The following is a 72089-nucleotide window of genomic DNA, read 5'->3' on the forward strand; positions in this document are numbered from 1 at the left end:
CAAACTTTGAATGCATATCAATAATGTAATTTTGAAGTTGATCCTCAAGCATAGAGAGTTCAATAACTGAAAAGTCTCTTTGATAAAATTGAGAAGTCGACTAAGTTTTTGTCTATAAAAAAAGCAACAAATGAATTACTCGGTTTCAAACAAGCCATAAAGAGAAGCAATTCAGTACTTGATTCAGTAAAACGATTATTCAACTCTTGAAGTTGCATATCAATGATGTGGTATAGAAGACTTCAACACGATAATGATGCAAATTTGTAATTGGTTGAGATTTTTGACTTTTTCGTCCTCGAACTAAAAACATAGCATCCATTTTAAGAACTTCAATATCATGACTATGGCAGAAATAAGAAACTCTTTCCAATAATGAATCCCAACAAGATTCTATCATTGCTTGTAGTCTACCTTTACAATTGTTGACTAAATTCATTACATTCACAATATCTTGATCTTTTCTTTGTAAGACTTGAGACAAGTCATTTGTGATTCCCAATATGTTTTTCATGAGATGCATATTGAAAACAAAGTCAAATGAAAAGATTGAAGTTATTAGAATCTGTGCTTCATTTTTTGTTCTGAATTTGATCAACTGTCCACAATTTGTCTCAAGCACACCAACTACTGAAGAGAACATTGTAACAAAACTCGTTAAAGTGTTATAATGTGATCCCCATCGAGTATCTCCTAGTCCTTTATCTATTATCTCTTGATTTAATCCTCGTCCACTTGATATCTCACCATTATTTAAAGCTTCAAAAATTTTCATGCTATATTTCTCTCGTAGAATGTCTCGACGTTTCACTGATGCTCTAGTAACATTCACTACACTTGTAGCAATAAAAAAAAGACCGACAATTTTCACATGATTTTTTTGCAGTATCTACAAGAACTAATTGAAGTTGATGAACAAAACAATGAATGTAAAAAGCACATTCATTTTCTTTCACACTACTAGAAAACCAGCAATACTTGACGCTTGCAGCTTTGAAATACTTGACAGTTTTAATAAAAACTGTCAAGTAATATGAAAAAATGTCAAGAATACAAAAAGTGAAAAAAATTAAATTTTTTATTTTTCATTTTTAAATACTTGACAGATTAAAAGCGTCAATATTAAGTTTAATTACTTGACATTTTTTAAATTTCAAATAATATATATTTTCTCCATATTCTTAAAAGAAAAACTTTTCCCTTTTTTTCCTCAAATTTTCTTTTGTTCCCAATTTCTAAAAGAAAACCCCATCTTTTCTCCCCAAACCTTTCCTCTTCGCCCATTTTCTCCGATTCCCACGCTCCCCTTCTCGGCCATGCTCCATGACTGCGTGAACGATCCCTCCTGACGGCTGGTCACCGAACGATCTCACACCACGAACGTTCCACCGTGCACTTTACAAAATTTCCTTGTTCTCAATTGCTCCTCAATGGCTTCTCAAATCTCCTTTTCCCCCTTGAATACTGGCGCTAACATCCCCCTCCTTCGAACTTGGAACTTGGCAGATAACTAACGGTCTCTTCACTAACGCCATTGTTGCCGCCGTCAAGGTTCTTTCCTATATGTTCTTCAACTTCTTTTTCTTTCCTTCTTACTTTTAATCATCAGTGATGGCGATTTCTGCATTTGTTTTACTACTACTAGGATTCTTGATTCTTAATTGCAACCTAAATCATACTTCGAGAAGCTCGTATTCGTTAATGTAGACGTAATGAGATTAGTTAAAGTAGAAGTACATTTACAAGTCATAACAAAACAAACTCGACACTTTGTTTTCTTTGTTAAAAAAACTTCTGTAATATATGTAACACTTTAAACTATGAGCAGGTTAAAATGTTGACCTCCAGGATGTTATATATGGTTGCACATAACAATATGGTTTATTATTTCTTCACTAACAATAAAAAAAGCACAGGAGTTAGATATTTTTTATATGATTTCTTTACCCAAAAGCACAGGAGGAGTTCCACCCTTCGTATTCAAGTTGTCTGTACATAACTTGAATTTTCTATGCGTTGGACCCATTTCATAAGCATGTGGCAGATTCAAGGCTTTCTCAAGATCTTGAATTTATTCTCGATTCCTTATATGGGTCTCTAGACATTAGCTTTCCTATTCATGTGGTTTTTTCACGTATATTGTTTTTCAATTTGGAGCCAATTTCAGGTGATATATGAGACTTTGTACTAGCCCATCTCATTTACTCGTTTAGATCTTTGTTGTTTATTTAACAGCTAGCTAAAGAAGATTACTTGGAGTTGAAACAAGAAGCAAGTGAACTACATGAATATTCGAATGTAAAACTAGATAGAGGTACTCGGTATCTCGATGTTCTTACAAAGAAGACACGTAAGCTAGGTAAGACGATGAGCGCTGCAGCTTACATATTTTCCTTGTTAGGTTCCTTGTTTGTAGATTTTAAATCACGTAAGTAACTCGATGTTACGAGATTGACAGATTATTGCAGTTTGGTAGTCTTCCAAATTTGAGATGATATTCACAAGAACCACACAAATCTGTTTCATTTTCATTTTGGTTTTCCTTGTTCAAATGCTATATATCTGTATGAATTCCTGTTTAAGTACAATTATTGGTAAGTTTTAAAGTGTTACAATTTAAACACTAATGTATTTATTATATATGATTATGTTCGTTAGTAATACAATTTTGATTATTGGTAGCTTTTAAACTTATTGTCTTTGATAAGTTTACTATTTCATCCTATTGTTATTTTCTCATTTGCCCCCAAATTATCTAGTCAATGTGGGTTCTTGAACTTCTTCTTTCGTGCTCACCCCTACTTGAAATTTCCATTTCCCTGGGTTTTCTTTCTCCTCTAGGTTTTTTAATTAGTTTTTGCTTGTAAATCCAAGATGTTTTGTCATTACTTCTAAAATTGTGCATTTAACTATTTTGAGAAAATATCGCAGAATTATATCATTTTTAATCATACAGGGTTACCGGGTGATTTTTGTTGACATCCCACGTGTATGAAATCATCAAGAGTGGATTCAAACATTTGAAAGTACTTTGATGCCATAGATGTTTATCGTGTACGTATTTTGTTTATGTCAATCTCATAATGTTATTCTGTTTTCTTTGTCTTTCTTGTGTTTAGTACATCTTTTTCTCTTTTCTCTTAGTGTATGCATATTTTATTTTGCATGAGGGTCAATTTCTTAGCTGATATGTATCAATAAATGATATAATAAGGGTCACTTTCTTAGCTGATATACATTAATAAATGATATAATGAGGGTCACTTTCATAGCTGGTATGTATTAATAAATGCTATAATGATATATGTATAAAATCATAAATGATGTAAATAAATGATATGTGTGAGTGCTGAAAGGAAAAGTAGAAACATAGGGTTTGTTGATCTTGTTTGGGGCTGACATTTTATTATTTTCAAATGTGCAAGAGATTTGATTGAAATAGATTTTGTACTTAATGATCTTTAGTACAAATTTAAAATATTCCTCTACTTATTACCATATTAAATAATCTCTACCTTTACCTAATGTTTGGTATTGCATTGGTTTTAGATCCTGATGTGAGGCTTTTGCATTTTCTTGGTCTTGCACTTTATATTATCAAGATATGATGTTTGCACTGATAGGTTTGTTGATGGAGTTTTTGTTGGATCATTAAAAAACTGGATTACTTGTCATATAATATCCTTTCCTGCCTTACTTTTCAATGTTTAGTATATTTTTTATTCCTAATGTCATTTTCTAAGTTGTAATGTAGTCCATTTTCCTAGGGTTTGCTTCCATTTTAGCTCCAATTCGACAAGCCTATTACCTCTGAGGTTTTAATTTTCACTCTTCACCGTTGGCCTCCTACTTTGAGTTGCACATACATTAGTATATTATTGTGTGATGAGTTTTTTTTCCTTCTGCTATGAATGTTTGATGATTCGCTAATGCAAGGTTAAAATTATCAAGTGGAACCCTGAAAATGATTTGCTAGCCATGGTCACGGAAAACAAAATATTTTGCTCCACCGTTTCAACTAGCAGAGGTTGTGGACTATATCACTTGGTGAGTTCCATGTTTCCTTTGTTTCCGTAGCTTATTTTTTACATTTCCTTATTTCATAAAAAAAAATTCAACAAGTGTTCTAGTTTTCGTTTTGACACTGCTTTATTGTCTTTGTTTGATCTAAAGAAGTGCTTCTAACATACGTTGAAGTTTGATTTTTTTTGTTAGAGTGTAATGCATAGGTCAATTAAATTGATATTAAACTTTTGATACTAAATCATGACACAGGGCCATATTTCATTTGCCAAAAAGACTATCTTTATGTTATTTAATGACAACTTAGTGATTCAACTTTTGGTGCTACACTATAGTTTAAATTCTTGCTTTAGACAACTTTAGTTCAACAAAACTTAATACATCAACATGACAACCATATTGTCATTTCCTTTTTAGACCTCCGTGTTCTTCACTTTGTTATTAGGTAATTTTCTTACGTGTTCTTTACTTTGTTATTGGGTAATTTTCTTACATGTTATGTTGTTCGATAAAACCCTTGGCTAGGAATGATTGTATTAAATTCAATATTTTGGGTTTCATATCAGATTGATACAAGGATCTCATACAGCCAACTCGAGTTGGATGAAGTGCGAATGGAGCTTGCTGATTTTTTGGGTGGCCAAATGTGATTATAGTGATAACTAAGTTCTTTTGGGTTAGATAGACAAGCTTTGTTGATATTGGATATAGGTGAACTAGTTTTGTTTATATTTTACTGATATTGGATATAGGTGAACTAGTTTTGTTGATATTTTGTTGATATTGGATATAGGTGAAAGACAACTTATATATGTATGGTTCATTGATATATATATATATATATGTGTGTGCAATTTCTTTGGCGGTAAGTTTGAGTTGATTTCAATTGTTCAATTAATGTGTATTTTATTGTTGTTGGATTTCAAAACAGATGTAGTTTAAATTATATGGATATTTTAAAATATATAATTTTCATTTGAAAATAAAAAAATTGACATGCAACACGTGTTAAGAAAATAAAAATACTTGACATGTAAAAACTGCCAAAAACAAAACTCTCCTTATTCTCGACACCGGATTACTTGACGCATAAAAACTGTCAAGAAATCTTATATACTTGACACTTTTTACCTGTCAAGTATAATTATACTTGACGCTTAAAAACTGTCAAGTAAACCTGCCATATTCTTGACACATTGAAAAGCGTCAAGTAAACCAACACTACAAGAGACGGGGGTACTCCCGACGCTAAAAAACGTCGACGAAAATGAAAAATACGTTGCGAAAGGATATGCCAATGTATTTCACGGGATCGGGACAAACATCGAGAGAACCGAGTCGGGAGAGGCATTCTCGATGCTGTATCCACACGGTGTTGGGAATTCCTCTCCCGACGCCGTCACATGCGTCGACAACAGTGGCGTCGGGAATGCCTCTTCCGACATTTTTTTTCTGACATCTTTTGTACGTCGGGACAACCTTCCATGACGTCTCTTATGCATCATAGTCCTGACGTCTCATTGCGTCAGGAATTCTTTTATATATATATATATATATTTTAATATTTAATTTCTATTTCTGTTGCCCTAAAATATTTTGCTCAAACATTCACAATGACGATCGAATTGCTCAAATATTTTTCCCGACGTTTTTGATTAAATTAAAACAAATTGAATATAAATTAAGAAATATACAAACAAAAATTAAAAAAAAAAAGATTTAAAACTAACAATACGAATAAGTTCACAAAATAAACGTAGTTCTTATAATACAAGAAAACGCAAACATAACAAAAAGTCTATCAACGAAATGCGTACGCATCATTCTACATCTTCGTTCCTAAAATGATAAAAAAGTAACTAAGTGTAGTATATATATCCATATGTTCACTGTATACTATCATTGCAAAAACTTAAGAATAATGGAGACATATATACGTACCGCAGAGCTAGGGATCACATGGTGGTCCCTATTGTGAACGAGTTAATTCTTCTATCATCTTTTTCATTGTTTCTACTTGTGAAGCTAACGCTTGGTGATTTCTATCTTGCACTTCAATCCATTCCAAAGCTTCATTAAGTTTAGCTTGTAATTCAATCTCTTTTTGTGTGGACTGTGAACAAGATGTCGACAAACTGCTCACACTCGCCGTCCTGCGGGCCTTCGACTTGGGTCCCTAACCAAGGCCTTTTGAGTAGCCTGGTCGTCTACCCAACACCTGATCGCATATCTCATCCTCAGAGAGTGGCTGACTTTCCTCTGGGGTAGGCTGAGATTGGAGTTTCAGCATTTGATTTTGCAATAAATTTAAAAACTATGTTAGGTAATGCGCAAAATAATATAATGAAAGAGGATAATTAATAAGGGCATAACTTACATGCGCATCCTTGACGGCCTGCGACACGAATGTCCCAACTCGAACGTGTGTTTTCCGGAACAACTCCACACAATCAATCGTCCTAGTCAATGTCCTAATCAACGTGTAGCTCGCATGTGGCTTATATGTGACTTCACCAATCGGTTACCCACTTCTACAAGATGTAAATCCTTTATTATCTTCAGATCTTGTGGGTCAAACCAAGCATTTGTGGTATCCTTCGTTTTCCCTTCGATGTTCAGTAATGTATCAACCAAATTGTCACAAACATTCTTCTTAATGTGCATTACATCAAGTTTGTGACGTAACAGTAGTCTCGACTAGTAAGGAAGATCGAAAAAAATACTTTTCTTCGTCCAATTAAGAGCTCTCTTTCTTTTCTTATCCTATATTGAGGAATGTTTACTCATAACTGGAAATCCAACTGATCTAGTTGTTCTAATATTTCATGGCCATTTATCACCAGTGGAGGAGCCTTACGCTCTACCTTTTCATCGTGTAGCCTACTTCTACGCCACACGTGGTTCTCTGGAAGATAGCATCTATGTCCCATGAAAGATATTCTACCTCGTATCCCGAAGGACGATCTATCACCCATGCATATTGGACATGCCTGACACCCCTTCGTACTCCACCCTGATAGGTCACCATACGGCGAGAAGTCATTAATCGTCCACAACAAGACTGCGTATAGCGGAAAGAACTGACTTGTAAGAGAGTCATACGTACGCACCCCAAAAGTCCATAACTCTTTCAATTCCTCAATCAATGGTTGGAGATACACACCAATTTCCCTACCAGGAGATTTAGGATCGGGTATGAGCAGTGACATAAAGAAATTTGTCTCTTTCATGCATTTCCATGGTGGCAAATTGTAAGAAAGTAACACAACAGGCCACATATTGTACGAGGTACTCATTTGAACAAATAGGTTAAACCCATCTGAAGCCAAGCCCAAACGTACGTTTCGTGGATCAAAAGCAAAATCAGGAAATTCAGAATCAAAATGCTTCCACCCCTCTGCATCAGCTGGATGTCTCAAGACATCATCTGTTTCAACACGTTTATCTCTATGCTATCTCATGTCAGCAGACCCTTCCTGCGATACAAACAAGCGCTGTAATCTAGGTACCCAAGGAAAGTGGCACAATACCTTATGCAGAATTTTTTCCCTCTATTATGATTAACCTTGTACTTAACCTCGCCACATGTAAGACAATGTTGCAAATCAGCAAACTCTTTCCAATACAATACACAGTCATACTTTCACGCTTGAATAGTCTTGTATCCCAAGCCCAAGTCACAAAGTTTTCGTTTTACTTCATAAAATGAACTAGGGATAGTAGTACTACACATTGGAAACGCTGTTCTTAAGAGTTCTAACAACATGTCGAATGACTTGTTACTCCAACCATTTAGAACTTTCACATGCATCAACTTAACCAAAAAATTCAACGACGAAAATTCAGAACAACAGGGGTACAACTCATTACGTTCTTCATTCAATAAGTCATAAAATATATTATTTGTTCTATCTTCATCTATATCTACCCCAACATTCATCGGCATTTCATCTTCTAAACGAAGTTCCTCTGTTTCCTCTTCATGTTCAATAGGGGCTTGTAAATCATTTAGCATACGAAGCATATCACCTTCTTCATTAAATTGCCTACTACTAATTCCTTCTTCAAAAGGATTAGTACTAGTTCATTCCTCAAAGTTTTTTGTACATCTAGAGCTTAATTCTCCATGATAAACCCATTCTGTGTAGTAGGGGGATATTCCAATAGTTAGTAGATGTCGTTTGACACCCTCTAATGAGCTCCAATTTAAATTCAAACATCTTTTGCATGGACACCTTAATTGTCCGTAGGCATCAACGTGAAACTTGGCAAATTCTAAAAATTGGGTCACTCTATGTCTATACTCAAGGGAGAACTTATTTCTAAGTTTCATCCAACCCTTATCCATCATTTAAGACCCTAAAACATAAATAGGTTTGATTAGAAACATATCTCTCTCACTCTCTCACATCCATAACTTACTCCCTTGAATATTCACTATTTTTCAATAACTAACTTCAAACTATAGAGGTTACCATAATTGCAGGATAGCCAATACAACCTAATTATTAACAACAAAATACTTCAAAATCTTCGCATCCTACAAACCCCTCCAAACTATAGAGACTACCATAACTGCAGGATAGCCAACACAACCTAATTATTAACAACAAAATACTTCACTTCGCATCCTTCTAACCCCTCCAAACTACAGAGGCTACCATAAGTGCAGGATAGCCAACACAACCTAATTATTAACAACAAAATACTTCAAAATCTTCGCATTCTACAAATCCCTCCAAACTACAAAGGCTACCATAACTACAGGATAGCCAACACAAACTAATTATTAACAAAAAAAATTCTTCAAGCTATCTTCGCATCCTACAAATCCCTCCAAATTACAGAGGCTACCATAACTGTAAGATAGCCAACACATCCTAATTATTAACAACAAAATACTTCAAGCTATCCTACTACCACCCCTTGAAACCATCATAAACAGAAGAAAATTCAAAACAAAAAAGACTATCATAATTGCAGGATAACCATCCCAAATAGAAACAAATTCAAAACAAAAAGGCTACCATAATTGCAGGATAGCCAAAACAAATCTTCACACACATATTACATTTTCAATTCAAAACATAAACCCCCTTCAAATTTGAATGCAACCATAACCCCCCATTCAAATTTGAATTCAACCATAACCTCCTGCAAAAATTTCAATTTAGCTAGTAATCCCCCGTTCAAATTTCAATTTAATTATAAACCCCCCCCCCCCCCCCCCCCACAATTCAATTTTCAATTTAACTATAAATCCTAAACCCTAAACCATTCAAATTTAAATTCAACCACAAATTACACATATTCTATACAAAAATACATTTAACAAACAAAAAACTATTTCAAAAGAAAATCCAAAAACAATTTTCCTAAAAAATCCCTAAAACATAAATTTAAACTAAGAAAATTTTATATTTAAACATACCTAAGGTGACAGACGGTGGCAGAACGACGAGGGACGACCACGAGGGAAGACAACGACGACAGAATGAAAGGCGACGAGCTATGGACGACGAAGCCTCGGCGGTTCTCTCTTCTCCCTTTCCCTTTCGGTTTCAGTTATGTGAAATATAGAACTGAATCGTTTATAAAGGGGATTTCTCGACGCAGTCGCGCGACGTCGGAAAATCCCCCAAAAGGTGTCGGGAATAATTGTATTCTCGACACTCATTAAAAGGTTTTCCTGACGCACTATGGTGTATCGGGAAAACCCCTTATTCTCGATGCCGTTCCCGATGCACTTTGCATGGCATCGGGAATAAGGTGTATTTTTAATTTAATTTGGCCTATTCCCGATGCCGTTTGGCCGAAGCGTGTTTGATGCGTCGGGAAAAAGGTATTCCCGATGCCTCTCCCGGCGCAGTGGTCATAGCGTCGGGAATACACTTATTCTCGATGTTCTTTGTGCCGATGTTTTCTTTGGTGTCGCGAAACCCCCGTTTTCTTGTAGTGAAATACTTGACAGGTAAAAAGTGTCAAATAAATCCAGTTTTGTAGTAGTGTCAAAATAAGTGCTTTCAAGCCATGGAACTCACCTTGCATATTACTTGCTCCATCATATCCTTGTCCTCCCAAATTAGCAATACTTAACCCATGTTGAGAGAAAAAACCATCAATAACTTCCTTAAGTGATAGGGCACTTATATTATTGACATGAATAGAAAATTGTTTGTCACTCACATCACTTATAACTATATTAACAATTTATGTTGTAATGCAGTTTCCTATATCTTTTTTTTGAATATCTGGTACAATCAATTTCAAATTATTTGGAGCATTTTTGAAAGTCGCGGCTTCAATATCCTTGTTATGGTTTCACAACCATCGCAATAGTTCAAGAAAGTTACCTTGACTCTTTGAATCATCAGTCTTATCATGTCCACGAAATGCAAAACCTTGCCGTAATAAAAATCGAGTACAATCAATTGATGCGCCTAATGGAGTTCAATACTCAGCTCGTACTTGGTCAGGCATCCTATTTAAAAAAGTCTTAATATGTTGCCTTTATTTTAAAAGAGCCTCACATTTTCCCCAAGCTTGATTGTGTGCATTATTAGGACCACCAACATGAGTTTCCAATCTCTCTTTTTTCTTCCAATTGGAAAATCCTTCACTAACAAAGCATTCCCCTCCTGATTCTTCACTTACTTCTGGTTTGAACAAATAGCAACATAAACAAAATGCCGCATCCTTGGAAATACTATATTCTAACCAATTGGGAGATTCTTTAAACCAAGTTGGATTAAATCGTCATGACTTTTCCCCAAACTTCTTGAATGGAAAAGTATGATTTTGAGGTTGACAAGGACCTTTTTGTAGATATGCTCTACGAACTTGATCTTGAATTTTATAATAATATTCGTAAATTCTAGTTCTTAGACAAGGATCTGCAGGTAGTTCTCCTAAATTGATTTCTTTATAAAAACTATCAGAATCAGGAATATGTATCTTTTTTTAGAATGATGACTCTATAGTTTCTACAATTGTTTTTCTTTTAAAATATCTCTCCATGTTAATATGTTAACTTTACAAAATTAGTATTAAACAATATAAGTATTATGATTTATCACATAGATTGAAAAAGTATTAAAACTAAAAATAGTAATAAGAATTTAAACTTACTGACGAATTGATATGGTACGTATATTCTAACAATGAACAAAAAAAATTATCTTCTAGCTTTTAATTCTAAAATTAAAATATATATATATATATATATATATATATAAGTAATGTAAAGGTGAATTTAAAAATTACATCAAAAAAAGAAAAGAAAAAAAAAAGAAAGAATAATACATTTTTCATGGAATATTGTTGAGAGAGTGAAAGTTTAGATCACTGACTTTGTTGTATTTTTTTTCTAAATATTTGTTAGATAACAAATGACGGTGGCTAGAAAATAAGCTATGGTTTTATCTTTGTCAAGTTTTGTTTCCTCTTATTAATATTGACATTTGGAGAAATAAAATTATTGAGAATTGGAAAGATATTTGCTATTTAGAGAAAAAATTAATGATGTTTGGAATAAAATATATTTTGTGACAATTTAGGAAAAATTTTGATATTTGGGAAATAAAGTTATTGAACTTTAGAAAAATATTTGATATTTAGGAAAAGAAAATTAATGATGTTTGGAATAAAATATATTTTGTGCAATAAAAATTAATTAATAAAAATGATTGCAATTCGTAGAATTCGAACCTCTAACTTATAGGTTACAAAATAAAGGCACAACCACTACACCAAAACCAATTTTTTTTTTAAAAAAATATGTATTGTTTAATATATATTATAGTCTGACACTTCAAACTTAATATTAAAATACAAAAATCGATAATGTGAGGGGGGCACGTGCCCCCGCTGGCTTCTTAATAAATCCGTCCCTGCTCTTGATTATGCATTCAGACGTGATCATTGAATGCAAAACGTTTCCAATGTCTTTCTTCCTAGTCCTTGTTGTGAACAAGTTTTTCTATTGTTTGCCCAAGTGTAAGCGAAAAAATTGGTCTAGCTGGATGATCTAGAGTTGAACACAGGGAATTGATATCAAAGCTTAGTTCTAGGATTCACTAGGCATTTAGGAAGTATAAAAGAATAAACTATACAATGCAAGAAAGTATAAGTTTAAACTATATATACTTATCTACATTAGAGAATCAGTAAAGGAAAATCAAGATGGATGTGAGACGGAGTTGTGAACTAACTTGTGTAAAAGAAGGGGTTGAATGAAGATCTATGCATTACAAAGCGATTAAGCAATCAAACATCCTTGATGTGATATAACTTAGTTAACGTGCTAGTGATTAAAGCAAGCATCTCTCGGTGTCTTTAAACACCACACTTGCTCATCTCTCGGGATACAAATGACCAAGCCGCGCTAAGCAAGTTATATCTAAAACGCTTCACTTATAAGACTTATGGCGCTTCGCGTTTAAGGGTGACAAGCTCTCGACGCCTAATACCCACACTTGTTCTCCTTTGGGATACAAATGATGGAAGTTATCTCGCCAAAATAGAGTTTGTCTCCAAACTCCTCCTTGTGCGTGTGAGCCATCTCCTAATTGATACTTTCCCTCTCGAATAGTTGGCGACATACACTGGTAAAGTAATGAAAATAGCTCAGCTAACGCGATAAGAAATATAAGCTAACCTTCTTATCAAGAACTTATCATAAATCTTAAACTACACATAACACAAAGATAGATGAACTGTAAAGAGATGGAGGATTGAAACTGGTATAAATATTCAATGTATTAAAGAATGAAGTCCTTCAACCATTGTACAATATGAACGAATACATTACAAATAAATTCAATGAATTGAAAGAATAGGAATGACATTACGACTTAGGTGAAGTGGGAAAATGGGATCTTCTTCACTCAAACCTCAAGCTTTCACTTTTTAGACCGATTAAGGAAGATGAAGAAAAATTGTACAAATGATGGAAAGGCTACTCCTTTCCATCACTCTCTAGGGTTCAGCCCATTCAGGCTCTTAGGTCCATTTAGACCTCGATAATTTACTTAATAGTGATTGAGTCCTTTATATAGACAGATTTAGGCGAAAAATCTAATCTCATAAGCACGTCAGTGCCAAAAGCTATCTTTATGTTAAGTCACATCAACTCCAACTAAAATTGTGCAAGTAGGCATGATCTTCTTCTTCACGAATACCAATTAGATGCTGGCTTTTGTGTTTAGGTTATGTGGGAAGAGCGAATACTTTCCTGTTGGCGTTATGTCCCATTTTGTCTCAGACCAGGCGACTCTCTTTAACGTGTCTTCTAAATCTCGCTCTTGTGGGTTTTTGAAAATTGCATGTCCTATTTCATTTGCCTCTAACCCAAAGAGTTCATTGATTGCATTTGGCTAAAATCTACTTTCTACCCTTTCACCATGGCATGGCATTCTTCTTCACTGATATACCCGTTGGAAAAATCTCTTTCATCTAAATGCTTGGATGGGTGCTGTGAGGAACTCTGGCATTGTTCCTTGGTATAGATAGAGCCCATTCTCTATCATGAATTGCTTTCTAACTTGGGAAGAAAAGTGTGGTCCTTCTGATTCATTTTCCTCACCCTTTTCCCTTTCATCTGCTTGAGGCTTTCTTTTCCCTTTCTCAGCTCACCTCGTTTCAAACTGTGCTTTCAAGGCCTTCTTCTTCATTCGAACCTTTCTTTTTTTCTTAGGCCTTAACGCTTCTTCCTTCAAAAGACTTAAATTTTCAGTATCCTTCTCAAACTCCTCGCAATGTTCATCAAACGTCAACTCTTAGCCTTTGCACTTCTCTACAGGTTGGGCTACATTTTCCACCTGGCTAAGGAGCTCTTTCCGCCCCTTCTTCTTTGTTTCTTTCTTTTCGTCCGCTAAGGTCTTAACGCCTTGCTCTTTTACTTTTATTTTCAACAACCCAGACTTCACCTTCTCAGTCTTTTCTTGGATTTTCTTCGCTAACCTCTCGAACGTCGTTCTCTGACCACACCGCCTTGCCTTCTCGCCTTTTCTTCTTTCTTTTTCTTCTCATCTTCTTCCTTTTTTTCTTTTCTTCTTCTTTTCTTCTTCTTTCTTCTTCGTCTCATCTTCCTTCTTCTTTTCTAGTTTCTCTCTCTCTTATCTCTCTCCTTTCTTTCGTTCTTCTCCCTTTCTTCTTTTTCTTTCAGTTCTTTCTCAACCATCTCTTTCTTAGCTTTCTCTTTTTCTAATCTTTCTCACTTTTCTTGTTCTTTCTTCTCCTCTTTTTTTCTTGATGGCTCCCTAGAGACGATGTCAAGTAGGTCTCTCAACTTATCTTCTTGCAGTTGAAACTTCACTCTATTGAAGTTGTATTTCTCCTTTTTCCTTCGACACAGGACTGCCAGTTGGAGAATGCTTAATTGCTTGATTGGACAAGCTTGCTTTGGCAAAGGTGGCTTAATATTTCTTGAGGGCTTTGGTAAGGGATTGCTCTCCAGACATGATTGATAAGAGTTGACAAAGAAATGAACATAAGGTACAATTTGAGGAAGGAAAACTTACAAGTTCTCATTAGAAGGGATGATCAGAAGGGTTATAAACTTGAAGGTTCTGATTGTTCAGCTAAAGGTTTGGATTAAGGGTTTAGAACGAGTTTATATAGGTATGGTTAACAATGGTTAAAGGGTAGGTTACAACGTGGTTAGGTCGTGCATTTTAAATGCGAAGTGACATCTGACACGACAGTTAGTTTCTTAAGGGTGGTGTAATAATGACTTTTAAAATTTGAATTTTAAAAGAGATAAGATGTTTGACATTCTCCAAAACCCTAATCATTCTGAAGAAAACCCTAGGCTTAATCACACCTTCTCGAGAGGTGGCTTTATCATTAAAAACTCTAATTAGTCTAAAAACTTCGAGAGACAAATCGCGCTCCCTACTTAGCAAAAATTCTAAACTAACAAAACTAATTTACATAAGTAATTACAAGTATAAGATGCAAAACTTAATACACAAAATTTATGGATGTAAGTTGTAACAAGGATAAGGAAGGTTTATACACTATAAATACATCCTTGCGTTCAGACTTTTTGACGAGAAAGAATTATGGTCCCATCACGTAATGCTCCGCATTGTCCTTCTAACTGCATTGTCTTTTCGTGAACTTCCTTGATCATTTGTTGCATCACGATCGTTCGTCACAATAAGCCTCTACTCCCAATTGTTCATTGCAATGTTCAAATGATCTTTCTTGGTCCCTAATTGTGTAATTAGTAAAGATACAAATCTTAGTAAACTTACTGCGTGGACACTTTCTTTGACACCTTACTTTGAGTTCTCAAATTTTAACGGATTAGACATTTACGATCTTAGACTTTTAAGGACCTCAATAACATGCATGAACTTAATTAATTATGACTTTTCTACTGAATCGCTCACTGACCGAAAGATATATTTAATCCTAAGGCTAGTTCAAGCAATCAAAGATTACTTTGGTACCTTGAACCCTTTCATGCCATCTTCGGCTGATCGCGTGATTCACCAAAATCAAGTGTTTTGCCCAATATCAAACTAAAACCCGACTTTAGTATTTGAAAAATCAATTTCCCGACAACGGTGCTAAAAATTTGTTTGGAATTTGTGTTTGGAGTCAACGTTTGCTGGGAATCAATCCCACTCAACCGTACCTACAACTTGATCTAGTTAGTTAACTCCACGAACTTAGTGAGGTAAAATGCAACATCATGCATGCATTATCTTATTCTAAGCAACATTAATGATGCAGCTTGAAAATAGTATTGTTGCTTATGTTGGTGTATTGTACATGTGTATATTCCATTCTTAATAATGTGTCATTGATTCAAGATCATTTCATGCAAAGTGCTCCTTATGAATCTCTTCATTATGCATTCTGACATGATCAATGCATGCAAAATGTTCCCAATTTCTCTATTCATAGTCCTCATTGTGTACAAATTTTTTTATTGTTTTCCCAAGTGTAAGAAAAACAATAGGTTTAAATTATATATACTTATCTACACTAGAGAATCTGTAAAGGGGAATGAAGATGGATGTGAGAAAGAGTTGTGAACTAACTTGTATAAAAGAAGGGAGGTGAAGGAAGATCTATGCATTACCAGGCGATTAAGTAATAAAAAATTATTGATGCGATATAACTTAGTTAACGTGCTTGTGATTAAGGTGAGCACCTCTCGGTGTCTTTACATGCCACACTTGGTCACCTCTCGGGATATCCAAATGACCAAGCTACATTAAGCAAGTTATAACTAGAACTCATCACTTACAAGACTTATAGCACTTCGCATTTAAGGGTGACAACCACTTGGCACGTAATAGCCACAATTATTCTTCTTTTGGGATATAAATGATGCAAGTTATCTCCCTAAGGTGGAGTTTTTCTCGAAACTCCTCTTTGCACGCGTTAGCCATATCCTTGCTACTTGCCCTCTTGGGTAGTTAGCGATATACACTAGCCAAGTAGTGAAAATAGCTCAACTAATGTGATACAAAATACAAAGAATGGAATGAATAGGCATGACATTAGAAGTTAGGGGAAATAGGAAAATGAGATGTTCTTCACTCAAACCTTAAGCTTTCACTCTTAGAATGACCAGAAAATATGAAGAAAAACTTTACATACAATGGAAAGGCTACTCCTTTCCACCACTCTCTAGGGTCCATCTCATTAAGGCTCTTGGGTCCATTCAAACTCAGATACTTTTCTTGATGGTGATGGAGTCCTTTATATAGGCAGATTTAGGTGAGAAATCTAATGTTCTGACACTACAAGAAATCGGGGGGTTTTCAACGAGCTAAATGACGTCGGAAGCCGAAATGTCTGGATAGATGCTTGTTCTCGATGTCGTTTTGCATACGTTGAGACTCATCAAAAATATTATTTTAATATTATGTTTTATCGATGATTCACGAAGCACGTCGAAAAACAAGAAGATATTTTCGACGTCTAGGTTTATGACGTTGGGAATAGTTTACAACCAAAATAAATATTTAACTTATCCTGACATTCCATGCAAGCCGACCAACAGGGTGACACCTATTCCCGAAGATTCTTATCCAACATCGAAAATTGGTAACATATTTCCCGACGACTTGCATGGACGTTGGGAAACACTTGAATATTAATTATGTCAGAGCAGGGGTTCCCGAAGACTAATGCATGACATCGAAAATAAGTTACAAATTTTCGACGCCATTAGTGACGCATCGAAAATGGCGTTGGATATAAGGTGGAACTCCTGATGTCTTCGTGGTGTGTTCGGAGTTCGTCTATATTTTTTGTTTCAGTTATATGAAAGACAAAACTGAAACGATGGAAAGAGGAGAAAAGAAAAAGGATCGTCACCCTCGTGGTGCCTAAGCTTCCCCTCGCCGCCATCTTCCTTGCCGTTGCCGCTCCTTGAAATCGTGTCGTCGTTCTTCCTTTTCTGGTAAGTTTAAAGCAATTTCTTATTAGTTTTGAAGTTAGTTTGAGTTAGAAATTAATTTAGGTTAGTTAGTTTATAGTTTTCTTTTTTGAAATTAGTTTAAGATTGAATATTGAATTAGTTTTGGAATGTGAGTTGAAAATTTGAGGTAGGGTTATTTGAGCAATTGAGTTGGGGAGTTTAAATTTTGATTCCAAAATTTGAGGGTCAAGAGTTAATTGAATGGAATGGGTTAAAAATTATAGGGGGTTGAATTGGAATTTTGATTTGGGGGGGTTCAATTGGAATTTTTGAATGATGGGGGTTCAATTGGAATTTTGAAAGGGGGATTGATAAATTTAAATTTTCGAAGAGGTGAAGTAGGTTTAATTGAATATTTGAAGGGGATGTGTTGAAAATTTAGGGGGGGGGGGGGGATTGAGGATGAAATTTTGAGGGGGGGGCTAAGGATTATTACTATTTTAAAAATTCTATAATTTGTGTTAAGTTTTGTTTTGGCTATCTTGTAGTTATCGTAGCCTTTAGTTCAATTCTAGTAGTTTATTTCTTAGTAGTTTTGAATAACTTTGTTTTATATTTGGGATGACTATCCTAAAGTTATGGATGCCTTTTTTTGTTTTGAATTTGTTTGTATTTCTAAAGGTCTGAAGGGGTGGTAGTAGGGTAGCTTGTAAGGTAGCATTGTTGGAAGAGGTGGGTAGGATACAAATATTGAAGTTATTTATGGTTAATTAGGTTGTGGTGACTATCTTGCAAGTATGGTAACCTGTGTAGTTTGAAGTTAGTTTTAGTGAAAATTTTAGGAGATTGTATATTCAAGAGAGTAAGTTTAGGATGTGAGAGGAGAGGAATATGCTTCTAATCAAACCTATTTATGTTTTAGGGACTAAAATGATGGACAATGGTTGGATGAAACTTAGGAATAAGTTTTCCCTTGAGTATAAAGAGGGAGTGACCAAATTTTTAGAAGTTGTCAAGTTTCACTTTGATGCTTACAGACGAATAAACTATCCATGCAAGAGATGTATGAACTCAAATTGGAACTCACTAGAGGGTGTGGAACAATATCTACTGACTATTGGAATATCCCCCTACTACACAGAATGAGTATATCATGGAGAGTCAGTTAGCTTTAGAGGTACAGAAAACTTTGAGGAAGGAACGAGTAGTAATCCTTTTGATGAAGGAACTATTAGTAGGGAATTTGATGAAGAAGATGATATGTTTGGTATGTTGAATGATTTAAAAGTCTCGATTGAACATGAAGAAGAAACGAAGGAAGGTCATTAGAGGATCAAATGCCGAGGAATATTGAGGTAGATATAGATGAAGATACAACAAACATATTTCAGGACTTATTGAATGAAGCATGTAATGAGTTGTACCCCATTTGTTCTGAACTTTCCTCATTGAATTTTTTTGTTAAGTTGATGCATGTCAAGGTTCTAAATGGTTAGAGTGATAAGTCCTTTGACATGTTGTTAGAACTCTTAAGAGCAGTGTTTCCAATGTGTAGTAGTACTATCCCTAGTTCATTTTATGAAGCCAAACGAAAACTTTGTGACTTGAGCTTGGGATACGAGACTATTCATGCGTGCAAGTATGACTGTGTATTGTACTTGAAAGAGTTTGCTGATTTTCAACATTGTCCTACATGTGGCGAGGCTCGGAACAAGGTTAATCATAACAGAGGGAAAAAATTCTACATAATGTATTGTGCTGCTTTCCTTTGGTCCTGAGATTACAACGCTTGTTTGTATCACAGGAAGGATCCGCTGACATGAGATGACATATGGACAAACGTGTTGAAACAGATGATGTGTTGAGACATCTAGCTGATGCAGAGGGATGAAAGCACTTTGAGTTTGAATTTCCTGATTTTGTTTCTGATCCACGGAACGTGCGTTTGCCGGCTTCTGATGGGTTTAACTCATTTGGTCAAATGAGTACCTCGTACAGTATGTGGCCTGTTGTGTTACTTCCTTACAGTTTACCACCATGGAATGCATGAAAAAGACAAATGTCTCCATGTCACTGCTCATACCCAATCCTAGATCTTCTGACAAGGAAACCGATGTGTATCTCCAACCATTGATTGAGGAACTAAAAGAGTTATGGAATTTCGGGCTGCGTACGTATGACTTTCTTACAGGTCAAATTTTTCAGCAACATGCAGCCTTGTTATGGACGATTAATGACTTCCCGACGTATGGTGACCTATCAAGGTGGAGTATAAAGGGTTATCAGGCATGTCCCATATGCATGGGTGATAGATCGTCGTTTGGGATACGAGGTAGAATATCTTTCATGGGACATAAACACTATCTTCCAGAGAACCATATGTGGCGTGGAAGCAAGCTACACGATGGAAAGGTAAAGCGTAGGGCTCCTCCAGTTGTGATGAATGGGTATGAAATCTTAGAATAGTTAGATCAGTTGGAGTTTCTAGTTATGAGTAAACATCTTTCAATAAAGGATAAGAAAATAAAGAGAGCTCTTAATTTGACAAAGAGAAGTTTTTTTTTCAACTTCCTTACTGGTCGAGACTACTGTTACATCACAAACTTAACGTAAAGCACATTGAGAAGAATTTTTGTGACAATTTGGTTGGTATGTTGTTGAATATTGAAGGAAAAACTAAAGATACCATGAATGGTCGGTTGGACCTACAAGATCTGAAGATAAGAAAGGATTTACACCTTATAGAAGTTGGTAGTTGATTGGTCAAGCCACACGTGAGCTACACGTTGAATAGCAACGAATGAGTTGAGTTTTACAAGTTTCTAAAATCAGTTAAGTTTCCCGATGGATTTGTTTCCAATATATCGTGATGTGTGCATGAAAGAGAGAAGAAAATATCAGAACTCAAACGCATGATTGTCATGTTTTATTACATCGACTGCTACCTATTGGTATTTGAGCATTCTTACCGAAAACGTGTACACTGCTGTAATCGAACTATGTAATTTTTTTCATGACTTGTGCGCCAGAACGATAAGAGTAAGTGATTTGGACAAATTACAAGCAAACATCATAATCATACTTTGTAAGTTGGAAAGAATATTTTCATTTGCCTTCTTAAGTGTTATGGTACACGTAGTCATTCAGTCATCATACGAAACCAAGGTTACTGGTTCAGTTTCTTACAGTTGGATGTATCCCATTAAAAGAAGTCTATGCACTTTAAAATAGTATGTTAGAAACAAAGCACATCCTGAGGGGGTCCAATGCATAAGCGTATGTGATGAATGAATCGAGCACCTTTTGTTTGCGTTACCTAAGTGGTATAGAGTCCCGATTCACAAGAGATGAGTGAAATGATGATACAATTCCAATGGACGAGGTAATTGGTGAGTTTGAAATTTTCAAGCAGAAAGTACGATCCTTAAGTGTGTCAAGTCTTCGTACTATATCATAGGAACAAAAACGCCTCTTCCATTGGTACATCCTCAAAATGTAGATGAAATATCAGAGTATCACAAGTAAGCATTCCTTATCTTCATATTTCCTAGGTATAGTTGTTGAGTATTTGTTATATACGTTGTTGTTACACAAATTAAACTCATAATCATCCCCGTTTGGAAACATTTAATGCTAATACATTGACTAACTCAAAATGCTACTGATTTGTACAAAAGACATCAACGGAGATTCTCTAAATGGTTTCGAGCACAGGTATATAACAAGTTTTCGTGTCGCATGTATGCACTAATGTATTTATACACGTGAATGTGTATAATCATTGTCACATTGATTTCAAGTTATAGAACTGCGTGAGTCTGAGAATCTATCTAACGATTTCTTCTCACTTATGATGGGACCATTATTTGACGTTCGTTGTTACAATAGATACATCGTCAGTGGGCTAAGATTTCACATGTCAGAACGTGATTCTCGACATACTACATAAAACAATGGAGTGATGGTAATTGGTGAAAGCGATGCAGGTGAAAGTGGCGACAATAATTTGTACGGTGTTCTAGATGAAGTGTTGCTTGTTCTATATCCGTTGAAAAGAAATGTTTGGCTATTTAAGTGTCGGTGGTATGACACGAACGACAACAAAAGTCAAAAACACACGTTGAACTAGGGTTCAAATCTCTTAACACGTCCCATTTTTGGTTCGCCGAGAAACTTGTAATTCTTGCAACTTGCCATAGGGGAAAATTTTATGCTTCTGCTTTATGTTCATAGTATTTTTAATTGAATTTATCGAACTCATGAATTGTTTTTTTTTTATTTTTCTTTAAAAGTTAGATAGAACCCAAACTATGATTAAATTTTCAAATATTTATTTCTATTTTTCAAATTATGATTTATGAATGAGAATTTGAAATTATTTATTCAGAACTTTGGTTCTCTTTTTCATTTTAAATATAAAAATCTTTATGTATTTTAATAGTAATAACCACAAGTTAGTATAAGGAGTTGAGTCGTTACACATTATGAGTCTGTTCCTCTCCTCAATTATAACTCTTATCGCCAATTATTTACTTACTCTCAAATTTAGTTGAAGCTTTACTTCTTATTTTTTGTGAGAGGCGAAAACAAAGTTCTTATTTCAATTAAATTTAGAGTGAATGAATAAGTTACCTTTTTTTTTTTTAGAAATTTAAGTTTCAATCGATTAAAAATGAAAAGTTCTTTAAATTTTTGAATTCTTTAGCTGAGACCTCGCACTCCCCCAAATCTAGAACACAGCAGAGTCCTCGTTGTGAAAAAGCGAATGATAAGATGAACTTAGAAAAAATTACAAAAGAGGTTTGAGGTAAAGCTTGCTCGCCTAAAGACAACTAGAAATATTTACTAAGTTTATTTCGCTAAGGAAAGTTTCATAGCTAGAGACAAGGTAAGTTAAAGTTAGCATAATTCTTATTATGGAAGTTATCCTTGCAAACAACAAAATATACAAGGCAAAGAATTAAAAAATGAAGGCAAGTGACAAGGAAAACATAAAGCATAAATGGAAGAAATATGGACTTGATTAAGTAAATGTACATACATATTACAAAAGAACAAGATACAAGAAAAAAATAACTCAAAATACATAAGAAAGAAAACACCCCCAAATTTAATCTTCCTAGCAGGGTTTAGGGGAGCTAAAGGATTGATAAATGTGCAGGAATGGTGTTTTCCAGTTCTAGTGGAATGACAGATCGAGGCACGCGCTGAACAAATACTGCATGAGTGTATTCCATTGAAGCTCAAAATTTCTTGTCGCGTTTTTCCCCCATTTGCCGCATCAACTCAGATTGTGTGATGACAAGATTGGTATACCGCGATAATCAATTAGGCTATTTGTTGTTTACTCTTTGCATTCTCCTTTTGGAGCCTTAATAACCTAATTGTTGTCTCATTATTTTCCTCGCTTAGGTATGACTGGGCAACAAAAACTTGTTTGAAATATTTTGCCATAGGTTGTGTGATAGTTGTTCTAATGTATCCGTGAAGGTCCTTGTGTTCACTTTTTGCGAAAGACTCATTAACAGTCGAGTCTTTCGGCATGGACGAGCTGTCTTGCCAACTAAACAAACCATAACTTGTGTCCCTAATAATTAATCATATCAATTAATGAACATGCATACCATAAATTATAACAATTATAACATACTTTCAATGCATGGACATGTTAACCTATGATGAGATTTTAAATCTATATGGCATACATTATGGACATACAATTTAAGTTTAATTAAAACATACATCATATGTATAGTTAATTAAGACACCTTAAAATGGATTGGTTTTGGCCCCACCTTCTCATTGGCCCGAGTTTCTGCCTGACCCGGTACGACCCACTTGGTGCCCTGCATGCGTTTGGTAAATTGACATCGATTGATTTAAACAATTGATTTTAGGTCCAACCTATAAACTGAATCCCTTTCGGGCCAATGAAAGGATGAGGTTTCTTGTTCAAGGCTTGGATTTAGTTCTTAAGGGAACAACCTATCTACTAACCCTAAAGAAGGCACGAGTAAAAAACACGAGAGATTGCCCTAAAATTGGAAGGCTTATTGGGCCACTCTGTTGTGCTATCCTCACCTATACAGATCTAAGGATAATCATATTTGAATAAAAATTCATAATTAGCTCGGGATTAAGATTAAGTTCATAATCGACGTGCAGAGATGGAGATTATGAACTCAAATAAAAGTTCATAATTACCACCCACGATTTCATCTCAAACTCAAATTTCCTTCCTTTCTATATGTCTTGTTAGAAATACAAAAGAAAAGTAGAAATCGAACGGACAAAATTTTGTTGTTGGAGCAAAAATTTTCGAGCCAATGTTCTATCGTAAATCCTAATTCTCCCTCAAATTTCTTGATATCATATTCTCTATCTCTCCTTCTTTCTTTTGTTACCTATGTTTCAATTTTTTTAGGTTTCAAAAGAAGATATGGGAGAACTAATTTGCATGACTTTGGTCGTTGTTGCCGGCAACAATATTGGCAAAATACTTCAGAAGAAGGCCACCGTCGTTTTCTTTTTCACATTTTCTAAGTCATTTAATTTCATTCGATTCGTTTGTTATTCTTTCTTGAGTTTTCTGATCGCTAGCAGTATGGTGTTTCTTTGATTCTCAATTTTTCGGATTTCATTAAGGAAGTATGAGAGATTGGATTTGCTTTATGAATTGGGTTTGGTAGTTGGCAAAGCTAGCAATTCCGATGGATTTAAAAGCCAGGAAACCTTACCTAGTTCAACTATTGCCGCGACTGCCAGTGAGCCATCTAGTTCCAAGGTACTATTGCGTTTTTTCGCTGATTTGTGTGCTTTGGCTATCTCTCTTTGTATTGTTCAATTATGATGTTTGTTGGATACTGGAGCTCTGTTTGAGGATAAGCCTCATTCTTCCAATGATGCATGGAGGAAACTCCATTCTGATCCTTTGCTCATCATTTAACAACGTGACAATAAGCTCTTGCTCGCGTAAAAAACAATCCTTTGGCTACGATTTGCAAAACTGTAACTAGCTTTTGATCTCCTTTTATGGCTTTAACCTCACTAAACCTTACAAGTTTTATTCTTATAACATGGGCTATGGAAATTTTATGTCGAAACATCTTTCTTCCTTTCATTATTTTGTAGAGAGATTTTTTGAACTTCTCTCTTAGTTTGTTCATGGACACTTTACTTGGTGGCCTATCAAAATTCTAAGTTATTCTTTTGAGTTGATGTGATGAATTTCTCTGTATATCTCTCACTCTTTTGATAGGAGCTAAAGATGAATCTTTGAACAAAAAGTTTTTTTTTCTATATTCTTGCTATGTCAATCTTGGCATACAGTAAATGCTTAACATCATTATTTAATCTGTCATTGATTTTTGTTGTAGAGATTAAACTTATCCCTATCCAAAGTAGATTAGAAGACAAGAAAGTAATGGTCGTTTAGTAAATATTTTAGTCTAAAATGGACAAGGTAAAATAGTGAATACAATTATATTGAACGAGAAATGATAGATTTCTAGGATTTCTCAAGTTCACAGTGGATTTCTAGGATTTTCTCCAACAATTTTAAATAAATAAACAACCAAATCTTCGAAAATTTTCAATAAATAAACATTTTCTAACACTAACTTTACTGAAAGCAAGGAGCCTGACCAATCCCTTTACATTTTTCTATTACCCATTTCTTCTCAATTTTGAAATATAAAAATGCATTCAAGGTGTTTTTATAAACGTTGCTCTGATGGAGTTTTGGGTTTTGGGTTTTGTTTCTTATGTGCTTATTGGTTGAGACTTTTTGTGTTTTTGGTTTGATTTTGATCTTTAATTCTAATGGTAAATTGATCTTATAGTGTTGAAAGATTTAGAGTATTTGATTTTATGGTGTTGAATATAGTTGTGTTTAATGATATGTGATTATATGTGTTGTAGTTCTATATGGAAGTGTTGAAAATTGCATGTTGACATTTTAGGTGTTGATCTTGTGTGCATTGTAGGTGAAATAGAAATATAATATTTGCCATGGAGGATAACATTTGCAAAATCATGCTTTCTTTGGTTTTTGGCTTTTGGTTTTTGCTTCGTCTTTGTGCAATTTGCTTGGTAGCTTGAAAGATGGAAATGACCATATAGATAGATGGCCTAGCGATCATTGAAGGGTACCTTGCATTTTTTGTGCTTGATCTATGTATATGATATACTATGATCATGAATTCTCTGTACCATGTTAACTTGTTTAAAGTTGGTTGTAATAGTCATATTGTATGCGTGGTCAAAGTCTCTATCAATTGTCATTTCCTAGCTTACTAGTTTATCCGTTTCAGATTGTTAATAGAATCCAGAAGTTGAGGAAGCAAGTTGCCCTTGAACCTACAGATACAGTAGAAGTGTATTTTCGATCATAAGATGAGGATACATCAGTAGCACACAGAGACATCAAAGCCCGATTTCTTTTAAATCTTTTGCAGTTTTTTAAACGATGTATATATGGAAAGGTTTATTTTTTGGATTTTTCTTTCCTTATGTTTGTGGGAATTTCTTGTTAATGCTAGGTCCACATCCTCATTTCAACCTAATTTCCAAAGAAACAACCTTCTCTAGTGCTGCAAAGTTCTCGGTTAATGTAATTTTGCCTTGAATCTTCAAAACTCTTGTGTATATCAGCTTTGGTTTGTAGTTGGATAGGACCAATGCCATAAACATGCTTGTACGTTTCTCTCCTTTGGTTGTCCAAACTCGACTTCATAGTTTAACCTTTCCAGCTTATATTAATTCAATGTTGAAATAGTATCAAGTGTCTCTGTTTATAATCTTGCTATCCAAAAAATAAAATACCATAGATTAACATTTTATGCTTCTTCTTCATTTATGTTTTATATATTTGATATTAAGCTCTTTTTCTATGTGTGGAATAGAATAACCATAGATTAACAAGTGCTTTGCTTTAATTGAACAAGTGAACTAGGGGCCTCTGGTTATTGATGTGATTTGTTAAGATGAAGAAGGCCTTTCATCAAATTGTTAAAGATTTGTAAGCTATCTTTTTCGCTTGTGATGCTTTGATGGCATCATTTAAATTTCTTGACTTTAAGTCAAGACACATGATTACTTGTTTTTGCAATCTAATTAACTTTCGTTAAATGATCATTGCTAAAGACTTTAAATTAGTGGTCTTGTTTCACAAAAATCATTTTTATTCAATTATTCATTGATTTTGTCAAATATACTTTATGCATTACTCGTTAGATCTTCCTAATAGGTTCCCTCTTCTTTTAATGTAGAAAGAGAGGTAAATATAAGATTGTTCAAGATTCTTAAAATAGAGTAGTAGGTATGTTTTTTTTGGCTCATCTGTTTTGTTATTGCAAATTGATATCGTATTGCTTCAATTATCTTGTCTTGAAGAATTATATTAGAGTGTGTAAGATTTGTTGTACATTTCCTCAATGATATACCTTAAGTCAGATATAACTGTTCTTTTGCCTCTAGCTATTTGATGACCTTTTTTAAATTAATCTACTATCTTTCAGATGACAGATCTTCTTTGATTTTCAATACATGACTCCAATGGGAGGGACCAAGCTTTTCATGAAAGCTATTTGTACTTTTTTATTCAATTGACCTGAATATTTAACTTCTTTTTTTCCATCATATGTTTGTTAGTGCTCTATAAATATAAAATGATAAAAATGTTCTTTTAGCTTTTACACAATAGTTTCAATAAACGTTTATTTTGATATTGCTTGTAGAATGATTGAAGACATATCAGGTGGAAAGCGAAGCGATTGTGTAGACAACCAAACTATTGTTGAAGGTTAAAAACTGAGAAGACGTTTAGAATTTCTTGTTTAAGTTTTGTATTAAGATCTTGTTTCATGTACAGTTGTAGAATGTACACAAACACAATATTAAGATGTTATTTTGTGTATACAGATGTAAAAGACAAATATTATACTTTCTAAAATAATATTAATTTTATCGATTTATTGGAGTGAGGAAAAATATTTATTAAAAGACAAATATTATACTTTCTAAAATAATATTAATTTTATCGATTTATTGGAGTGAGGAAAAATATTTATCTACATGGACTCAATGTCGGTTTATATAAAATGGATAATAATGAAACAATTTAATAAAAATAAATTTGAAAAAACGGGCCCAAAACAAGACAAAGATGTCGTTTTTAGACTGACATTAAAGAGGCCTTTAATGTCGGTTCTAAACCGACATTAAAGGTCTTCAATAACAACATCAAAGATGTCGGTTTATAACCGAAATTGAAGGCCTAATAGACATTAAAGAGGCTTTTAATGTCGGTTACAAATCGACATTAAAGTCCAATCAACATTAAAGGCTATTAATAATGCTCGCAACCGACATCAAAGGCCTTTAACTAAAGACCAAATTTCTTGTAGTGAAGGCACCCAACCTTATTCATACACTGTAGACCATTTGGGCTATATACTTAAACTTTATCCACGTTTATGTCTACATAAAGTTCAAGTCTACATTAGATAGCCTCGAGACGTTAGTTTATTGGATTGAAGATTAGTTATAGTATTCTATTTTCACTAATAAGTTATCAATAACCATATTATTGAATAGAATATATTTTTAACTACAAAATACATGTTTTACAACATAAATTTCAACAAATTTAAGGGCAATGGGCATTTGTACGTCGGAAGATCCTTTTTCGACTCTTTTTTGTATATCAAAATTATCGGGAGATCTTCCATTTCTTGCCGTGAATTTGTAATTAACTTGATTACTCTTAATAAAACCTCTCCAAGTTTAGTTGAACCACTGTACATCCTTATGTTCATATTCTCTATTGTTTTGTGAATTTGCTAGCTATTGCATTTATCTTGGCATTGTGGTCTTAAATAATTTAATGCATTAATTATTACAATAGAATTGTCACGTGTCAGTTTATTATTGAAGCATTGATTGGGCTGCACAGAGTTTGATATGTCACAACACCTAAGTATTTCTCATACAATTAAAATTGACAAACTGAATCAACGCATAGAAGTATAAAAACAAACCTTCCCATATTAGTATTGTAATTATACTACATACAATCAAAATGAAAAAGTACTTCCACTTCTTTCACTTCTGTAGATATATTTCAAATTCTTTTATACTAATGCCATTACATATTTATATTATGATAAAAATGGAAGCATATAAGACGAAGAAAATAATATGAGATAACTTTCCTTTTTATTCATAGTCGTCTGATATTATATTAGGCTATATATATAAGAAAAGTCCATTACGAAGCACGAACTCTAGCATTTGGGAAGGGGAACACCACAGGTGGAAATAATAGCTTTTGCTCGAGCAGATTTCACGTAACCTCCCAAGCTTGGATTCTTCATATATCCACAAAAGCATGGCTGTTGCTCCCTCAGCTTACTGCAACAAGTGGTGGACGGTGGCGCTGTCGATGTGATTGCACCGATGCATGGACTCAGCTGCATGGTGTTGCAAGTCACCGCCTCGGCAACACGAGCTCCAGTGAGAAGGGCCGCGATTGCCACCACCAAAAGATGAAGACTTGTGAACCGAAGATTTTTCATTACTTTTTATCTTTTTTTGATGTAGAAAGAGGGATAGGTTTGTATTATAGCCACACCTTCGAAACAACGTTTTATAGACTCAGAAAGTGGAATGTGAGCACCTCACTTCTATGCCACCAACTTCTCTGTTTTCGGCTTCAACTTTTCAATAAAATTAATTTCGAGTTGTTAATTTTAGGATGATACCATCTATAGTTTGAATATATTGGTGGTGGTAATAGTCACGATCTCCCAACTTTGGAACAGTGGCCAAAAGTTCCTATAAAAATTATTTTAAATACAAATATGTACACAATTATTTTTTTCTAGCTATAGAATATTCAAGCTTTTCACCAATATTTTAAAGTTGAGAGGTTTGAAACTTTTACCTTGATTGGTAGCATATGCCTTACCTATTTGATGACCAAGTTTGCAACGTTTTCTATCTTTTCTTCGAATATTTTCAACTAAGAACAATTCTAATCAAAGTAGGTAGGTATGTACAATAATTTGTTTTGCATTATTGTCCAAATACCGGACATTTGGTTTTTGAAAATTTCATAATTTTAAAATTCTATGTTGAATTTGGGCTCTAAATTCACCAATCTTTGATCTAAATGCATGAATCTTAGGATAACACGAATCGAGAGTCCTATTTGTACTGGATCTAAATGTATGTATATTCTTGGTTGCAATGCATTTATCTTGGCCTTATGTTCTTCGTTTGCATTTTAATTACTTGCTTGCAGGTTGAGTTCACCAAGAACACTAATAAGAAACGTATACCAAGCCTAGTAAGACAACGAGAATTATTTAGAAAGAGAGACAACTTGGATCAGTATGGATACTCGAACATCTCTATGATGCGTGGTTATGGTTGATGGAGAGTATTCAGAGCGGAGTTGATGTCTAGAGGGCCAACATCCAATGAGCTTGCAGCGAGACTAGGAGACCTTTTTTAACTGGGTGAACAAATTTTGTTTCCGACGTAACAAAAATGTCAATAAATATGATTTATGTTGATGAATTGATTTTCTATGCAAAGATATCACACCATGTTTCGCGTAAGAAAAATATATGGTTGGAGAGAGTCGTTGTTTGGTGTTAGTGAAACCCATGAAGTTGGGTTTCTGCCGACACAACTTTTATTTTTTTGCCTTATGCAATTTGTGTGTAGATAATTTGAGAATTTGGCTACAGAAGGTTTGTGGGTAAAAATGTAATGAACGAACTTTTCAACTTAATTAAGCTGAGCTCATTAACTTAAAAACAACATTTTAAAACTCAAAACTATGCAAAGTTCAATTCATTGTTATTAAGTAAAGAAATAAAAACAAAACCAATCTAAAAATAAAACCAAAATATTTACTAAAATAAATTAATAAAAATATTGTTCACACTAGATTTCTGGAGAAATTTGATTCGTGGAGTACACTACAAGAAATCTGGCCTTTAATGTCGGTTTAAAACCGACATTAAAGGCCTTTAATGTCACTTGACGACCGACATCTTTGCGAGCGTTATTAAAGGCCTTTAATGTCGGTTTTCAACCGACATCTTTCATAGTGTTATTGAAGCCTTTTAATGTCAGTTGGGCTTTGATGTCGGTTTAAAACCGACATTAAAGAGGCCAACAATGTCGGTTTATAACCGACATTATAGATCTCCAATAATGTCAGTTTAAAAACGACATTAAAGCCTTGTTTTTGGATCCATTTTTACAAATTTATTTTTATTTAGTTGCTGCATTATTTTCCATTTTTTATAAACTGACAGTCGATCCGTGTAAATAAATATTTTTTTTTCAGGCCAACAAATCAATAAAATTAATATTATTTAGAAACTTTAATATTTGTCTTTTACATTTGCATACACAAAATGAAATCTTAATATTGTATTTATATATAGAACCCGAACCCAGTGAGTAGGTTTCCCGATGCCATGTCCCCGAATGGTGCGTAGCCAGCAGCGCCACACAACATATAAAAAAGCGTTGTCACCGACACACTCACTAGAGTTGCCTTCTTCATTGTCTTAGCCTCTGAAGGTGGAGATTTTAGAGTGTCCTGTTCCACAAAACATAACATACCTCCATCAATCAAATTGAAAAAAGAAGAAAAAAGGAAAAGGAAAAGGACATCGATTTTTTCCGAGATTCGTACCTGAATTTCAATGAGGATAATCGAGTATGAGTAGGCAAAAGCAATGTCTCCAAGAGCTTGGAAGCTCCTCCATACTTTTTGTGTTTGAGTGACAGTTCCTATGCTAATTCCAGTCAAGCTCCCTCCAATTTTTCCATTTGCTAAAACAAACAATCAAAACAAGAATAGTACAGTCACAATCTTCATCTTAAAATCGCATTAAAAAGGTTTTAAATATTATACTATGATCCATGTGTTTAATGGGATTTACCAGTAATTTGAGCAACTCCAAGGCCAAGTCCAATAGTTGAGTAAGTAAAAGACATAACAGAAGCAACAATGGAGAGCCACCAAAGTTGATCGAATTCTTTAATTTGGGAAAATATTATCTCTACAATACCAAAACCTATCATATAAGGATTACTGTTAATTTGGCATGGATCTTTCCCACCACTTGCATGAAAGCAATTTGACAATTTGACAATTTGACAATTTCCCACCACTTACACAAAATGAAAAACTGCAATAATTAAGGGAGGAAATATGTCTTCTGATAGTAATTATTGGACATCTCATTTGGATTGAGGTGCTTTTCTAAAACACTTGTGATGAATCCTCAAAATTTCATGTTTAAAGTTATCACCCAACAGAAATGTATTTTGAATCCAATGAAGAATATGATCGAGCTCTTGAAATCTAACAGGTGGCATTTTACTCGACTATTCTATCATCATGCCTTCATATTTTGAGAACAGTAACAAAGATTTCGAAGAAGAACAGTCAGCCTCAAGATCTGTTGAAAGAACCTCTCACCAATAACCTTCACCTTTTTCAAACTTGGATTGGTGAATTTGCATCAAACCAAAAGAAACGATGGCAGTTAAAAAGGAACCAACCCAATTGAAGATAGTTTCAAACTGAAAATCATTCCTAATCATATCCTTCGAGATTCAAGCTTCAAGCTAAACCTGCTACCAAAAAAGATCAAATTTATGAAGCAAATTAAATTAAATAAATGAAATAAAAACAATAATTTTTCATGGGTTTAGAATGCAAATACCGAATAGTATAATGAGTTAATGGTGCTCATTCCTCCTCTATTCATTACCACATACGATACATGCTTTCTTATTTCTAAAGTGAAAACTATTCTATAAACAATGGTCCTCCTATATTATAATGACCTTTAACTTTATTTTAACTTCAATCTTGCATTCCCCCGTAACATTCCTAAAGAATCAAATTCACAAGTAATGCATCAAAATCAAAAACCTCTTAACGTTATGTGTGTCAACAAGGCAGTTCTGAAATGATTAGCAACCATTGAATAAATATGCATCCCGCTTGGCCATTTCAAGAACTATACCCTTCTAATCTAAACTAAACAACAAAAGCAAAGTTGATTAAAATACAGAATCTTTAATGAAGAAAGCCGTACTATGTAGCCTGCCGTTGGTCAGAAAAAACATATCAAGGGCACATCTTATTTCCACCAGTAATCCTAGAAAGTAAAGTTGAGTAATGAAACTTACATCAGAGCCTCCAATGGAGCATTAGCAGCAGTAGCGGATGTAGGGGAAGGTCATTATTCCCAAAAGGTTTCTAAGTAAAGAAATAATATGATAATTTCCACTTTTGGGCATAAACCCAAAACCCAAAATATCTCGTACGAATGAAGATAAGTGTTCTCAATTGTGAACCCATATCACTTCTTTCCCTAAATTACTGCAGAAGAATAGAAAATCACATTGACAGAGTAAGAAAGCTAAACCTAGAGAAATAGATGTCGACAAAATCTTAGATTCCAACCATTCTCAACCATACCATATAATTTTGTTAAATCATGCGAAATAGTGAAATATATCCTAATCTTACACAGATGCACAAGTGCCAGTGACAGAACCAAACATGCCATTGAGCAAAACTCCAACTCCCTGAAATTAAAGAATTGCAGTGACTATTTCATCCATTACCATTAAAGAAATTAAACATGCCATTACCTCAGGAATTGCAGTGACTATTTCATCCACAATGAAACTGTCATCTTCAATCCAAGACAAGAGACCTTCCCCCCTCGCTGCAAGCATAGCAGATCCTCCACCACTCAACTCACCTATTAGATTATGCTTATTAATATCTCCACCAAACTCTTAATTTTTTATATTGATATACTATTATTACCAACACTACTAGTTGAATCTTTCAAAACAATGCAACACAATTCTCTTTTATATGTTCATTGGAGGTCTAGCCAACACAGTAAGGATGGTGGAACATAAATGATTTTATCATAATGCACAGAACAAAACCGAATTTTTAGCTGACATTGAAACCATAAACAATTGCCAATTCAACCATACCTCAGACCATCAATTACAGTAACTCTAAAATCAACCAAACTAACTGAGACATATATTTTTCACTAACAATAATAGCACATTCATATGTTCATATATAAAACTAATAAAAAATATTTTTATTACAACATAAAAATAAACACAAACGTTAGAACTTATTTCAACAAGATGGTTTTCATTCCAAATCATAGATGAGTGAAGAATGATGTCAAAAGATAGTTAGTACAATAAAAATATAAGAGAAAAGGAGACATAAACATTCGACCGAATAACAAAAAATAGTAATTTAATGTCAAGCAATGCAACAATTAGGTTAAAGAAATTAACACAAATTTGAAAGGCAGTTTATGTACATTATTGAAAAGCTATTAAGAAGTTAGGAGGGAAAATTTATATTTCATTTATCAAATCTGAAAATAATTAAAAATGAAAATGATAAACAAGTAAACAAAGAGAGATGGACATTATATATTCAATGAAGTAATAATTGAATTTTCAAAGTTAAGTAAATAGAAAAAGAATCAAATAATATATATTAACTTTTATCACTGCATTTGACGTACGAGTGATCTTAAAACTGAAGGACACAAAGATATCTTCAAACAAAAAACAATTAAATAAAAACAAAACTAAAATTATTACCATTTTTTTCCTTGTTGATAAAAGAAAAATCTGCATAAATGAATAATGATAACAACAACAATAGTAATCTTGTGGCTCTCTTTTGCAGATCCTCCTCCATTGATTTCTGTTTTAGAGCTCAAAAAGAACAATAATGGAAGAAAAAAGATGGCAAATTCATGAGTCAATAAATCTACAAATAATGAATCAAACTCAATCAATTAATGGAAGAAATAACTAAGTGGAAAAAGAAAACCCCCCTTTTTCTTCCTACCTTCCTTTTTCTTTAATAGAGAATTCCAAATGATATATGAAAATAAAGGGGGGAAACCCTTTTACAACACAAGATATGAAAACCCATCTCAATTTTAATATATTATCCCATGAACTATAATAACAATAATAAGAGAGAGAGAGAGAGAGAGAGAGAGAAAGAAGAGAGAAAATTACCTGGAATTGAGAATGTGAAATTACAGAACAATATCCTTTAGAAAAATACAAAGATATAATGATAAAAGTATATAAAAGAAGAATTAAAGTTTACATCAAAACTTAAGGAAAAAAAGGGTAAAGAATTGTTGAAAAAAGGGAAAGGAATTGGCAAGGGAAACTGACAGAAAGAGAAGTGAGCACACAAGAGCAATGGCATATTATTATACCAAAAGGGAGTTTATGAGATAAACGCAGACGGCGACGGTGGTGGCGAGGGCTGGACATGAACATGGTTACAAACCCAGGACTCCCGACGGTGGTGGCAAGCATCAGTGTTTGAAGAAAGTGAGGAGTGACGGCGGTGGTGGCGGGCACGAGCTGGGCACGAGGGACGATGGTGGTGGTGGTGCCAGCGACTCTTCAGAGAAGAAAGGGATATTGTTAGATGAGAATGAGGAGTGAAGAAGAAATTGGAAGGATGAAATCGTGTGGGTGATTGAGAAAGAGTAAAGTAAGAGAGAGAAAGTCATTTTTTTATAAAATAAAAAATTAAAATTAAAATTAAAAAGGAGCTTTAATGTCGCTTTTCAAAACAAGGATGTTTAATGTCGGTTTTAAACCGACATTAAAGCTCCAGCTTTAATGTCGGCTTAAAACCGACATTAAACATCCGCATTTTCAAAAACGACATTAAAGCTCTTTTTTCATTTTTTCCAACCGACATTAAAGGCCAGATTTGTTCTAGTGAGTTGAACTTATGTTGATGTTGTATTTATGTTGATTTGATGCGATGTAGTTCGATCTCTAGAATTTTATCCTCTGATTCTATCTCGGCTGGATGCTTACGCTTGATTGGTGTTCTTGAAGTTGAACTCCACGGCTGGATGCGATGTAGTTCGATCTCTAGAATGGTGTTCTTGAAGTTGAAGACTTGGAAGAAACCTTGGATCTTCAAAGGAGCTTCAATCTTCGAAGGTGTTCTTGAAGTTGGAGACTTGGAAGAAAGCTTGTATCTTCAAAGGAGCTTCAATCTTCGAAGGTGTTCTTGACGTTGGAGTCTTGGAAGAAAGCTTGTATCTTCAAAGGAGCTTCAATCTTCGAGGATGGTTGACTTCAGGAGTTGAGGAGGCTTCTATCTCTTGGAAGAATTCTCTCTAGACCTCCTGGAGTCAAAAATTTCCAACCCCACAAATAAAGAGAACTCCTCTATTTATAGAGTTCCTTGGTGGGCTTTTATGGACTTGAGCCTGTTTTGGTCCATGGACCATACCCATGGGCTCAATCACATGGATTTGAGTCATATTTTATTTTAGGCTAAATTAAGCTTATTTTTTTGGCTCAATTGAATTTTAGCCTAACTAAATAATATTTAATTGAACCAAAATAATTAATTTGACCCAATTGTCATAATAAAGACACGTGACACCATTAGAATTGTCCAATTTGTCTTTAAATTTAATTTGGGACGCATGCCAATTTTTAGTTAATCCCAAATATAATTATTTTAGTAAATGATGTGACAATTTGTGATTGGTTCCAAAATTTCTTATTCAACAAATGCCCCCTTTCGAGATGTATGCACGTGTATGAGTGGGTCAAACTCGAAAAGATAAATTTAAAGTCCAAATATGAGCATTTTTTTTGCTCAATTTGACATATCCAATTAATCAAACTATAAATTTAGTACATGAGTTTGATTTAAATTTAAAATAATAGTTGGGATATGGCCAATCTTTAATTTAGAAAAATTTAAGGTTTTATCCCGAATTTACTTTAATTTGAGGATAAAAATTTGAGTTTGATGATGGTTTGATTTGATTTTAAGAATTTGGAATGACCAATTTTAACATAAGATAATTGAATTTTAATTTCATTTTAAAAATTAAAATATTAAAACATGTTTGAATATTTTAAAAGTGGAATCCGAGATTTTATTCCAAAATAAAATATCATAAGATAATTGGATTTTAATTTAATTTTTTTATAAATAAAGTCATTAAAATATGTTTAAATATCTCAAAAAATGGAATACGAGAATTTATTTCAAGATAAAATAACATAAGATAATTCACTTTTAATTTTATTAAAAAAAATTTAAATTATTAAAATATGTTTAAATATCTCAAAAGTGAAATCCGAGATTTTATTTTAAGATAAAATAACATAAGATAATTCACTTTTAGTTTATTTTATTATTTAATAATTCCAAATCCTTTTAGGAATTGGACTTGTTAGCCTTATAAATAGCCCCATACCTTGATCATTCTTTACTCATCAAGCAGAACAAAGGTACGAGAACTTCTCTTTCCTTTTTTTTCTTCTTCTTCTTCTTCTTGTTTTTTTTTTCAAACCTTTGAAGGTCCAATACAAGTATATATGACTCATCAATGTCCTACTTCTTTGATCGTCAACTTCTTAGGGTTTGTCCATGATAGACACGCAACTCTATCATGACACCCTCTTTCTTCTTAGGGTTTGTTCATGATAGACACGCAACTCTAACATGACACCTTCGTGCTTCTTAGGATTTGTCCATGATAGACACGCAACTCTATCATGATGCCCTCCTGCTTCTTAGGGTTTGTTCATGATAAACATGTCACTCTATCATGACGCCCTCTTACTTCTTAAGGTTTGTCCATGAAAGACACGCAACTCTATCATGACACCCTCTTGCTTCTTAGGGTTTGTTAATGATAGACACACAACTCTATCATGACCTCCTCCTGCTTTTAAAGTTTGTCCATGATAGACACGCAACTCTATCATGACGCCCTACTCCATCTTATGGTTTGTCCATAATAAACACGCAACTATATCATGAAGTCCTCCTGCTTCTTAGGGTTTGTCCATGATAGACACGTAACTCTATCATGACACCTTCCTGCTTCTTAGGGTTTGTTCATGATAGACACGTCACTCTATCATGACGCCCTCTTACTTCTTAGGATTTGTCCATGATAGACACGAAACTCTATCATAACACTCTCTTGCTTCTTAGGGTTTATCCATGATAGTCACGCAATTCTATCCTGACACCCTCTTGCTTCTTAGGGTTAGTTCATGATAGACACGCAAATCTATCATGACACCCTTGTGGTTCTTAGGGTTTGTCCATGATAGAATGACAACTCTATCATGACACCCTCCTGCTTCTTAGGGTTTGTCCATGATAGACACACAACTCTATCATGACACCCTTCTGCTTCTTAGGGTTTATCCATGATAGACATGTCACTCTATCATGACGCTCTCTTGCTTCTTAGGGTTTGTCCATGATAGACACGTAACTCTATCATGACGCCCTCTTGATTCTTAGGGTTTGTTCATGATAGACATGCCACTCTATCATGACGCCCTTTTACTTCTTACGGTTTGTTCATGGTAGACACGCAACTCTATCATGACGCCCTCCTGCTTCTTAGGGTTTGTTCATGATAGACATGCCACTCTATCATGACGTCCTTTTGGTTCTCACGGTTTGTCCATGATAGACAGGCAACTCTATCATGACGCCCTCTTGCTTCTTAGTGTTTGTCCATGGTAGACACGCAACTCTATCATGACACCCTCTAGCTTCTTAGGGGTTGTTCATGATAGACATGTTACTCTATCATGACGCCCTCTTGCTTCTTAGGGTCCATGATAGACACACAACTCTATCATGACACCCTCTTGCTTCTGAGAGCTTGTCCATGATAGACACGCAACTCTATTATGACACCCTCTTGCTTCTTAGGGTTTGTTCATGATAGACATGCCACTTTATCATGACGCCCTCGTGCTTCTTAGAGTTTGTCCATGATAGACACACAACTCTATAATGACACCCTCCTGTTTCTTAGGGTTTCTTCATGATACACATGTAACTCTATCATGACGTCCTCTTGCTTCTTAGAGTTTGTCCATGATAGACACGCAACTCTATCATGACACCCTCTTGCATCTTAAGGTTTGTTCATGATAGACATGTCACTCTATCATGACGCTCTCATGCTTCTTAGGATTTGTCCATGATAGACACGCAACTCTATCATAACGCCCTCCTACTTCTTAGGGTTTGTCCATGATAGACACGCAACTCTATCATATGACACCCTCTTTCTTCTTAAGGTTTGTTCATGATAGACACACAACTCTATCATGACGCCCTTCTACTTCTAGGGTTTGTCTATGATAGGCACGCTACTCTATCATGACGCCTTCTTGCTTCTTAAGGTTTGTTCATGATAGACACGCAACTCTATCATGACGCCCTCGTTCTTCTTAGGGTTTGTCCACATAGACACGCAACTCTATCATGACGCCCTCTTGCTTCTTAGGGTTTGTCCATGATAGGCACGCAACTCTATCATGACACCCTCCTGCTTTTTAGTGTTTGTTCATGATATACATGTCACTCAATCATGACGCCCTCTTACTTCTTAGGGTTTGTCCATGATAGACACGCACAATCTCTTGCTTCTTATGGTTTATCCATGATAGATACGCAACTCTATAATGACACCCTCTTGCTTCTTAGTGTTTGTTCATAATAGACATGCAACTCTATCATGACACCCTCGTGCTTTTTAGGGTTTGTCCATGATAGACACGCAACTCTATCATGACGCCCTCCAGCTTCTTAGGATTTGTCCATGATAGACACACAACTCTATTATAATGCCCTTTTGCTTCTGAGGGTTTGTTCATGATAGACATGTCACTCTATCATGACACCCTCTTGCTTCTTAGGGTTTGTTCATAATAGACATGCCACTCTATCATGACGCCCTTGTTCTTCTTAGGGTTTATCCATGATAGACACGTAATTCTATCATAACATCCTCTTACTTCTTTGGGTTTGTTCAAGATAGACATGTCACTCTATCATGATGCCCTCTTACTTCTTAGGGTTTGTCCATGATTGATACGTAACTCTATAATGACGCCCTCCTTCTTCTTAGGGTTTGTTAATTATAGACATGTCAGTCTATCATGACGCCCTCTTGCTTCTTAGGGTTCATCCAAGATAGACACGCAACTTTATCATGACACCCTCTTGCTTGTTAGGGTTTGTTCATGATAGACATGCCACTCTATCATGACGTCCTCGTGCTTCCTAGCGTTTGTCCATGATAGACACGAAACTCTATCATAATGCCCTCTAGCTTCTTAGGGTTTGTTCATGATAGATACGCAACTCTATCATGACACCCTCTGGCTTCTTAGGGTTTGTTCATGATAGACACACAACTCTATCATGACGCCCTCCTTCTTCTTAGGGTTTGTCCATGATAGACACGCAACTCTATCATGACGCCCTCCTCCTTCTTAGGGTTTGTTCATGATACACCCGCAACTCTATCATGACGCCCTCGTGCTTCTTAAGATTTGTCCATGATAGACACGCAACTCTATTATAATGCCCTTCTGCTTCTGAGGGTTTGTTCATGATAGACATGTCACTCTATCATGATACTCTCTTGCTTTATTAGGGTTTGTTCATAATAGACATGCCACTCTATCATGACGCCCTCGTGCTTCTTAGGGTTTGTTTACGATAGACACACAACTCTATCATGACACTCTCCTATTTCTTAGGGTTTGTTCATGATAGACATGTCACTCTATCATGACGCCCTTTTGCTTCTTATTCTGGTGCGTCTGCTCTTGAACTTCATTTTATACTGTTATGCATCCTTTACTATACTCTTACATCATCACAACGGAGAATAATATATATATATATATATATATATATATTTTGCGTGTGACTCAACTTGAAGTTTCCCTTTAGCTGCCTACGTACCCTTTATAATGTAGGGATCAAGTCATAACGTAGTTCAATTTTTTTATTTACTTAATGACGTTAAGCATAAAATTTCTTGAGAAACTTGTCGTTGATTGTGGCAATTTTTAATCCATCTCGATTAACAATCTTGTACGCGCCATTTGTGTAAACTTCTTTGACAATATAGGGTCCGTCCCATTTAGGTGTAAACTTATTCCCCATATGCCTTGTCGTGACGATAGGTCTTTTTACTACAAGCACTAAATCACCAACTTGAAATGATCGAGGCTTTACATGTTTGTCAAAAGCTTTAGACATTCGGGCTTGGTAACATTCCAATGCTTGCTGAGCTTCTAATCGCTTTTCATCAAGTGCTTCTCACTCTGGAAGACGTAACTTGACGTTGTCTTCAGTAGTCAACCCTTCTTGCACTGCCATTCTTAATGATGGGATTTCTCTTTCAAGGGGAAGGACAGCCTCTACATCGTAAACAAGCGAATATGGTGTAACCCTTGTAGGAGTGCGATGAGTGGTTCGATAAGCCCACAATGCTTCACCGATTCTTTCTTGTCAATCCCTCTTCGACTTGGAAATAATTTTCTTTAGAAGATTGCATAACGCCTTATTGAATGCTTCTGCTAGGCCATTCGCAGCTGCGTTGTACATAGATGACTTGTATTGCTTGAACTTGAATTTTTCACATAATTTATCTACCATGCTATTGGAGAATTGTCTTCCATTATCTGTCACAATCCGGTGAGGAATACCGTATCGATAGATGATGTGGCTACGAATAAATTTTGCCACGTTCTCCTTCTTGGCCTCTCTCAAGGGAATGGCCTCAGCCCATTTTGAGAAATAATCTGTTGCTGCAAGGATATAAGAATGTCCTGCTGATGATTTTGGTGTAATAGGACCAACCAGATCGAGTCCCCAAGCCTCAAACAGCCAAGAAGCCACAGTTTGATGTAGAGGCTCTGGAGGCTGATGTATGAAATTTGCATGGTATTGACAAGCTTCACACTCTTTGCATAGTCCATTGAATCTTGAACCATCTTAGGATAGCTCATTCTTCTTAACTGAAATTGAAGCTTTGGTCCCGATTGATGTGCTCTACAGACGCCTGCATGTGTTTCCTCTAGAGCTTTTATTGACTCTTCCTTTCCAAGACATCTAAGAAAGAGTCCTTCAAGAGAACGACGATATAAAGTTCTTTTGTAATAAATAAAGTGTGCAACCCTTCTTCGTACGTCTGTTTTATGACGAGAATCCTTCAGAAGTTTTCCGTGCTCAAGATACTCTATGATGGGTTGACGTCAATCTTCTTCATCAATCAAATGAGATGTCGTTACGTTTGCTTCCTGACATTCAGGCAAAAGTGGAGGCATAATCCATTGTTGATAAAGTGATATATTTAGAGCTACGTTATCTAGCATGATCAAGGCAGTGGCTAAATTTGCCAATGTGTCTGCTCTTTTGTTTTCTGTTCTAGGGACATGCTCCAGCATCACACTGTCAAACCTTTCCATCAATTGTCTAGCAAAAGTGAAGTATGGCTTCAAGTCTTCATGTTTCACGTCATACTGAAGCGAGAGTTGATTGATTATCAACTTTGAATCGCCGTAAATTTCTATGAATGATACTCCGATTTCTAATGCCATTTGAAGGCCAATTATCAAGGCCTGATATTCACCACATTGTTTGAGCACAATTCAGCAAGCACAAATCTATAAGGCAACATATGTTTTTCAAGAGAAATGAGGACGATGCCTGCCCTCGCACCACTCCTTCGCGCTGCGCCATCAAAATACATAGTCCAAGGTTCCACCACTTCCGTGAAGAAAACTTCATCATCTAGCAAATCCTCACTTAACTTCCAATTTGAAGGAATTGGGTGGTACGCCAAAAAATCGACCAACGCTTGTCCTTTTATCGCCTTTTGGGAAATATAGACAATGTCATATTGCTGGAGTATAACCGCCCATTTGGCTAAGCATCCAGAGATAATCGGCCTAGACAAAACATACTTTATAGGGTCCGCCTTTACTACTAGATGAACCGTGAAGGCCTGCATATAATGCCTCAACTTATCGATGGCAAAGAAAAGTGCAAGGCACATTTTCTCAATGGGAGAATAGTTAACTTCGGCCCCAACTAAAGTTTTGCTTAGATAGTAGAGAGCACGTTCCTTTCCTTTCTCCTGCTCTTGCGCCAACAATGTGCCTAGAGACCTTTCTTCTGCAGCAATGTACAATATTAATGGCTCGCCAGGTACTGGAGCTCCTAATACTGCGGGATTGAGCAAGTATTTCTTTATGCTATCAAAAGCATTCTGACAAGCCTCACCTCACATAAAACTTTCTCCTTTTCTCATTAACTTTTGAAAAGGTTGGCACCGACCAGCCAGGTTGGAAATAAACCTTTGAATGTAAGCCAATCGTCCTTGGAGACTTCTTAGGTCATGCAAACTCTTTGGTCTTGGCATCTTCTGGATGGCATCAATCTTGGACTGGTCTATCTCAATCCCTCGATTTCTTACAATAAAGCTAAAAAACTTTCTTGAAGTTACACCGAACGCGCATTTAAGAGGGTCCATCCTCAACTAATATTTTCGCAAGTGATCGAACATAACTTTTAGATCCTTCAAATGGTCTTGTCGTCTCTTGGATTTGACCACAAGGTCATCAACGTAGCACTCCACATACTTATGTAGCATATCGTCAAACACTTTTTGCATAGCACGTTGATAAGTGGCACCAGCATTTTTTAATCCAAAGGGCATCACCTTGTAACAATATATTCCCTTTAGGGTCCTGAAAGTTGTCATTTCTTCATCTGAAAGGGCCATTCGTATTTGATTATATCCAGACGACCCATCCATAAAGGATAGTGCCTCGTGTCCAGTAGTTGCAACAACCATGATTTTTGTGATGGGTAAAGGAAAATCATCTTTAGGGCATACATTATTCAGGTCACGGAAGTCTACGCAAACACGAAGCTGTCCGTTTTTTTTTTTCTGACAGGGACAATATTTGCTATCCATGTGGGATATTTGACTTCGGGAATGAATCCTGCTTCAATCAACTTGTTGACTTCAACCTCGATCTGGGGAATAAGCTCTGGTCGAAAACATCGTTGTGCTTGTTTAATCGGTCGATACCCTAGTTTAATTGCAAGATGATGGACTGTTACCTTTGGATCAAGTCCTGACATCTCCTTGTACGACCAAGCAAAAATGTCCTTATACTCTGTAAGCAAACTCATGTACTTACCCTACTCTTCACTAGAGAGAGATGCACTAATGAAAGTTGGGCGCGGTTCTTCTATTGTACCAAGGTTTACCTCTTCCAGCTCGTCTACGGTAAATTGGCCACCATTCTCTAGACTCTATGGGACATCTTCCGCGTCTTCTTCAGGAATTTGTATCCTTAATTCCTCAAGAATGATGATGTGATGACATGAGATTTCACCTTCTTCTTGTTTTAAGTCTTCCTTTTAAGGATTAGTTAATATAACATCATGTTTTTCACCTTCAAGGAACCTTGACTTGTATTCAGAGTAACAAAAGTTTTTCTTTCCATTTAGGAAGGAACATTGCTATGAATTTCTCTCTCCCTTTACCTCACAAGGAAACTCCTTACCATGGCATCTCTTAACGTCTATATGCTTAATTCGGTGTCAGATCGATGCGCGAGATGTTGATTCCTTCTTCTTTGTGTCTATGCTAGAATCAGTTTAGACATGTGGGTCTCCATCCCGAAGACGATTAATAATTGGAGCGCGAGGTGTATGTACGTTTTTCTTTTTAACTATGCTTAACCTTTCAAAGGCCGATGGTCTTGTAGTCATCGAGACCTGACATATACCTTTCTTCTTTTTAAAGGTCATAGTTAGCCTTTGAAAGGCCGATCGTCGATCAAGATTAGATGTTGACTGAAGATCTTTTCTTTCTGCCTCTGTCATGCTTAGTCTTTCAAATACTGAGGCGCGTGCAACATGTGGACCAATTCGGTCAAATGCTGAGGTTCTTTGACTGTCACCTTCTTTTTCTTCCATACTATCGACCTTCTTTACAGTTATGTGATTGCTGTCAACCACTTTTCCTTTCCCTTTCTAGTTGTACGGATTGGCTCTGGTGACTTGTATCCGAGTCCTTTTCTTGACATGGGTATAACATGTCCTTCCCGTAACAGCTTCTTTTGGGTTGAGGAAAGCTTAGGTTGTTCGTGAATTTTCAAACTTTTAAACTCAACGTGAGTTGTGAAGTCATAACCTGCTTTTGCCATCAATTTGTAAGCCTTGGGGTCGAACCCGTCTTTCGTCCGCCTTTGAAGCAAGCTTGCTTCTGTCAGGTCTATCTTTATTTCTTGCTTAGTTATTTTGGTAAGCGGTGTAGTGAAACTTTTTTTTAAGACTTCAATGTCACCAACTTTCAAGCCTTGTAGGGACTCTACAAATGGTTATTCGCCTTTCTTACGCCTCGACAGGGGAGCATAGCGCAAAATCGGTGGGTTCGAAGTCTTTTCATCCATTAAGATCACACTTTTTGCGGTGCTTGTGGACGCCTCACTCTTTCCAGAATGAAAGGTTCCTGTACTTTTATGTGGTTCCCTGCTTGCAAGTGATTTCAGCTGTAAATTATCATCTCTGTTTACAAGAGGAACTACTACAGACACGACTTCTGGACTACCATCGTTCTTTAAATAAAACTTTGCATCTGCAAAGTGAGATTCGGCCTCTGAGAATGGGTTGGAGTCGACTTCAACCTTCTTTACGCCATCTTGATAAAATTTGAAACACTGATGCAGTGTCCATGTTACTACTCCATTTCCATGAATCCAAGGACGACCGAGTAACAACTTATAAGTGGTCCTCGAATCTATGACATGAAACAATGCACTAGCCTTCAGGTCACCAATTATGAGTTCTAAGCGTATCATACCTATTACTCTTTTGCTGCCTTGATTGAAACCTTGAATTACCAGTTTACTATTTGAGAGTTCCTCCATTAAGATGCCTAATTGCCTCATAGTCGATTTTGGCATTATGTTGACAGCTGGTCCATTATCGACGAGAATTCGGTCGACTCTCTGTTCTCGAACATATCGAGAAACATACAAGGGTCTATTATGAAGTTTAGATCCCAATAGTAAATCCTCATCTGAGAAGTCTATAGACATGCAGTAAGGAGTACTTTCATATGTCGCAATTGGAGCACTCGAACTTGATGCTGCTGAATTCAACAATGCATTAATGAGGATGGTTTTGATTTCTTGAGGAAATGATAACAAATCATACACATTGAACCTCGATAGGTCTTTTGACACTCATTCCTCCTCTAATGATCTTAACGGGATGCTTTCTTCCTCGGTTGCATTAATAGCATGACATGCAACAACTTCTGGGTTTTCATCCTGATGATCACCAAGGAATCTTGTTGGAAAGAAGTCTGCCAAGGTTACTAAGCGCTGAGTTCGAGGGAAATCCTTATCTTCCTCATGCACGAGCTTAAGCTTTCGAGTCTTCTTCTTTTTCTTATTCTTTTGAGCCTTATTCCCCCTTCTATAATTTCTGTAGAAGCGAGGCTCTTTTTGGATCGGAGTTGACTTTCTTTTCTTTCGGCGGGTCACAACAGTCCATCCTTCATCGTCTTCTTCGATCAATCTTTCTTTTTCTTGAGAATCCTCAGGTGCAACTTCCTGATGGAATCGGACCACTACAGGCTCAAAGGTTCTGAACTGGACCAAGCTTTCCCTTTGCTCAAAAATCAACTTTGGCGAAAGAGCCTCTGACATTATCATTGTTGCAGCATGGTTTGTTTAAGCTACCTCTTCCAGGTCCTGGTCGATATTTTTCTCACGAGCTAACCTTAGAATTAGCTCTTTCAACACCGAACAGTTCTCTACCAAGTGACTGATGACCCGATGATATTTGCAGTAATTGGGATCATCCACCTTTCCTGCTTGCTGAGGTCGCTTACATTCCGACAGTTGGATCAGTTGCTTCTCCAATAGTTGCTCTAGCATGTCGGCAATATCTAAATAAGAAAATGGGTAGACTTCTTCCTGTCTTTCTTTTAAAGTCAGACGTCATCTCTCGCTTCCATCATCATTCTTTTCAGCTCCCCCTTCTTTTCTTTTTGAGAACTTCAGTGGGGTCGTGTTTACGACCATAGATTCTTTCACAGTACTCTTCACTACCTTTTCGGCACTCTTTGTCTCCTTCTTATCTTTTCTTAATTCAGGAACAGGAAAATCCTTGGTTCCTCTGTTGGCAATGCTCAATTCCATATCATGAGCGCGAGTTGCTAACTCTTCAAATGTGCATGGCTTGTAAAATGTAGAGGAGTCTCTAATGCATGCCTTGGGTGTACATTTCTACCGCTGACAGTTCGGTGACTCAATCTTTGCAGTCAAGACTTAAAGCTCTCCATCGGTTTATGTAATCGATGACTGGCTCTCCCTTCCGCTGTTTGGTTTTGTAAGCTCCATCATACTTACGGTACGTCTGGTGCTATAGAAACGGTTGAGGAACTCCTTTTCTAATTGTTCCCAGCTGTCAATGACTTCTGGCTCTATATCAGTATACCACTCGAAAGCATTTCCTTTCAAGCTTCGAACGAATTGCCTGACAAGTTGGTCTTCCATGATCCTGCATTCTCACATGTTTCGACGAAGTGGGCGATATGTTGCTTTGGGTTGCCTTTTCAATCGAATTGCTGGAATTCTGGAGGTTGGTACCCAAGTGGCATTCTCAAGTTATCGATTCTCTTGGTGTACGGCTTAGAGTACATGAAAGTAGTTTGCGGTGGTCCTTCGTACTAAGCTCTAATGGAATTCGCGATCATATCCTGTAGCTGCTGAACTGAAAGATAAGCAACAGAGAGTGATTGTTGTTGTGGTTTGTTTTCCTGTACCACATTCTTTCCTTTATCAGTAGCTTTGACAACAAGAGTTTGACTTGACTCAGCAGTTTCACGAGTCCGCATTTGCTCCCTCAAAGCTGTGATTTCATGGTCTCGTTCCACCACAGCTTTCATCAGGAAGTTAATTTTCCTCTCCATCTCTGTCATGGCAGCTTCGGCCGTATATCAGCCATCATGACAGACATCACGTCAGAATGTGCTTCCTTCTTTGACTTTCTAGAGGCAGAATCAGAATTATCATACAGGATTTTCCTTGATGACAATCCCAGCTTTAGGAGACTCCATCAATTGCTTGAGAATGCTCTGAGCGACGTTAGAACCTTGATCCTGCTCTTGAATGATTCCCTTAGAACGACTGCAGGTGATGGGTCCTGTGTAAGCGTCGCTTGCAACAGAAGAGTTAGACCCAACCTTCTTTGATGCCTTTGATTATCTTGTAGATTTGAATGAAGAGAGAGAGATGAGAGGTAGAGAGGTCCCACTGGACGTGCCAATTTGTTCACACGAGATTTTTGGAGAAATTTGATTCGTGGAGTTGAACTTGTGTTGATGTTGTATTTATATTGATTTGATGCGATGTGGTTCGATCTCGAGAATTTGATCCTCTGATTCTCTCTCGGCTGGATGCTTACGGTTGATTTGAGGAAGCGAAGCACGTGATGTTCTTGAAGTTGGAGTCTTGGAAGAAAGCTTGTATCTTCGAAGAAGCTTCAATCTTCGAGGGTGTTCTTGAAGTTGAAGACTTGGAAGAAAGCTTGGATCTTCAAAGGAGCTTCAATCTTCGAAGGTGTTCTTGAAGTTGGAGACTTGGAAGAAAGCTTGTATCTTCAAAGTAGCTTCAATCTTTGAAGGTGTTCTTGAAGTTGGAGTCTTGGAAGAAAGCTTGTATCTTCAAAGGAGCTTCAATCTTCGAGGATGATCGACTTTAGGAGTTGAGAAGGCTTCTATCTCTTGGGAGAATTCTCTCTAGACCTTCTGGAGTAAAAAATTTCCAACCCCCACAAATGAAGAGAACTCCTCTATTTATAGAGTTCCCTGGTGGGCTTTTATGGACTTGAGCCTGTTTTGGTCCATGGACCATACCCATGGGCTCAATCACATGGATTTGAGTCATATTTTATTTTAGGCTAAATTAAGCTTATTTTTTGGCTCAATTAAATTTTAGCCTAACTAAATAATATTTAATTGAACCAAAATAATTAATTTGACCCAATTGTCATAATAAAGACACGTGACACCATTAGAATTGTCCAATTTGTCTTTAAATTTAATTTGGGACACATGCCAATGTTTAGTTAATCCCAAATATAATTATTTTAGTAAATGATGTGGCAATTTGTGATTGGTTCCAAAATTTCTTATTCAACAAATATCACCAAAAAAAAAAATTTTATTCGAACCGTAAATAAACCTAAACAAATCGTGAGTTTAGGATAAATCTAACTATCAATACACATACCTCTCTAAAACATCAAAATAGTCCCAAATGGTACAATCACAAGTCCTACTGGTCACTCATCAACATTTATTTATGTTGTTTTTATTTGAAAAATTAAACATGGAAATGATGAGTATATAAAATACCTAGTAAGTAACCTACTATTGGGCTCACTAGGTGAATCATTAACTTCCTATTAGACATACAAGTATATTAGCCTAATAGCAAAAATTAATAGTTACCATTAGTCTAAACATGTTCAAGTTCAGTCAATTTCAGTTCAATTAAGTGATAAACATAACATGTAAAATTTGTTTGATAATCCATTCATAACCATCAGGTCTCAAGTATTCCATGATTAGTTACCAATTAAATTAATGTCATACTGTCTATGCATATTAAACCAACTCAATATATAATCACCATAATCAATCTCAGTCTTGAGGATCTGATAGTAAATTTCTTACCTCAAGTTATAGAGTTTAAATCCTTGGCTAGAAATTTTACTTCTCTAATTAACACTGGGAATGACACATTTAATCAATAATTTTATCCATTAAAGTAATCAACTACCAATTTAACTTTATTATTTGTCCAATTTGCTTAACCAATTGACGTCGAAATTCCAATCTATACCTTGATAGTAGTCCAAAAGTTAACTCCAAAATAGCTCCAATATCAAACTTTCGAAGACCAAGAAAACCTCCCATTTAATACAAAATAAATCCTCAAATTGAATCCCTTGGTAGTGAAGTATTTAGGACCAAGAAAACCTCCAATCAGGAGACCGTTTGGATTGAGGTAATAGGGATGAGAATAACATTGGAATTAATGAATCCTGAGAATAGTATGGGAATAAGATTACACTCGAAATTAAGGATGTTTGTATTTAGTTGTGTATGGAAATGGTATTAAGAATGTTTGAGAATAAAATCACTTTTGTATTTCATTTGTAAAATTGATCATGAAAACTCACTATCAGAAATGGAGCTTCTAGTGGCACACATAGAAAACATTACTAAAACAGAAAAAACGCAGTTAAAGGTATTAGTGATGCATGACCTGCGTCACTAGGACTGTTGCAGTATCCCCATAGCTAAAAGTTTTAGCGATGCAACATATGCATGCAGCAAAATGTGTACTTTTACTGACATTTGTGTGTAACTGAATGCTTACTTTTAGTCATTATTTATTTTTTACAGTGAGATAGTACATTCATCTATAAACGTGATGTTTTAGTGTCAGATAATGTTGTTGGTAAAGGTTAATTTGTGATCATTACAAACGTCTTTTGCAACATATTAAAACCAATATTTAGCACCACTAGAAACTTCTACTATTTAATTTTTATAATTTAGAAAAACAATGATTTTTTGACGTTATTGAAAGCACCAATGAAAGTATTTTATTAAATAAAAAATGATATCCAATTTACTATATAAACCTGTTCTAAAATGTCAAATATAATAATTTTAGGTACTACCACTAGGCAACATGCAATAACACCAACTTCATCACAAGAAGTATATGCCAAAAAACTTTGATAATTTCATAAAATGTTCTAGTAATGTTAACCTAAGTTATAAGTCATTAAGTAAATTGATGCACAAAGTTAGTTCCAAACACTACGTATCACTAGTTTGCATAACAAACATTCGTGCAAAAGTAGTGTGCATAACAAAAATAAATAAAATTACACTATGAGAAAACTCCTCCTTGTTCCTAATCGATCCATTAGGTTCACGACATTTCGTAACCACATCGTAAGTGCCAGTGTCATGCCAAGTACCAAAAGACGGAATAGTGTTTGAAACATTAGAACGTATATTTGCTACAATCATTCATCGAAAATCACTTCATCAAAATTAAAGAGAAAGAAAAGCTCATTCAACACAAATCAGAAAAACAAGGAAATCAAAGAATTCTTAATAATCTCATCCATGCAATTTCATACAAAAAAAAAAAAAAAGCAGAATTTCAACAACATACTCAATCATCAAAATCCAATTGTTCATCAACTTCCATTAAGTAAATCTAAGTGGATTAGAGAAATGAAACAACAATCCAAGACATATAAAATGAATATTCCTGATAATAGATGACAATTGTCACTGAAAGTCAATGTAAAGAGAGCATATTGTCACGTACTGTGAAAAATACCCTAAAATTTAAGCCTGATCGTGTCACGAGGTTTCTATAGCAAGGCCAAGAGGGAGCCAACCATGCTTGCACAACATCCTAACAAGGTCGTGTGATAGCCCACATGTGCCCACGACACACACCCATGGCATTAGCGTGTGCCTACGAAAGAAAGCCCACAAAACTCGCATGCATGTCCCGATGTGTGCCTGTGACAACCACATGAGGAGGGTTACACACACAGCCCATGGGCACCAGCAGACGCACACCAGTGCCAGGCACCAACGCTTTTCAGACAGCCTATGTGCACCAACAATGGTGCATGGCACGGTGGCCGACCCACCATGCGCGTACATAGGCGCGCACACCTACCAAACAACCACTCAAACTCGCCCAAGCAAGGCACGAGTGCCCTATGCAGGCGACGCCCATACACGTCGTGCATGGCAGGCAATACGCTCACCTCACACAGATGCAACATGATGCACGCGGTACCTGCCTGTACAATGGACGACATGCTGCGTGCGGTGTGGTATGCGTAGCTGGTGCACACGACGGGTGCACGTGGCACCCTGTGCGCATGCCCATGGTGAGAAGGGTTGAGAAGGGCCCAGATGGTTCTAGAACATTCGATGACAGACAAGAAGGCTTGGAAAGACTTCAGAAGGCTTGTAAACGCCCAAAATGGGCTGGAATATGCACGAAAGGCCCGGATAGGATATGTCGGTGCGTGCCAAGCCCAGCAACCTCTAGACACTTCTGAAAGCTTCTATGCTGGTGCATAGAGCTTCCATGATGGTCGGAAGTGTCATGGTAAGTCTAGATTGTTCTAGAGCCAATTGTTTAGGGTAAATGTACTTGTAAATTCTAGAGTGTCCCATGGCTGACTTACTAAGGCCCTAGGTCAGTTGAGGAGGTCTATAAATACTTGTAATGGGCCTCATTTGTAATTATCCTTTGAAATCCTTAAGTAAAGCAAGACATTTACTTCAAAGCTGAAATCTCCGAACCCGTATACACTCACTTGCCTAACCTTTCACAAATTCTAAGTGCTCTTTTGCACTAAATTACTTCCTATTTTGCTCATAGTTCTCAGTGCACTAACCTTCTAGAAAGGCTTACTTGGCTACGCGGTCGTACAATTAAGCCAAGTGTCGTACATTGAGTTAGCTTCAGATCTAACCATATGACAGTTGGTATCAGAGCAAAACGGTCTCTGTGGAGTAACTGATACCAAGTGATAGTTGGTATCAGAGCAACTCCATCTCAGAGGAATCATTGATACCAAGTGGAAGTTGGTATCAAAGTGACGGTACCAAGGGAAATGGTATCTCCGTGATAGTTTGTTTCAAGGATAATTAATGAAACCGAGGGACCAGTAATACATCTGACTAATAGGTGGTATTTGGATTTCAAGATTTGATAAATCTTGAAGAATTGTGCTTAGAGTGTATCAGAGCAATAATGTGAGGATCTAGGTACCCCTAAATTGCTTTGCCCTACATTTCGACTTGATGGCATCCATGGAAGGACACGAGTGATCGATTGAGCAAGTAGTTGAAGGGCCAACGACAGGAGGATGTGCAGCACGACGTTCCCCATCCCAGAAGACGACGACAACACGGAGAAGGCTAAAGAGCTTCTTGCTAAGTTAGAGGAGGGATTGGAGGAGGTGCAGACTAAAGTCGGCAAGATGAGCGGGTTCATGGAAGAGCTAATCCAAGATAACACGGAGATCTCGAAAGTCACCAAGGAAATGATCAAAGGCCTTGGAGGCTCGTACGGTAAGGAGATGTATGATCTTCTTGTTGAGGTAACTAACTTGCGAAAGTTCGTGAAAGAGGAACTTCACGTCTTACGAAAGGACGTCGATGAGGTACGTGTCGAATGTAAATCTAGACATACTAGTAACGGTAATGCATCCACTAGTACATCATGCACCATGGTAGGCACCTACAGTATCGAAGTGCCAAAACCCAACATGTATAGTGGCACGAGGAATGCCATGATGTGGAGAATTTCCTATTTGGCCTTGTGCAGTATTATGAGGCCTTAGGAATCGTCGACGATGGTGCCAACGTTGCGAATGCCCCAACTTTTCTACCCAAGTCGGTAAAACTATGGTGGCATATGAAGCATGCATAATGGGAGAAGGATTGTACGATCTTACGAACATAAGAACAATTCAAGGTAGAACTCCGAAAGCACTTCGTTCCTTACAATGCCAATATGGAGGCACGAAGTAAGTTAAGGAGATTAAGACAAACGGGTGGCATTCCTGAGTATATAAAGGAGTTCACTACTCTAATGTTGAAAACAAAATATCTATCAGACAAGGATGCTCTCTTTCATTTTAGAGACGATCTTAAAGATTGGGCAAAAATTGAGCTCGATAGGCGCAACATACAAACTCTTGATGATGCTATTGCTACTGTCAAATTGCTCATTAACTTGTCCTTCAAAGAGAAGAAGACCTGTATAGATGAAGGAGATAGATCCGAGGCGAAGAAAGATGGGAACTCTAAACAAGGTGGGAAGAATGGAAAGGCCTTGTTTGCCAACAAAGGTACAACTCCTCGACCTTGTTTCTTATGTAATGGTCCACATTGGGCGAGAGATTGCCCAAAGAAGAACAAGTTGAGTGCAATGGTGGCCAATCCACATGATGAAGAGGAGGCACCCATGAAAGGGTCGGCACAGTTAGGTGCAATTCGATACCTAAGCGCCATGGAGAATGATTTCTCTAAAGAACCTCAGAACGGAGGTTGGTTGTACGTGGACACCATGCTCAACAGCAAGGTTGCTTTAACAATACTAGACACATGCACAATTGAAAATGTGATGGATCCTGAAGAGGCAAAGCGGCTAGGCCTCAAGATAACGAGGAGGAGCGACACTGAGATAAAGATCATTAGTGCCAAACCAATGAGGAATACTGGATGGGCTTGAGACATCAAGACAAGGGTAGGAGGATGGCAAGATGAGCTTGATTTCCTCATAGCCCCTCTTGACGATTGTAAAATAGTCCTAGGTTTGGACTTCATTGATAAAGCCCATGCAATAATCAACTTATTGAAGAACACCCTAGATTTTCGCTGCATCAGGAGGAGGTGCCCCTTAAACGCATGGGAGCTACAAAACTTGTGAGGCTCAGTGCCATGTGCTTTAGAAAACACCATATGGGAAAAGGGTCGTGGTAGTCTGAGGTTGCAACGAGGACATTGCGAGTTAGAGTGGAGGAGGGTGTCACGTATCGTGAAAAACACCCTAAAATTTGCATTGGATCGTGTCACAAAGCTCCTATAGCAAGGCCAAGGGGGAGCCAACCATGGCTGCATAACATCTCAACAAGGCTATGTGATAGCCCACATTTGCCCACGACACACATCTATGGGATTGGAGTGTGCCCACGGAAGACAGCCCACAGGACCCGCATGCATGTCTTGACGTGTGCCCATGACAACCCCATGAGCAGGACTACACACACAACCCATGGGCACCAACAGAAGCACACCAGGGCCAAGCACTAGTGCTATTCAGACAGCCCATGTACACCAGCAGCGACACATGGCATGGCGGTCGACCCACCATGCATGCACACAGGTGTGCACGCCACTAGACGGCCGCCCAGGCAAGGGCGAGCGCCCTACACAGGCAACGCCCATACACGATGCATGCGGCAGGCAACACGCTCGCCTCACATGGATGCAGTATGGCACGCGCGACACCTTCCTACAGGATGGACGACATGCTATGCGCAGTGTTGTGTGCGCAGCTCATGCACACGACAGACGCGTGCGGCACCTACCCCACATGCCTATGCCCGAAAAGGGCCAAGAAGGACCTAAATGGTTCTTGAACATTCGATGATGAACGAGAAGGCTCAGAAAGACTCCAGAAGGCCCGCGAACGCTCGAGATGGGGCTAGAATGTGCAGAAAGGCCCAAATGGCATATGTTGGTGCACATCTAGCCTAGCAACCTCCAGACACATCTAGAAGCTTTTCTGTCGGTGTAGAGAGCTTCCATGACGGTCGAAATTGTCATTGTAAGTCTGGATTGTTCTAAAGTCAATTCTTTAGGGTAAATGTAGTTGTAAATTCTAAAGTGTCCCATGACCGACTTACTAAGGCCCTTGATCGGTTGTGGAGGTCTATAAATACTTGTAATGGGCCTCATTTGTAATCATCCTTGGAACTCCTTAAGTAAAGCAAGGCATTTACCTCAAAGCTTTTATCCCCAAACCCTTATACACTCACTTGCCTAACCTTTCACGAATTCTAAGTGCTCTTTTGCACTAACTTACTTCCGCTGCTATATTTTACTCATTGTGCTCGGTGCACTAACCTCCTAGAAAAGTTTACTTGGCTACGCGGACGTATAATTAAGCCAAGTGCCGCACGTTGGGTTAGCTTAAGATCTAACCACGTGACAATATGCCAAACAAAGCATGGTTAGTCCTTGCATCAACACAACCCCTAGTCTAGTACCTTGAAAAGCATTAACTTGAATAATGAAAAGTTAAGATAGGAACTACAAATGTGTTTGTAAGCTCATTAGCAACCTTCAGATTCTAAGTTACAAATTTCACTTTGTTTTTTTTTTTCTTTTGTGAAAACTATTCTTTTTAGCTTGTTTGGTTAAGGCCATAGCAACAATTCAATCGTTGGCAATAAACTTATAGGAGTAGCCTAAATGACACAAAAAAAACCATGTTCTTGGTGTAATTAGAAGGGTCACTTTACCATTGCCTTAATTTTCGAAAGGCCTACAAATACTCTGTTAACTCATTTATACGTCTTAAACTATTCAATTTGGTAAAGAGCAAAATAACATTTCATACTGTTTGCAACTTAGCGATAAGTTGGTAACCTACAACCCGCTCTAAAATATTTATATGATGTTGGGCATTTTCATCAACAACGGAGCTAGAAAATTTGGAATAACCAAAATGAGTTGATTATCCAATTCTCTAAATGGAAATGCCTCATCAAAGTATTAACATTAAGAATTACAACCATGTATTAATAAGCAATGAATCAATTATATATTGGCTAATTTACTAAAAAAACACGAGAGATTGCCCTAAATCATCACCCATTTCAACAATATGAGAAATAAAGATGAAATTAACAAAGTGGAAAAAAGGACAACATAAATCAAAAGTGGTATCACAAACCTAAGAAGAAGGCATGACTTTCCCACGAAAGACTAGTCGATTAGCAAAAGTTTGAACAAATAACCTTTACAAAAGGAGAAAAAAGATAAAGAAGCTTGAAGACAAAAAAAGTCAAAATCCTGCTATTAAAATAACACACTTTGTATTAGCATAAATGAAGAACTCAATTACACTTTGTATTACTTTAAATATTCAAAAGCAATCTCACCTCGTAGTTACAACTTAAAAACAGAAGTTATTTGCAAGACAGATATATGAAGTGTTAATTAACATATGTAATAATATTAACTAACTTTCTCATATCTTTATTACGTCATTCGAACCAACAAATTATAGCTAATGGATTATTGACTATCAAAACATTCACGCACAATGTTGCAACAAATGTCTATCTATTGAGTAATTAAATACAGGAAGAAACCAATTTCAAATATATTTATAGGCATCTAATTTTATCCTATTTTTTAATATATTAACGGTAATAATGACTAAATTTTTTTATTTATTCATTTTGTTAAAAAAAAATAAGTTTTTTTTAATAATATAAAATCTTATGATAATTAAAATCTTTTATTAAAAACGAAAATAAAAAAACATTAACGAAAATATCTTTTTTTAACAAAAAAAAGAAAAAAAAAATTAATTGATCAATTTTGATTCATTTTTGTCATTTTAGGAGAAACAAACTATTTTATTTTATACAAAAGCTTTTAATATCATATTTGATTTATCATTTTAGGAAAAAAATAAAATAATTTATTTTATACAAAAATCTTTTAATTTATCTTTATCACTTTAGGAAAAAAAAAACAAATAAATTTATTTTGGACAAAATCTTGCAATATCATATTTTTACTATTTTAGAAAAAATAAAATTACATAATATCTAATTTGATTTTATACTTATTAAATTTTTCTAAATTGTGGCACACCCTAGGTCTATAAATAGGGACCTTTGTCATTTGAAAAAGAGGATAATTTTTTTTAAGAAACTTATTTTTCTATGAAAGGTGAATTGTTAAGTTTTTTTCGTTTTATTGTTTTTATTTTATATTTATTTAACTATTTGTCTTTCTTTCTTTACCCTAAACCTAATTACAAAGGAAAACTTAGTTAGAAGTTGCATTAGGTAAGTATTTACTCCCAATGATCCTGTAAAGGCCCAACCTCTTATACTAAGTTGAGGACTTTACTTTAAAAAAAAAGAATTAAATTTTATTTAAAGTAAATAGAAAATAAAACAAAACTGCGAATTCTCATTAAAATAATAAATAAAATGTACATAAATAAATTAAAAGAAATCCTATCTCGAGCCCTACTAGTTTTAAAGGAAAAAAAAAACAAAGAAATAAATAAAATAGAATAAAATGAAAGGAAATATCGACTCTGAAATCTGACACATGACGTAAGCTGAAGCAAACGTGTCCCTATGGCTCGCCACGGTCTCTTCTGGTCATTCGCCAACTTGCCTTTGCTCTTACCTCTGCCTCTATCTGAAAAATAAAAATGGAAAGAGTGAGTATAAAAATACTCAGTAAGGGACCTACTACTAGTCCTGCTAGGTGCCTGTTAACTTTCTATTAGAGTCCTGAAGAGTGGTACTCTTGAACTGACATGTTTCCAAACACGTGCAATCTGTGATCCCGTAGGAACAAGCTGGTCTCTGTTGAACCCAAGGGATCACATAAGACGATCGGGTTGTGAGTGATCTCGTCGAATCACTCAAATCATGTTTATGTCAATGTCAATGTCAGACTGATGGTCCCGTTGGACTACGCAGTCATAAGTGTGAGCGATCCCGTCGGGTCTCTCAAATCATGTCTGTGTCAATGTCAGACTGGTCATCTCTTCGGACTACACAGTCGTAAAAATGAGTGGTGATCCCGAAGGACATTCATGTGGGTATGACTCTAATAGGTAAATCTAACATACACCCTATCCATAGCATGCACATAACACATCATCAAATCACATCATAACATATCATGTCATAACATGTCATACCATACATATCGTATCATATCATGTCATATCATGTCATATCATCCTCAATCACAATATTGTATCATTAAAACGTAGGTGATGACATCAATGCATTATCAGCTCTAACACATAGTCATCCTGCAGTCAAAATTACAATACCAGTTTCTATCTGTAACCTCAAGTTCTGTAGCTAGCCATCATCAGTACATAACCATTCATACATGCAGTCTCTTTATATTAAACTCGAGGATCTAGTAGTAGAATCTCTTACATGGAGATTAGAAACGCTTTTAATAGCAAAACACGCTTTCCAAGCAACGAAGTCATAAAATTAGAAACACCAATTAATAACTTGACCCCCAAGGAAATAAAGGTTGTAACAGTTTTCTTTAACTAAAAAAAGTTCCACAGCCCAAACTCCAATTAGACCAACCGGTCCTTTAGGATAAATAATAAATTAATTTAAACCAAAATTAAATTATTTATGTCCAAAAACTTAAACTTAGTTGGGCATACCAAAACCCAGTCAAAAGTTACCAAAACATGTGGAAAGGATCCAAAAATAGGTTGTGGCTCTCAAAAAGCTTGACGGCTCGGCTGGAAGGCAGGCACGACTTGGTTGAGACTCGTGGGTGGCTGGCGCAGCTCGGTAAGGATGTGCGCAGGGCTTGGCGCGCTAGGGATGCGGCTCACATGCGTTGCACGGCACGCGACTGATGTGCGCTAACTTCGAACGACGGCTGACGGAGCGCGACGGAAAGCAACAGATACCTGGCGGACAACGCGAAGGAGGTGGTTGGAGCGACTTGGCTTTAACCGCGACGCACGAACGACAGACAACTTGGGGTGTTGACGGATTGCGAACGGCGGCCGACTGGGCTTCGACGGCGATGCAGGAACGCTAAGACGATCTGCGATGGCTGACGAAGAGGGTGCGACGCTTCGGGTCGGGTCAGGCAACGGCAACGGTTGAGAAGAGGAAATTACGGTTTGATTCCTTTTTTCTTTTTTTTTTTTAAGAAGAAGATGATGGTTTCTCCACTTCCCAAGAACCTATTAAACCCAAAAAAATAATAATAATAAATTTATTATTAAATTCCAAAACAACCAAATCTTCTCTCTCTTCATTTAAAACCCACCAAATCTCCTTTTTATCTTCTTTTTATCTTTCCCCAGATAAAATCAAATATTGTCTCTCCTCAACCGAACCAATCACCCTTATCTCCTTCAAATATCTTTTCATAAATAATTATATTATTTTCATAATACAATTATTAAATCCTTAAATTCAATAATACACCTAAACAAAATTAAATTAACCCACCTTAATTAACCAATTAGATATTTCTCCAAAATATCTAAAATTTCTACTTCCCCCAACCAAGTATTTCAAGAAAAATTTAAATAACACCTAAAGTTTCAAAATTCATCTTAAGATAATAATAATAAAAATTACATTAAATTTTTATACACATAATTTTTTAAATTTTTATTATCTTTATTTTTATTATTGTTATTATTATTATTATATTTTATAATGTTTTTATTTTTAAATTTACCGTCATCCCTCTGTCTCATTGTTTTCCTTTATTTAATTATTTATTTAATTTTTTTTATTTATATATTTATTTGTGTATTATTTCATTTTAGTTTCTTTTTTGCTTTCTTCTTTTTTCTCCTATTTTATTTATCGTTATTATATATCTTTCTTTTCCTTTTCTTTTAACTTATTTTCCATTACTATCGTTATATTTAGTATATGCATGCATTGATATCTTAAATTATTTGCCTAATTTATTGTGTGGTACATTTGATTTTGTTTATGACATGTTTCTATTTGACCTTCATTATTTTTTTTTTAAATTTTAAAATACTTGTAACCATAATTGCATGTAATTTTAAAATCTTTCTTAAATTTCTCTCTTTAAACCATTTAGATATTTTTTTTTTTGCTTTAAAATTATTTCTTTTGAACTTAAAATTAAATATATATTTCATAAGGTTTCCTAATCTACTTTTTTTCTTAATAACCCATGTCGATTTCGCTAAAAAAAAAAGTCCTACAATGAAATCTAGAAATTTCTAGGAGTCCGTTATTTCTAAATTCTTGAGGTGAAGGATCAATATTTTTTGGAGTCCGAGATTTGATCCGAAGAAAAAATAAATTTAATCAATGTTTTTTTTTTAAAAAAAAAAAACTTTATTTGAAGACTAGCCTATGATAGAATTTGAGAAATTGTAATAATTTCTCAATCTCTTAAGGTGATGAATTTTTCTCCAATATAGTCTAATTAATAGGTGTATCCCACTTATTTTATGAGATTATTGCTTCAAATAATGGAGTGGTGAGCAATGAAATAAGACGTAATTTTTTTAAAAAAATGAATTTTACTCAAGACATAACATTTTGCCACCGTTTTCTAAGTGGATGTTACAAAGCGCTAACACATTCTCCTTACATAAATGACTCCCGAACTCAAAACTAATTTTTTCACAGACCAAATTTTTTATTTTATTTAAAACGATTTACTTCATTTCGGTGTCCAATCACACCATAAAAAAGATTAGTGCCGACTCCTATTTTTTTCTTTTTTTAAAATTAAACTCTTTTTAAGGACGTCAGCTGCTTCGCGTCGTCTCGGGTACGTGGTGACAATATTATCACTAAACCAACTATCTAAAAAACTATAAGTAGCAGCACGAGAGTCAGCCAGATACTCCATCCCTCCAAAATAAGAAAATTCAAATGTAAACACTAGAAGAAATATGATCTTTAATGTCGGGTGGAAAAAGTGAAAACGAAGCTTAAATGTCGTTTTTCAAAATGCAAATGTTTATTGGTAATGTTGGTTTAAAATCGACATTAAAGCTATGGTTAATTTTTTTGTTTTTTTAATTTTGTACAATGTTACAAATTGTTCTCTCTTACTTAACTCGTTCTCATTGCCCCACAATTTCTTCCTCTCTTTATCAAATTCTTTCCTTCTCTTCTCAACTCTCATCTCACTTTCTTCCCTTTGTTCTTCAAATAGTTGCCACCACCACCACCACCATCCCCTATGCCCAACTTGTGCCTTGTCGTTGTTAAACAATGCTTCTTCGACCATCGTCATTGTGCTTCAACCGTGACCATGTCTACCATTGCCACCACCGTGCCAAGCAACATTTGTCTTGCAAGCTCAAATATGGTCTGCTCGTGGCTCGATCTACATTCGAAGCACCACCCATTGAACGCCTTGAATGATTCCGAAGTTAACAATGTGAGTTTGAATGGCTAACTCTATAACTTTGAAAATTTCCTTGTTGGTCATGAGATGAGAAGTTTGCATTTTGGTTGTTGAATTTTTTTTAATTAATTATTTTAAATAGTGAAATTAATTATTTTGGTTGTTGGATTTTAAATTAACTATTTAAGTTTTCATTTTGGTCTTCTCATCTTGGTTGGCCATGAGGTGAGATAAGAAATTTGCATCTAGATGGGAATGCATTTGTCTTCCTTTAACTTCCTTTCAAAAAAAGTTTGCATTTTGCTTATTGGATTTTCTTTTCATTATTATATTAGCATTAAGTAGTAAACATTTGCGCTAGGGCTTTTCCTGTACCATAGATGCAATAACAAAGAAAAACAAACTCAGGTTGTTACCATAAATAGGAAGGAGTCTTTTCTCCCCCACTAGAAAGAAAAAAGACAAAAAGGGCAAAGATCTAATGTCTTAGGTTAGAGCCTCCAACGTACATATAAATTACTAGGGGTGAAATACAAGTATTGAATGATGAATAAAAGTTTTTCTTTCTTAAGTAGCCCTTGTTTATTATTCATTTGAAGTTCATTTAGTCTTGTAACTTTTGTGCAGAATTGCTTGCTACCTTTTGTGATAACATCATTAAGAAAGGTCAAAGTGAGAAATTGAGTGATAAAGCAATCAAGGAGACACTTGAGAGGGTAATTTTTCTATTTATTATTCATTTGAAGTTCATCTAGTGTTGTAACTTTGGATTTCATATGATTTAAAAATACTGGTTGTGAAGTTGTTGACATATATCTACGACAAAGATCTGTTTGCTGAATTTTATAGGTGAATGTTGATACTCTTTAAATGGTTATTGCTCTTACAGAATATGCATGTTTTTTTAATGATCTTGATAAGAGTGTTCCATTGTCATTTGTTTTGATTTATTCTTTTGAAAAAAGTGTTATCTTGAAAGTTGACTTCACTTAATTTGAGATTTGCTTGTTAGTTGATTGAGTGATATGATTGCAAGTTTTTTAGTTGTTCGGGTGTATATAGAACTTTTTGGTTGTTTGGATGTATATAGAACTTGTTAGTTTTTGGAATGTGGGTAAGAATTTAATTCTGTTTTCATATGTTCTTATTTGATAGTCTTGCTTTGTTCAATTTATTTGGTTGCTTGGGTGTATATAGAACTTTTTATTGATTATACTTAGTCTTCAACTTTTTAGGTATTATTGTTGATTATAGTTAAGTTCACAACTTTAAGATTGCTTAATTATTTCTTTTTTTTTTTTTTTGACATTTTTTGTAGATTAAGTTGTATCGTATATAATATGGATAAGTCCTGGATGAAAAAGAATAGAATGTCAATTGATTATGCTTTTGAGGTTGATATGTTTATTAAAAATGGGTTGAAACATTCGACGATATCGAACGTCAAGTCTTGTCCTTGTTTAAAGTGCGTAAATGCAAGGACTTTAGACATGAATACAATTAGAGATCACTTCTATTTTAACGGCATCGATCAAAGTTATCAATTATCGATTTTTAATGATGAACCACTACCAACGAAGAGAAACAATGAAAGTGTCTTTAGTAGTGGAAGAGAAGAAATTGACGAGGACGACGTTGATGACACAATTGGAATGTTTGAGGCTGCATGCAATCATTTTAATGACAAGTCAAAAATTTTTGAGAAACTTCTAGATGATGTCAAGAAACCATTATATCCTAATTGTAAAAATTTTACAAAAATATCTACTTTGGTAAAGTTTTATAATTTGAAAGCTAAATTTTAATTGGATGGAGGCATAAGAGTTTCACCGAGTTTTTGGAATTAATTTGTGACATCTTACATACTCCTAATGAAATCCCTACTTCTACTTATGAAGCAAAAAAAAAAAAAAAAGATTTTGTGTACTCTTGGAATGAAGTACGAGAAGATTTATGCATGTAGGAATATATGTTACTTGTTTAGGAAAAAAAACTCTCTGATGTAAATGTACGCCCTTTTTGTGGTATGTCAAGATGGAAGATTCCTAAAAATTCAAAGAGAAGGTTAAGAATGTTCTTGTGAAAGTCATGTGGTATTTATCCCCAATTCCAAGATTTGAAAGAATGTTTCAAAGCAAAGAAACATCAAGATTATTAACGTGGCATGCCAGCAAAAGAAAAGTGAATGGTTTATTACAACATCCAAAATATGCATTATAATGGAAAAAAGTAGATAATTTATGACCAGATTTTTGGTTAGAACCTAGAAATCTACGTCTTGCTCTTTCCACAGATGGGGTCAATCCGTATGGAGGTCTTAGTAGTAGATGTAGTTGTTGGCCAGTGATCTTAGTGACATACAACTTACCTCTATAGTTGTGTATGAAGCAAAATTTTTTTATGTTGACTACACTAATATCTGGTCCTAAACAACTAGGAAATGAAAGAGATATTTATTTAGCTCCATTAGTTGATGATTTGAAAAATTTTGGCATGATGGGGTGGAATGTTACGATGCATATCAAAATCAATGTTCCAGGCTCAAAACTATTTTGTTATGAACCATTAATGATTTTCCTGTGTATGGCAACTTGTGTGGTTGTATGATCAAAGGATATCATGCATGTCCAATTTTGGAAAGAAAACTTCATCCATTTATTTGCCAAAAGGAAAGAAAAGTGGCATATATTGGGGATCGCAAGTTTCTGCCATGTCATCATCCATATAGAAAACAGAAGAAAGTTTTCAATGGTGCACAAGATTTCGAATGCGCTTCAGAACCATTGAGTGGGGAAGAAATTGTTGTACAAAAAATTAAGTACAAATATTCATTTGGTAAGAGAACTATCAAGAAAAAGAAAAGTGAAGCAAGTTGTTTAAGAACTTATTGGAAGAAAAAATCTATTTTTTTTAGTTATTGGAAGTACCTTGATGTGCGTCATTGTTTAGATGTGATGCATATTGAAAAGCATGAGTGCAAATCTCATTGGCACATTGCTTGATATTCTCGATAAATGAAAGATGGAATAAAAAGTTGATTAGATTTGGTGGAATTGAACATTAGATTAGAGTTAGCCTCTCAAAGATCTTTTTACCCCTAACATGTTATACATTATCTCTAGCGAAGAAGTTGAGTTTTGGTAAGACACTATCTGAACATAAAGTACCTAAAGCCTATTCATCGAACAATCAAAGTTTAGCGTCACTCACAAATTTGAAAAGTTACAAACTAAAATAACATGGCAATCATGTCCTTATGCAACAATTGTTACCTGTGGTAATTCGTGGTATTTTACTGAAATATGTAAGACTTGTAATTAGTTGGCTATGCTTATTTTTTAAGAGCTTGCATGTACAGTTCCATTATGCATTGATATAGCTAAGATGTATAATGACTTTATGTTTATGATGAATGATAGTTATGTTTGAGATATGTTGATGATGATATTTGATGATGTTGATGTTGATGTTTATGCATGAAATATTAATCTCATGATTAAGAATGCTATGATTAATATTCATGTCATGCTTATGATGTTATGTTATGCTACATGCTATGGATAGGGTATACTGTTAGTTTTATCTATTAGAGTCGTACCCACATGGATGTCCCTCAGGATCACAACTTTTTATGACTGTGTAATCTGATGGGATCACCAGTCCAGTATGAGATGTTATGTATATGAGTGGTCTGATAGGATCACTCGCAACACGATTGTCTTAGTGTTTCTTCAAGTTCACTAAAGACTAGTTTTGTCCTAGGTGTTCCTTGTGTTTACCGAAGACCAGTTTTGTCCTAGGTGTTCCTTTGGATTCACCAAGACCAGAGATGTTCCTACGGGATCATAGATTGCGCGTGTTCGGGAACGTGCCTGTTTAAGGGTATCACTTTACAGAACTATAATAGAAAGTTAACAGACACCTAATGGAATTAGTAATAAGTCCCTTACTGAGTATATTTTTATACTCTCTTTAATGTTTAATTTTTTTTACAAGTAAAGGTAGAGGAATAGGTAAAGGAAAGTTGGCAAATGACTAGAAGTGACCGTGGCATGCCATAGGGAAACGTTTTGCTTTCACGGCCATTATGTTATTTATTTTTATTTCAGTATTTTGTACTTTCATTATTTCTCTTTTGAAACTAGATATGGCCCGACTAGGATTTTATTTTTTAGATTTATTTCTACTTACTTTAGTTTATTTATGATTTTAATCAGTATTTTAGATTTTAATTATGAAGATTTTTTATTTCCATTTGGATTTAAGAAAGTTTTATTATCCTTTAAGTAGTAATGGCTTTAACTTAGTATAAAGAGTTGGGTCGTTACAATTATGCATATGTCTATGACCTTGCTTGAATTAAACTAAATAAAGTATAAATGTTATGAGTGTATTATAAAAACTTTTGGTAGTGGAATTTAGAAAAAATGCCACCACATGAAGGTGGTAGGGGAGACAGAAGAGCTAAACGTACCCAACCTGAAGAATAATATGTCGTGCAAGCTGTCAACCCTACTGCACCTGTCATTCAGGTAGACCTTACTATAATGGAATAAATGTATCAAAATATGCTAAGAGAGGCATAAGCACCATTTGAAGCTGCCAACAAACACCACCAGCCCCTCTTTAGATCATAGTGGAACCTAGAGCATGACATATCAGCTGTCAGTAGAGGTTAAACACTTAAGAGATTTAAGGAAGTACAACCCTAAGACGTTTGATGGACCTTTGGTAGACCTCACCAAGGCCTAGATGTAGTTGGCTTCTGTGGAGACCATCTATTGGGATATGAGGTTTCTTAACAACAAGACGATTCAGTGCACCATATTATTATTGACGGACAGAGCCACCACCTAGTGATAGACTTCAAAGAGGATGCTTTGTCTTGACGTGAACCGGGTCATCTAGGAGAAATTCAAGGAGAAGTTCTATGCAAAATTCTTATTTGTCAGCCTGAGAGATGCCAAGCAGTAAGGCGATATGACTATGGAGCAGTATGATGTATATTTCGATATGTTGTCCCGCTTTGCTCCTAAGATGGTAGTGACTCAGTCTGCCAAGGCTGATAAGTTTGTTAGAGCTGGTCTCAAGTTAGATCTCCATGGTTCCGTTTGAGCCTTCAAGTCAGCCACCAACGCTGACGCATTGCATGAGAGGGTTGATTCGTCAAAGATTGTAGAGAAATGGTCAACCATAAGTCATACGAGGAAGGCTGAGTTACAGCCTACTGTAGTACCACAGAGGAATCTGAGGTCAGTTGGTGTTTTTCAGTGGCATCATCAGGAGATTGTTGAAGTAGGTAAGACCTTGAAAGAACTACCTGCCTGTCATAATTGTGGGAGGTTCCATGGAGGACCTTGCTTAGCATGAAGTGGAGTACGTTATAAATGCAAGCAACCAGGACACATAGCTGACTTTTGCCCTCAGAAACTATTGGGGACTTCCTTGAACCAGACTTCTACTTCCCAGTAGGGAATAGTATTTGCCACTACTCGTTAGGAGGTCGAGTAAGCTAGCATAGTGGTAATCGATATGCTTCCAACCATGTGTTAGATGTGACTTTGTTAGTTTTAGACATGCGAGACTTTGATGTAATTTTAGGCATGGATTGACTATTTGATAATCATGTAAGTATAGACTATTCCTGCAAGAAAGTAGTTTTTAATCCTCCTTCTATGGCTAGTTTCAAGTATAAGGGGACAGGAATTTCGTCCTACCCAAATTTAGCTCAGCCATGAAGGTCAATAAACTACTCAACTAGGGTATTTGAAGTATCTTGGCTAGCATAGTAGACACTTGAGAGCCTGAAGTTTCCTTATCATTTGAATCGATGGTAAGGGAATACCTGATGTTTTTACAGATGAGCTTCCAAGACTTTTGACTCATAGAGAGATCGATTTTGTGATTGAGTTAGAGCTAAACACTGTTCCTATATCGAGAGCTTCATATAGAATGGCCCCAACTAAGCTGAAGGAGCTAAAGGTCCAGTTGCAGGAATTGTTGGACAAGGGTTTCATTTGATCTAGTGTGTTACCTTGGGGAGCACCAATACTGTTTATGAAGAAGAAAGATGAGTCGATGTGCATTTGCATTGAATACAGAGAGCTAAATAAGGTGATATTCAAGAACAAATATCTGAAACCCAAAATCGATGATTTGTTTGATCAGTTACAAGGAGCCACTATATTCTCTAAAATTGATTTTCGTCCAAGCTATCACCAGTAGAGGATTAGAGACAGTGATGTTCCCAAAACTGCTTTTCGTTCTAGATATGGGCTTTACGAGTTAATTGTAATGTCTTTTGGCTTGACCAATGCTCCTGCTTTATTTATGGATCTAATGAACAGGGTGTTTAAGGATTTCTTAGACACTTTTGTGATAGTTTTTATTGATGATATCTTGGTTTACTCTAAGAAAGAGGCTTAACATGAGGAGCATTTGCATCAAGTTTTTGAGACTCTTTGAGCCAATAAGCTTTATGTTAAATTTTCTAAGTATGAGTCATGGCTAAAGAATCTGTCTTTTCTTGCCCATGTAGTATCTAGTGTGGAAGTTTCTGTAGACCCAACAAAGATTAAAGTTGTTCTCAGATGGCCTTGACCTTTTTATAGTCAGTGAAGTTTGTAGTTTTCTGGGTTTAGTAGATTATTATAAAAGATTCGTGGAAAATTTCTCTCCTATAACCAGTCCTTTGACTTAGTTCACCAGGAAAGGGACTCCTTTTGTTTGGAGCCCAGCATATGAGAGCAGTTTCCAGAATCTTAAGTAATAGCTTATCACTGAACCAGTCCTTACACTGCCAAATGGATCTGGAACTTTTGTGATTTACAATGATGCCTTTATAGGAGACTGGGTTGTGTGTTGATGCAAAATGGTAAGGTGGTTGCTTATTCCTCTTGTCAGTTAAAGAGTCATGAGCAGAACTACCCTATACATGATTTAGAGTTGGCAAAAGTGGTTTTCGCACTTAAGATATGGAGAAACTATTTTTATGGTGAGAAGATATAAATCTTCATTGGCCATAAGAGCCTGAAATAATTTTTCACTCAGAAGTAGTTGAAATTTGAGATAGAGAAGATGGCTTGAGTTAGTAAAGGACTATGACTATGAGATTCTGTACCACCCAGATAAGGCGAATGTGGTAACTGATGCTCTTAATAGAAAGGTATCACATTCATCATCACTTATTACTGAGTAGGTCCCTTTGCACATAGGCTTTCAGATAGTTGAGATTGTAGTTTTAGTAGGACAAGTCACCTCACAGTTGGCTTAGTTGTCAATATAGCCAACTTTGAGACAAAGAATTATTGTCGCGCAACTTCATGATCCATATTTGGTTGAAAAGTGTCGTCTAGGAGATGCAAGGCAAGCTGAGGAGTTCTCTGTATCCTCTTATGATGGACTTATGTTTGAGAGATAGTTATGCATGCTAGAAGATAGTACAGTTAAGACCGAGCTTTTGACTGAGGCTCATAGTTCCCCATTTTCTATGTATCCTGATAGTACAAAGGTGTTTAATGTGCCAGCAAGTGAAGGTATCAAGACAGAAGCCAGTAAGTTTATTACAACCCTTGAGTGTGCCAGTGGAAGTGGGAGAATGTATTTATGGATTTCATTATAGGACAGACTAGAACCCTAAAGGGTTATATAGTGATTTGGGTTATTATTGACAGATTCACGAAGTTAGCCCATTTCATTCCAATGAAATCCACTTATACTGCCAATAAGTGGGACAATTATATATGATTGAGATAGTGAGACTGAATGAGATGCCTATATCAATTGTTTTTGACAAAGATGCTCGTTTCACATCAAAGTTTTGGAAAGGATTTCAGATTGCCTGGGACACGAGATTGGATTTTAGCACAACATTTCACCCTCAAACTGATCGTTAAATAGAGCGTTTGAACCAAATTTTAGAGGATATGTTGCGAGCTTGTGTGCTAGAGTTTTCAGGGACTTGGGACTTTCATTTACATTTCACTTATAATAATAGCTATCAGGCTACCATTGGTATGGCACCGTTTAAAGCTCTATATGGGAAGTGTTATAGATCTCCTATCTGTTGGGGTGAGGTTAGTGAGTAAAGAATGCTAGGTCTCGAGCTAGTTCAGACCACCAATGTAGCCATACAGAAAATTAGAGCCCGTACGTTGACAGCGCAAAGCAAACATAAGAGTTATGCTGATGAACGACGTAAGGATCTCAAGTTTGACGTAAGAGACATGGTTTTTCTGAAGGTAGCACCTATGAAAGGTGTTTTGAGAATTGAGAAGAAGGGAAAGGTAAGTCCATGTTTTGTAGGGCCATTTGAGATACTTGAGCGGATTGGCCCTGTAGCTTATCGTTTGGCGTTGCCTCCATCATTTTCTGCAGTTCATAATGTATTCCATGTCAAGGAAGTATATAGTAGATCCGATGCACATAGTTGACTTTGATCCATTACAAATTAATGAGAATTTGAGTTATGAGGCGAAGCAACCCATTGAGATTGTGGCAAGAGAGGTCAAGATGCTCAAGAATCGAGAAATTGCAATCGTTAAAGTTCTTTGGTGAAACCACGAAGTTGAAGAGACCACATAGGAAGGATAGGATGACATGAGAGCCTAATATCCAAAACTTATTCGAGGATTAGAACTTTCGAGAATGAAAGTTTCTCGAATGGGAGAAGCTTTTGACGCCCCAAAATATAAGGTAATTTTTTTAGGGGTTAATTGAGTTATTTTACAGAAATTATGACTAATTAAATATTTGTTGGAAAAAATATTTAATTGGTTTAAAGATTTAGAGATTTATGTTATTAAAGATTGTGATTGGTTAATTGGTGAGCTTTAAGGAATTTGATTAATTATAGGGAAATTTTCATAAATATAACAAACCGATAAAATATTTACGACCCATGTAACAAAACCCATAAAGTTAGCCATTTTTAAAATATTTCAGATTTGCCCTTCCCTTCAATTATCTTTCTTCTCCTTTTCATCTGTGAATCTTTCTTTCCATCGTCTTTCTTCTTTTCCTTTCTATTTTCCAACCATTATTTGGTTCCAGATCGTGTATCAAATATAAAATATAAATTTTTTTTCCAACTTTTATTTGGTTGTTCATGATCGTGTACAAAATATAAAAGACTTAAAAGAAACGTTTTTTGAATTTAGGTAGTCAAATATAAACAATCGTGTACAAAAAATAGCCAAATCTAAAGGATCGTGTATGAAGAATCCTAAAAAAAATTGTTTAGATTGGATAGCCAAATATAAACGACTGTTTAGACAAATCTAAACGATCGTGTACCAGAAGAATATTAAAAAGACAGTTTAACCAAATTTAAATGATCGTGTACCAAATCTTGAAAAAAATCGTTTAAATTTAACTACCCAAATCTAATCGATCGAATAAACAATAGTGTAACCAAATCTAAACGGTCGTTTAACCAAATTAAACGATCGTGTACAAAAAATTGAAAAAATAAATCGTTTATATTTGGCTATCCAAATCTAAACGATCGTGTACCAAACAATAGCCAAATCTAAACAATTGTGTATCAAGTATAGTACGACATTGTTAACGGCATGATTGACGGAGAGTTTTTGGTATTTTCTATTATGAGCCTGTGGGCATTTTTCATTTTCAGAATTGTTTATATTTTTTAAATGACCCCTTGATTATATGTATGTATGTATGTATGTATGTATGTATGTATGTATGTATGTAAAGTATAAGGAAGGGTAAAATAGTTATATTATGGATAATATAATTATAAAGTTTAATATATTATTTTTGAAAAGTTAAAAGAGATGATGTGATGGGAGGAACTAATGATGAGAGAGAATAAGAGTTATTTGATTTTATTTTTTTGGATAAAGAAAGTGATAATTTGATGGTATTTAAGTGGAGAGAGAAAGTTATTTTTTGAAAAGAATGAAGAAAAAGGAATAGAAAAGAATAAAAAATAGTAATAATAATATTATTATTTATATTTAAATATGCCTCATTGGGAAACGTGCACTTCATCCTATTCATTGAGAAACCCTAGCTTCATCTTTTTCTTCAACAAACCTTAGCCACCACCACTATCGTCGTTCACTACCACCTGGTTCACCGTTAGATGTTCAAGCATCCTCCGCCGTCTTCGAACCCTTCTTCGTCTCTCTCTCCATTGTTTCACTATGAAGCCATCAGTAATGTCGTTTCAAGTTTCACACCTTCTCCATCATTTCTTCCACTATGCATCGTCGTCTCTACTCGTCTCCAATTGGCCATTGTGTCGCTCCTGCCTGACACAGTTTAGAGTGTCATCGTTCTTTCGAGCCATGTGCGTGTAAGAAGTCGCTTCCTTTGTGAGTCATGCAAGCCAGCTACCCGAGCTGCTATCTTTTGAAGTTGTACCCTACTTGCATCAATGAGTCATTTTCTACGTCCGAGCTGTACGCGAGCCATCTGAGCCACCTCTTCTTTTGCCCGAGCCTCTTCTACTCGAGCTCATTTCCTCATTCAACTGAGCTGCACGCATCTGCCTTCTTCCTAGTTGAGTCGCCAAGCCGCCAAGCCATTTTTGGTTATTTTCCCACCTATTTGTGGTAACTTTTGGTAAGATATGGTTGGGTTTTAAGTATGCCCAACAAATATTAATTTTGGTCCTAAATATAACTAATTTTGGCTTGTTTAGATCTAATTGGAAGAACTGAGAGCTATGCGTTTTTTTCCCAATCAAGGTTGAATTGGAATTCAACCTCAACTTTGGGTAAGTTGAATTAATAGGATTTTTGGATCTTTATGCAACTGTTAAGTCATTGAACTTAATTATTTTTCCCCTTACTGTTTAGGATTTATTCTTAAGAAACTTGATAGTAACTGTTAGTATAATTATGTTAAGCTAATCTTGAGGTAAGAGATTCTCCTACTAGACCTTC

The 72089-nt window shown here is 35.7% G+C and overlaps 4 protein-coding genes and 2 long non-coding RNA genes across 7 annotated transcripts; 2 read left to right on the top strand and 4 right to left on the bottom strand.

Moving 5' to 3' along the window:
• Positions 1-1209: 1209 nt before the first annotated feature.
• On the top strand, positions 1210-4892 carry LOC103487522 (uncharacterized). Of its 2 annotated transcripts, none has more exons than XR_537274.3 (4): positions 1210-1551; positions 2214-2359; positions 2957-4047; positions 4590-4892. It is a non-coding gene; the product is annotated as an uncharacterized LOC103487522 (long non-coding RNA). The 2 variants fall into 2 exon arrangements; XR_537273.3 differs by having other exon boundaries at positions 2236-2359.
• Positions 4893-23550: 18658 nt separating this feature from the next.
• Positions 23551-26205, top strand: LOC103487521 (uncharacterized). The gene is made up of 3 exons (XR_001762372.2): positions 23551-23743; positions 23832-24191; positions 25720-26205. It is a non-coding gene; the product is annotated as an uncharacterized LOC103487521 (long non-coding RNA).
• Positions 26206-28488: 2283 nt separating this feature from the next.
• Positions 28489-29008, bottom strand: LOC103487520 (non-specific lipid-transfer protein 2-like). The gene has a single exon (XM_008445858.3). The coding sequence runs from the start codon at positions 28981-28983 to the stop codon at positions 28693-28695; it is 291 nt and encodes a 96-aa protein (XP_008444080.2). The 5' UTR covers positions 28984-29008; the 3' UTR covers positions 28489-28692.
• A 1771-nt stretch (positions 29009-30779) lies between these two features.
• Positions 30780-31516, bottom strand: LOC127150231 (amino acid permease 3-like). Its single transcript, XM_051087576.1, has 3 exons — positions 31375-31516; positions 31125-31264; positions 30780-31028 (listed from the first exon to the last, which is right to left on the bottom strand). The coding sequence occupies exons 1-3, from the start codon at positions 31514-31516 to the stop codon at positions 30861-30863; spliced, it is 450 nt and encodes a 149-aa protein (XP_050943533.1). The 3' UTR covers positions 30780-30860.
• LOC127150232 (uncharacterized) lies at positions 31429-35011 on the bottom strand. The gene is made up of 5 exons (XM_051087577.1): positions 34103-35011; positions 33104-33216; positions 32979-33037; positions 32636-32828; positions 31429-32071 (listed from the first exon to the last, which is right to left on the bottom strand). Exons 1-4 carry the CDS (start codon positions 34200-34202, stop codon positions 32792-32794), a joined length of 309 nt encoding a protein of 102 aa, XP_050943534.1. The 5' UTR covers positions 34203-35011; the 3' UTR covers positions 31429-32071; positions 32636-32791.
• Positions 35012-40856: 5845 nt separating this feature from the next.
• LOC127150362 (uncharacterized) lies at positions 40857-42882 on the bottom strand. Its single transcript, XM_051088062.1, has 4 exons — positions 42707-42882; positions 42115-42604; positions 41639-41968; positions 40857-41270 (listed from the first exon to the last, which is right to left on the bottom strand). Exons 1-4 carry the CDS (start codon positions 42880-42882, stop codon positions 40857-40859), a joined length of 1410 nt encoding a protein of 469 aa, XP_050944019.1.
• Between the last annotated feature and the right edge of the window lie 29207 nt (positions 42883-72089).

The sequence above is a fragment of the Cucumis melo genome, chromosome 7 (assembly GCF_025177605.1).
Source record: "Cucumis melo cultivar AY chromosome 7, USDA_Cmelo_AY_1.0, whole genome shotgun sequence".
Taxonomy (NCBI): Eukaryota; Viridiplantae; Streptophyta; class Magnoliopsida; order Cucurbitales; family Cucurbitaceae; genus Cucumis; species Cucumis melo.

What these genes read in the sequence shown, in the direction of transcription:
- LOC127150232 (XM_051087577.1), bottom strand. Translation starts at nt 34,202, where the DNA reads ATGGAGGAGGATCTGCAAAAGAGAGCCACAAGATTACTATTGTTGTTG. An exon ending in TATCAACAAGGAAAAAAATG is followed by an intron (nt 33,217 to 34,102) that starts GTAATAATTTTA and finishes ATAATCTAATAG; the next exon opens with GTGAGTTGAGTGGTGGAGGA. An exon ending in ACTGGCACTTGTGCATCTGT is followed by an intron (nt 32,829 to 32,978) that starts GTAAGATTAGGA and finishes ATTCTTCTGCAG; the next exon opens with TAATTTAGGGAAAGAAGTGA.
- LOC127150362 (XM_051088062.1), bottom strand. Translation starts at nt 42,882, where the DNA reads ATGGACCCTCTTAAATGCGCGTTCGGTGTAACTTCAAGAAAGTTTTTT. An exon ending in AAGTTTTCTTCACGGAAGTG is followed by an intron (nt 41,969 to 42,114) that starts GTGGAACCTTGG and finishes GGTGAATATCAG; the next exon opens with GCCTTGATAATTGGCCTTCA. An exon ending in CTGAATGTCAGGAAGCAAAC is followed by an intron (nt 41,271 to 41,638) that starts GTAACGACATCT and finishes TTCATACATCAG; the next exon opens with CCTCCAGAGCCTCTACATCA.
- LOC103487520 (XM_008445858.3), bottom strand. Translation starts at nt 28,983, where the DNA reads ATGAAAAATCTTCGGTTCACAAGTCTTCATCTTTTGGTGGTGGCAATC.
- LOC127150231 (XM_051087576.1), bottom strand. Translation starts at nt 31,516, where the DNA reads ATGATAGGTTTTGGTATTGTAGAGATAATATTTTCCCAAATTAAAGAA. An exon ending in TGGAGTTGCTCAAATTACTG is followed by an intron (nt 31,265 to 31,374) that starts GTAAATCCCATT and finishes TGTTTGTTTTAG; the next exon opens with CAAATGGAAAAATTGGAGGG. An exon ending in TTATCCTCATTGAAATTCAG is followed by an intron (nt 31,029 to 31,124) that starts GTACGAATCTCG and finishes TTTGTGGAACAG; the next exon opens with GACACTCTAAAATCTCCACC.